Consider the following 72,089-nt stretch of genomic DNA (forward strand, 5'->3'; position numbering starts at 1 on the left):
CACCGGATATGCAACTTCCCTCTAGTCCCTGACCCTGTATCCCTTCCCTGGACCACTCTTCTAAAGAGGTTTTTTGTAAGGATTTAGCTTATGCAATTATAGAATAGGCCTGCAGGCTGGAAATAGCAAGAGTTGAACCAAATCAGTTTTTCATTAAATGGCTGGGTAATATAACCTAGATGACTTGACACATAGAATTAATCACTATTACTACCACCTTACTACAATTTATATATATTGTTTGAATTCCTTCTCTTTAGCCTTTCTCTGACATTATATTGCTTAATACTGTTGATCTTTTTTGAAATACACTTCTTGGTTTTACTTTCTAAGTTTCCTTCCTATCTCACTGACCACTCCCCTTTATTTCCTTCACAGAAGAAATAGTAAAATAAACATTACTGAGAACTATCCTTTATACCAGGTACTTTTCACTCACTCAAAACTTATCCACTGATCACTTTACTACCTAGTTAAGAACATGAACGCTGGAGCCAGACTCTCAGGGTTCATATCCAACCTAGTTTGACTTTTGTAGGTGTGCTACCTTGGGCAAGCTCCCTGACTTCACCACACTTTATCTAAAAAATAGACATAATAAAGATAGCTTCCTGTAGAGTATAGAGAAAGATTAACTGAGCTAGTAAATATACAGCACTTACTTAGAACACAGTAAATGTTTAGTTGCTTAGTTAAGCACTTAACAGTTTATCCCAGTTGCTGGGCAGTGCCTTTTTGTACTGACTATCCTGAGTGTTGCCCTGTGCCATTTCAACCAGTCAAATCTTGTATTAAATAAATTTGATAAAATTGTCATTTTATATTTCTTTCTATAGAATTTAATGAAAAAATATGCAATTTTTGGTCATCTTGTATTTAAATAATTGGACTGGTAAGTGTTTAATATTACCTGTTACTATACCAGGTAGCATTTAGACACTGAAGACACAAACAAAAGTTAAATGTTTTACAGGTGCTCTCTATTTGTACCCTCCAAAAAGGGTCATTGTTTCCTTATCAAGGACTTTTTAAAAAAAGGATTGTGCAGATTAAGGAACATGCATGCCTAAAGGCATGTAGCTAAGGAGTAGAAAACCGGATTCAAACCCCTTGGCTTGGGAGCATTACTCTCTAGCCTAGTCCTATTTAACAACAGCTAATGACCACACTGAAGCAGGATTACAAAAACAACAAATGTTGGACACATTGCGAAGTTTTTACAGTTCTTACAGATTTTGTTTCTGACGTTCTTTCTACATCTCTTTAAGAGGTGGCAGAAATATGAGTTAGTATCAATCCAGTTATCTGCTTGTCTCAGTAATTATATATTTTTAAGGGCCTGTGAGTTTATAAACTGGGTCTTCTTGGTTGTTGATAATACAAATACCAGTTTGTACAGAGATAATATAGAAATCCAGAGTTAAGAAATTGTTAAGCAAGTTTTTCATAGTAATTTAATGCCTGTTGAATCTAATCTTTTAAAACCAGGGCATCTATTTCTATAATGTTAAAAATAGGCATTATATTTTATATGCTTGATATTTTCATTTATTTTTTCTAGTAGTTTTTATATTTTTAGTATTTTTTGTCCATAACTTACAGGAATCTAAAAACAAAACTAGTCCTCCATAAATAGTTTGAGAACCACTGGTAGGATGATTTATTTGAATAGGACTCTGCTCCATAAGAGAATATTCCCTAAAGGATTATCTTCGCATTTCCAAGCCCCCACCCTCCACTCTCAGCCAGAGGAAAGGAACAAAATTTCTACTTTTCTACCCACCTGTACAGTACCTTTCTCTTTCTTTTCCACCTAACCAAAATGTATTCATCCTTTAATGTTTTTCATCAGTCCCATCTCCTTCCGAATGCCTTCCCTGACAACTAAAACAAATACTGAACTGTTTCGTTTTCTGTGTCCTCTGTCCTATGCTCTTCTTGTAAGCTTTCATTTTTTACATAACTGTTAACTATGCACATGTCTAGATCTTTTTTACAACAAGATTCTAAAAACCACTAAAGGGTAGGAACATCACAGTGCTTAAATTAGTTACATTACCTTGTTCAACCTTGAAAGTTTTAAGATCTTATTTTACTATTGTTTATTTTCAGTGTCTTATCACAAGCAATGGATTTTCTGTTTGTTGAAGACTTATTTTATGCTAGGTAACAAAAATTAACTTTTTCGCCAGGTATGGAGGTATGCGCCTATAACCTGAGCAACTTAGCAAGACCCTGTTTCAAAAAATAAAATATAAAGAGCCAAGGATTTAGTTCAGTGGTGCCGCCACCTGCCTCGCAAGCGGAAGGTCCCGAGTTCAATCCACGGTATCAAAACATGAAAAAGGCTAGGGACAAGCTAAGTGCAACAGCCATAGGTTCATTCCACTGTATAAAAATTGCTGATTAATTATTAGAATAATAGCCCATGCATAAAAATTCTTTTTTCTTTTTTTTTTAACATGATGATACTGGACTTAAGAACTCTCTAAGATCACAAAGCTAGTTATAGGTAGAATTTTGATTTGAATCTAATTTATTGACTCCTAAAATCAATGTGCTTAAATTTAATTACATTTAGTCTATAAATATTTAACAAATATCTACTGGCATAATATAACAAACCAACATGTCACGAGCACCTTCACTTAATACTTTAATGATATCTTAACCTCCTTTTCATACGCTTAAAGGTAGAGCTGAATGAAGCCAGTTTTTATTTTGTTGGGGTTTTTTGTTTTTGCTTTTTGGTATGATTTTGGTCCTAGAGACTGAGCCCAGGGCCTGGTGCATGCTAAGAATACACTCTACCACTGAGCTGCACCTCCATCAGTGAACGAAGATGTGAGTTTGTTTGTGGTTTTGTTGTTTTTTTTTTGTTTGTTTTTTTTTTTTTGGTACACGGGGATTGAACTCAGGTCCTTGTGCTTGTGAGGCAGGCAGTGGAACCACTGAGCTAAATCCCCAGCCCTGTTTGTTTGTTTTGAGACAGGGTCTTGCTGTGTAATTCAGACTGGCCTTATACTCATGTAGCCCAGGCTGGCCTTGAAGTCAACAGAGATCCTCCTCAGCCTGCCAAATATTGGGATTATAGGCATGCACCAACCACGCCTGGCCTGAATGAAGCCGTTTTAATGAATAGTGGGCCAATGGATTTGTTTTTGTATAATTGTTATTAATCAATAGAAAAGTATAATGCAGACTATATACACTCTTTAAAACTTTCCGGAACTGAGTGGATTTTGAAAGTAAAAATAATTCTCTTAGATGTTTCAAAGATGATTGTAAATCTTCCATATTCTTTGTGTGTCTGTGTGTGGTGCTGGGTATCAAATCCAGGGCCTCACACATTTAGTCAAATGCTTTACCACTGAGCTACACCCTCAGCCCTCAAATTATATTTTTGAATTGTAAAGTACACCATCTCTTTCAAAACAGGTATATTACATATAATGTACACTTTTTAAAATAGCCCAAAGTAGCATATATATCTCAGTATAATTAAACGTCCAAATCAGTATTTTTAGTTCATTTTTTTACAGTCAAAGTATAAATATTCTTAATTACTTTCAACAGATGACAAAACATCTTGGTGCTTTTTATGACATGTGACATATGTTTTACTTAACTACTCTGCAAAACAGTGTAGTGGCTAGAGCCGAGCCCTGATGCCAGAGCATCTGAGTTCAAATTCAATCTCTTCTACTAACAAACTGTAATCATAGAAAAGTTATTTAACCTCTCTGTTCTCATTTGTCAAAGAAGTTAATAGCATATCTATTTCAAAGTTGCTGCATAGGGCTAAGAACAATGTTTAACAAATTTTAAGTACTCAATGTCATTATTACCTTGATTTGTTTAGTACTTTAAAGCATACTAAAGAAGAGTAGGATCCCCCTAGAGTATCCTCATTCAGCATAACCTGTAGCTTTCCCACTTAATTAGATTATTTCTTGGATGATGGTACCGTCATAATGCATAACTCTATTATACTACCTCTTCTAGCTTTGAAAGTTCTATGATCTACTCTGATAGATTGAGTTTCTATTCTCTAATTTTCTTGCCTAGAGTGTGACAGATGCACAATAACTTTTAATTTTCATACTGCATTTAGACATTGAAGACATGGTAAGTGAAAATTAGAATCCTCATGAGTTAAAATTCACTGTTGTTATCAATGTGAAAAATAACTAAACTAAAATGGCAATCAAATGAATGGATGCCTTCTATTCATAGTAACTTTTAGTATGTACAGGTTGTAATGACTTAGTCCCCTGCTCGTGCGTGTTAGATTTCTTTGGACATAAATCATAAGATTAAAACTAATTTCAAAATAAGTAATGTGAAAAAAATCTTAGATTTTTCATGGAATATGTTATTAAATTGAGAATAAATAAGATGATCCAATGGAATTGAATCTTGTGCTTCTGATGCTGCATATAACAATAGCACTATTGAGTTATATAAAACCAAAAGTTCACTTTTGTTGTATAAGTAGATTTTAACTTGATAATAATACCATTTTCTCCATAGAACTACTTTCTGCTTTCTTCTTCAATGGACAAAACAGTCAGGTTATGGCACATTTCCAGAAGAGAATGCCTCTGCTGTTTTCAACATATAGATTTTGTCACTGCCATAGCTTTCCATCCAAGAGTAAGTAATCGTTTATTTATCTTTTTGTCAGGCTAAAAGAAAAAGAGGGAACTTGGCTTCTCTGGGGGACAGTTGGACTATTAGGAAAAAAATTATTAATCACATGGTTGAGAGCCACTTAAAATGTCATTCCATTTTGCTTTAAAAATGGGAAAGAAAATAAATGTTCGACTAATATGTATTAGAAGTGAGAATGTTCTAGATAGAATGTTACATTCCAGCTGTGTCATCCTTTCTTTCTTTATTTTTTTAATGAGTCTATTGGTCATTTTTAAATATACAGTACAGTTACATTCATGATTGAGATCTTCTATCTTTACATGACAGATCCTGGTTCTCATTTTTTCCCCATATGCCTACCCTCCCTTCACCCCTTCCCCCTCCCCTATTTAGAAAGGCTTTTTTCCAGTTTTTTTTCCTTTTCTTATATATTTTCTTTTCCCTTATTTCCTTTCCCCTTCCCTTCCCAATTCCCGTACACCTTTACCCTTTTCTTACTATTTCACCTTGTCAGTTATGCAACTTGGATCTTACTTACACTTTTAGTTTTTCACACCAGAGAAACTACTTGGTATTTACACATGTGTGACTTATTTATTTCACTTAAGAGTATGGCCTCAATATGCATCCATTTTCCTATGAATGACTAGTTTCTCATTCTTTATGGCTGAGTAGTATTCCATTTTATAGAAAAACCACATCTTTATCCAGTCTCCAACTGATGGGCAAATGGGCTGTTTCCAAGTTTTAGCTATTACAAACTGTGCCGCTATAAGCATGGGTGCGCATATTTCACTGTGATATGATTCTTTTAATTTTTTCGGAAAAATACCCAGCAGCGGGATGGCTGGGTCAAATGGAACAGAGGTTCTTTGAGGTATCTCCATATTGATTCCCATGGTGGTTGCATCATTCTGCACTCCTACCAACAGTGGAGAAGGATTCCTTTCTCCCCACAACCCAGCCAACATTTGTTATTGGTTGCTTTCTTGATAGCAGCCATTCTTTCTGGGGTGAGGTGGAATTTCAGTGTTGTTTTCATCTGCATCTCTCAAATGAACAGTGATATTGAACATTTTTTCATATATTTATTTGCTGCTTTTACTTCTTTGTGTGAGAAATAGCAGTTCATTTCAGATGCCCATTTTTGAATCGGGTCTTTATATTTGGGAAGCCTAATTTTTTTGAGTTCTTTATATATGCTAGATAATAGTCCTTTGTCTGAGGAACAGCTGGTAAAAAAATTTTTCCCACATTGTAGATTGTCTGTTAGCTCTGTTGGTAGTTTCTTTTGCCATGCAGAAACATTTTGATATGATGAGATCCCAGTTGTTGATTCTTTGTTCTGATTCCCATGCTACTGTTCATAAAGTCTTTTCCTATGCCAATGTCTTTCAGAGTTCTGCCGAATTTATCTTCCAGCAAGTTTAGTGTTTTCTGTTTTAATATTTAGATCATTAATCCACTTGGATTTTAGTTTAGTGCATGGTGAAAGATAGCGGTCCAGTTTTAATCTTTGGTGGGTTGAATTCCAGTTTTTCCAACACAATTTATTAAACAGGATGTCTTTCCTCCAACAAGGATGGTTGGCTTCTTTGTCAAAGATGAGGTAGCTGAGTACATCTGGAGTTGTTTCTGTATCTTCCAATCTATTCCACTGATACTCTTTTTATCACAGTGGCTTTGTAGAAGTTTCAAGTTGGAGATTGTGATACCCCATGTCATGTCTCTGTTGCCTAGAATTGCTTTTGGTATTCTAGGTCTCTTCTGGTTCCAAATGAATTTTTGGATTCTTTTTTCTAGTTCTGTGAAATATACTGTTGGAATTTCAATCGACATTGCACTGAATCTCTATAGCAGTTTTGATAATATTGACATTTTCACTATGTTGATTCTTCCTACCCAAGAGCAAGGGATATCTTTCCATTTTCTAATATCCTCTTCGATCTCTTTTTTTTCAGAGTGCTATAGTTTTCATTGTAGAGGTTTTTTGCTTCCTTTGTTCAACTGATTCCTAGATGAAGTATCTAGGATCTATTATCTATATAGTGTCTAATATCTATTTGTTTGGATGTTATTGTGAAAGGAATTGTTTCCCTAATTTCTCTCTCAGTGAGTGTACAGCAAGGCTATTGATTTTTTTTTTCTTGGTGCTGGAGATCACACTCAGGCCCTTGCATTTACAAGACAGGCGGCAGAACCACTGAGCCAAATTCCCGGCCCCAAGGCTATTGATTTTTGAGTGTTGACCTTGTGTCCAGCTACTCTACTGAATCTGTCAATTAAGTCTAAAAGTCTTTTGGCAGAGTTTTTTTCGGTCTTCTATGTGGAGTAACATATCGTCAGCAAATAGTGACAGTTTAACTTCTTCCTTTCCTATATTTATTGCTTTAATTTCATTCTCGTGTCTAATTGCTGTGGCTAATGTTTCCAGAATTGTATTGAACAGGAGTGGTGATAGTGGACATCCTTGTCTTGTTCCTGATTTTAGCTTGAAGGTTTTCAGTTTTTGGCCATTGAATATGATGTTGGCTGTTGGTTTTTCATGGATAGCCTTTATCAAGTTGAGATTAAGACCACCTATTCCAATTTTCTGCAGGATTTTTAACATGAATGAGTGTTGAATTTGGTCAAATGCTTTTTCTGCATCAATTGAGATGAACATATGGTTTTTGTCCTTGACTCTGTTAATACAGAGCATTACATTTATTAATTAATGTATGTTGAACCATCCTTGCATCCCTGGGATAAATCTGACTTGGTCAGGCAGTATGATCTTCTTCATGACCCTCTGTATTCTGTTTGACAGTATCTTACTGAGGATTTTTGCATCTATGTTCATTAGGGAGTTTGGCCCGTAGTTCTCTTTTTTGGTTGGGTCTTTCCCTGGTTTTGGAATTAAAGTAAAACTTGCTTCCAGGAATGTATTTGGAAATGTTGCTTCCTTTTCAATTTTATTGAAAAGTTTAAAGAGTAGTGGCCATAGTTCTTCTCTAGGTGTCTTGTAAAATTCAGCACTGAATCCAATAGGACCTAGGTTTTTCTTCGTTGGTAAACTTTTAATTGCATTTTCAATTTCCCTGATTGTAATTAGGGTATTTAGAATATTTTTATCTTCTTCGTTCAACTTTGGTAATTCATAAGTATATAGACATCTGTCCAATTCTTCTGTGTTTTCCATTTTATAAGAGTACAGATTCTCGAAGTAGGCATTCATGATCCTCTGGATTTCTGTTGGCTCTGTTGTGACTTCACCTTTTTTGTTACTAATTGCATGGATCTGAGTCTTTTCTTTCCTTTTTTTGACAAGGTTGGCTAAGGGTTTATCGATTTTATTCTTTTGAAAAACCAGTGCTTTGATTCATTGACTTTTTTGTATCATTCTCTTATTTCCCATTGCATTGATTTTTGTGCTGATCTTTATAATTTCCTCCCTTGTATGAGCTTTGGGTTTTTCTTGCTCTTCTTTTTCTAGGAGTCTAAGATTCATCTTAGGTTGTTTATTTGACCTTACTCTGTTTTCCTAGTGTGGGCATTCACTGCTATGAAGTTTCCACATAAGAACTTCTTTCATTGTGTCCCAGAGATTCCTGTATGTTGTATTGACATTATCATTTATTAATTAAGAACTCATTTCTTCTTTAATTTCCTCTGTGACCTATTGATTGTTCACGAGAGTGTTGTTCAATTACCATGTGTTTGTGAAGTTCTTACAGTTTCTTATGCTGTTGTTCTTCAGCTTAATTGTACTGTGGCCTGGTAATATACATGGAATAACTTCAATTCCTTTGCATTCATTAAAACCTGTTCTATGAGCTAGTATGTGATCTGTTTTGGAGAATGACCCATGTGCAGCCAATAAGAATGTATATTCTGATTTTGTGAGGTGGAACACACTGTAGGTGTCTATTAATTCCATTTTTTCAAAAGCTTGGGTCAGTTCTGGTATTTTGTTGTTGATTTTTTGTGTAAATGATCTATTTGTGATAGTGGAGTATTTAGGTCCCCCACTACAGTTGTATTAGTTCTTATTTGGTGATTCATGTCCCTTAATGTTTGTTTTATATAGTTGGGGGCATTGATTTTCAGTGCATATATGTTTGTCACGTCTACCTCTTGATTGTTCCCTTTACGAGGATGTAGGGGCATTCTTTGTCTCTCTTAATCAGTTTTGGTTTGAAAATTACTTTGTCTGCAATTAAGACAGCTACCCCTGCTTTTTTTCTGGGCTCCTGTCACACAGAGAACTGTTTTGCATTCTTTTACTTTCCTTCTATGGTTTCCTTTTGATCTAGTTGTGTTTCTTGTATACAACGTATTGTTGGATTTTGCTTCTTAATCAATTCTGTCAGTCTATTTCTGTTCATTGGTAAATTGAAGCCATTGAGATTCATGTTTATAACTGATATGTATTGACTTATCATTGTCATATTATTGTCCTGTTCTTGGCTCTTTAATTTCTCTCCCTCTACCTTTAGTTTCTAGCTTTGCCTAATTGTTTTTGCTCTGTTGGGCCCCACGGTGTTGTGAACTTCATTGTATTTTTCTAGGATATTGTTTAGAATTGTTTGTAGCACTGGTTTCCTATTCAGGAAGTTTCTCAGGTGTTCTTTGTCATGCAAGTATCTTATTTCCCCATCCATTTTGAAACAGAGTTTTGCAGGTTGGAGATTGTTTTCTCTTAGAGCTTGAAATACCTCACTCCAGTCTCTCCTTGACCTGAGGGTTTATGTTGAAAAGTCTGCTGTGATTCTGATGGGCTTTCCTTTGCATGTGTTTGTTTCTTTTCTCTAACTGCTTGTAGTATTTTGTTCTTCTGTGGAGTTTCTGGGATCTTGGCTATTATATATCTGGGATTAGATTTTTTTTTATCATGGTTAGTTGGAGTCCTATATGCCTCACTTATCTGTATGTCAAATTCTTCCCCTCCATTTGTGAAGTTTTCTGTCATTAATTCTGTGAAGTTTTTTTAAGTCATTTGTGTTTTCTCCTGCTACTTAATGGATTCCTATCATTCTTATATTATTCTTCTTTGCATCATCTAGGAGTTGTTGAGTCGATTTCTCATGATCCCTTACTGTTTTTAAGAGATCTCTCTTTTCATGGTTGCTGATTGCAGTCCTATCTTCTGTATCTGAAATTCTATTTTCACATTCATTCGTTCTACTGCAAAGCTTTCAATAGAGTTTTTAATCTCCAGGATATCTATTTGAATCTGTTTCGTGGATTCCATTTTTTTCCTGTGTTGGGCATTCATGGTTTCCATTTCTTTCTTATTTTGCATATTCATGGCTTCTATCATGCTCCTGAGCTCATCTATTTTTTGGTCAGTTTAAGTTCTAGAGTCTTATCATGTCTTTCATTGTTCTCTCCATCTCTGTAGTCATCTGGCAAATTATTTCTGTTTTATATTTTTCTAGAACCTGATTGATCTGTTTTGTTATTTCCTGTGCTATCAGTTCAGGCTGTCCTGGTGGTTGATTGTCAGACTTTTCTACCTCGTTTCCTATAGAATTTGCCTTTGGTGAACTGGAACTCTGTATTTGTGCATTGCTTAAGTGTCTTCTCGTTCTTATTTTTGTTGCTGGGCTATCCTTGGTTTAATTCCTGGATTAGTACTTTGATCTTCCTGATATAGATGCTCTTTAGATTTTGAGTCTTTAATGACTCAGGGACACTCTCATTTTCATAATATCCGAAAGGACAACTCATTAAATTAATCACAACCGTTTAGCCCAATTGATATAATCAGCAACACAGTAGCATCAAGCACAGCTTAGAAATTAACCATTTGTGGTAGTTATTAATCTATCACCTTTAACCATGTGAATTAAATCAAAATTGAGGACCATATTAGCCGTAGCAATTAGACAAGAGAAAGAAATTAAAGCAATAAAGATAGGAAAGGAAGAAGTTAAACTGTCATTATTTGCTAACAGTATGATACTCTAATTGAAGACCCAAAAAACTCGACCAAAAGACTTCTAGACTTAATTGACATTTTTAGCAGAGTAGCTGGATACAAGGTCAACGCCCAAAAATCAATAGCCTTCTTGTACACAAATAACAGTCTCACTGAGAGAGAAATTAGGGAAACAATTCCTTTCACAATAGCATCCAAAAAAATGAAGTATCAAAGAATCAGTCTAACAAAAGAACCAAAAGACCTCTACACTGAAAACTACAGCACTCTGAAAAATGAGATCGAAAAGGATATAAGGAAATGGAAAGATATCCCCTGATCCTGGGTAGGAAGAATCAACATAGTGAAAATGGCCATACTATCAAAACTGCTATACAGATTCAATGCAATGCCAATTGAAATTCTAACACTATATTTCACAGAACTAGAAAAAAGAATCCAGAAATTCATTTGGAACCATAAGAGACCTAGAATAACAAAAGCCATCCTAGACAGACACATGGCAGTGAGTATAATAATTCCCAATTTGAAACTGTACTACAAAGCCACTATGATAAAAACAGCATGGTGCTGGCAAAGAAACAGACCTGAGGATCAGTGGAACAGATTGAAAGACACAGAAACAACTCCAGATGTACTCAGCCACCTCATCTTTGACAAAGGAGCTGACCATCCCCACTGGAGGGAGGGTGGCCTCTTTAATAAATGGTGTTGGAAAAACTGGATCTCAGCCTGCCAGAGATTAAAACTAGAACCTTATCTGTCACCATGCACTAAATTAAAATCCAAGTGGATTGAAGATCTAAATATTAAAACAGAAACACTAAACTTGCTGGAAGATAAGTTAGGCAGAACTCTTGCAGACATTCGCGTCAGAAAAGACTATGAACAAATCCTCGGTAGCACGTTCCCTTTACGAGGATGTAGGGGCATTCTTTGTCTCTCTTAATCAGTTTTGGTTTGAAAATTACTTTGTCTGCAATTAAGACAGCTACCCCTGCTTTTTTTCTGGGCTCCTGTCACACAGAGAACTGTTTTGCATTCTTTTACTTTCCTTCTATGGTTTCCTTTTGATCTAGTTGTGTTTCTTGTATACAACGTATTGTTGGATTTTGCTTCTTAATCAATTCTGTCAGTCTATTTCTGTTCATTGGTAAATTGAAGCCATTGAGATTCATGTTTATAACTGATATGTATTGACTTATCATTGTCATATTATTGTCCTGTTCTTGGCTCTTTAATTTCTCTCCCTCTACCTTTAGTTTCTAGCTTTGCCTAATTGTTTTTGCTCTGTTGGGCCCCACGGTGTTGTGAACTTCATTGTATTTTTCTAGGATATTGTTTAGAATTGTTTGTAGCACTGGTTTCCTATTCAGGAAGTTTCTCAGGTGTTCTTTGTCATGCAAGTATCTTATTTCCCCATCCATTTTGAAACAGAGTTTTGCAGGTTGGAGATTGTTTTCTCTTAGAGCTTGAAATACCTCACTCCAGTCTCTCCTTGACCTGAGGGTTTATGTTGAAAAGTCTGCTGTGATTCTGATGGGCTTTCCTTTGCATGTGTTTGTTTCTTTTCTCTAACTGCTTGTAGTATTTTGTTCTTCTGTGGAGTTTCTGGGATCTTGGCTATTATATATCTGGGATTAGATTTTTTTTTATCATGGTTAGTTGGAGTCCTATATGCCTCACTTATCTGTATGTCAAATTCTTCCCCTCCATTTGTGAAGTTTTCTGTCATTAATTCTGTGAAGTTTTTTTAAGTCATTTGTGTTTTCTCCTGCTACTTAATGGATTCCTATCATTCTTATATTATTCTTCTTTGCATCATCTAGGAGTTGTTGAGTCGATTTCTCATGATCCCTTACTGTTTTTAAGAGATCTCTCTTTTCATGGTTGCTGATTGCAGTCCTATCTTCTGTATCTGAAATTCTATTTTCACATTCATTCGTTCTACTGCAAAGCTTTCAATAGAGTTTTTAATCTCCAGGATATCTATTTGAATCTGTTTCGTGGATTCCATTTTTTTCCTGTGTTGGGCATTCATGGTTTCCATTTCTTTCTTATTTTGCATATTCATGGCTTCTATCATGCTCCTGAGCTCATCTATTTTTTGGTCAGTTTAAGTTCTAGAGTCTTATCATGTCTTTCATTGTTCTCTCCATCTCTGTAGTCATCTGGCAAATTATTTCTGTTTTATATTTTTCTAGAACCTGATTGATCTGTTTTGTTATTTCCTGTGCTATCAGTTCAGGCTGTCCTGGTGGTTGATTGTCAGACTTTTCTACCTCGTTTCCTATAGAATTTGCCTTTGGTGAACTGGAACTCTGTATTTGTGCATTGCTTAAGTGTCTTCTCGTTCTTATTTTTGTTGCTGGGCTATCCTTGGTTTAATTCCTGGATTAGTACTTTGATCTTCCTGATATAGATGCTCTTTAGATTTTGAGTCTTTAATGACTCAGGGACACTCTCATTTTCATAATATCCGAAAGGACAACTCATTAAATTAATCACAACCGTTTAGCCCAATTGATATAATCAGCAACACAGTAGCATCAAGCACAGCTTAGAAATTAACCATTTGTGGTAGTTATTAATCTATCACCTTTAACCATGTGAATTAAATCAAAATTGAGGACCATATTAGCCGTAGCAATTAGACAAGAGAAAGAAATTAAAGCAATAAAGATAGGAAAGGAAGAAGTTAAACTGTCATTATTTGCTAACAGTATGATACTCTAATTGAAGACCCAAAAAACTCGACCAAAAGACTTCTAGACTTAATTGACATTTTTAGCAGAGTAGCTGGATACAAGGTCAACGCCCAAAAATCAATAGCCTTCTTGTACACAAATAACAGTCTCACTGAGAGAGAAATTAGGGAAACAATTCCTTTCACAATAGCATCCAAAAAAATGAAGTATCAAAGAATCAGTCTAACAAAAGAACCAAAAGACCTCTACACTGAAAACTACAGCACTCTGAAAAATGAGATCGAAAAGGATATAAGGAAATGGAAAGATATCCCCTGATCCTGGGTAGGAAGAATCAACATAGTGAAAATGGCCATACTATCAAAACTGCTATACAGATTCAATGCAATGCCAATTGAAATTCTAACACTATATTTCACAGAACTAGAAAAAAGAATCCAGAAATTCATTTGGAACCATAAGAGACCTAGAATAACAAAAGCCATCCTAGACAGACACATGGCAGTGAGTATAATAATTCCCAATTTGAAACTGTACTACAAAGCCACTATGATAAAAACAGCATGGTGCTGGCAAAGAAACAGACCTGAGGATCAGTGGAACAGATTGAAAGACACAGAAACAACTCCAGATGTACTCAGCCACCTCATCTTTGACAAAGGAGCTGACCATCCCCACTGGAGGGAGGGTGGCCTCTTTAATAAATGGTGTTGGAAAAACTGGATCTCAGCCTGCCAGAGATTAAAACTAGAACCTTATCTGTCACCATGCACTAAATTAAAATCCAAGTGGATTGAAGATCTAAATATTAAAACAGAAACACTAAACTTGCTGGAAGATAAGTTAGGCAGAACTCTTGCAGACATTCGCGTCAGAAAAGACTATGAACAAATCCTCGGTAGCACGGGAACTAGCAGAAAGAATCAACAACTGGGGTCTCATCTTATTAAAAAGCTTCTGTACTGCAAAAGAAACCATCAACAGAACTAAGAGACAACCTACAATGTGGGAAAAAATTTTTTACCAGCTGCTCCTCAGACAAAGGACTATTATCTAGAATATATAAAGAACTCAAAACATTCAGACTCCCCAAATATAAAGACCTGATTCAAAAATGGGCATCTGAAATGAGCAGACATTTCTCAGGCAAACAAGTAAAAGCAGCAAGTAAATATATGAAAAATGTTCCACATCACTGGTCATTAGAGTGATACAGATGAAACCATCATTGAGATTCCACCTCACCTCACAAAAAATGGCTGCTATCAAGAAATCAACCAATAACAAATGTTGGCAGGAATTGTGGGGATAAAGGAATCCTTCTCCATTGTTGGTGGGAGTGCAGACTGGTGCAACCACTATGGAAATCAATATGGAGATACCTCAAAGAGCTGCAACTAGAGGTTCCATTTGACCCAGCCATCCCTCTTCCGAGTATCCTTCCAAAAGAATTGAAAGAATCATACCAGAGTGATATATGCACACCCATGTTTATAGCGGCACAGTTTGTAATAGCTAAAACTTGGAAATAGCCCATTTGCCCATCAGTTGGAAAGTGGATAAAGAAGATGTGGTTTTTCTATAAAATGGAATACTACTCAGCCATAAAGAATGAGAAATTATATTCATTCATAGGAAAATGGATACATATTGAGGATATACTCCTAAGTGAAATAAATAAGTCACACATGTATAAATACCGAATAGTTTCTCTGGTGTGAATAAACTAACAGTACATAAGATCCTTATGAGATAACTGACATTGTGAAATGGGAAGAAAACGACTACAGGTGTCAGGAAAGTAGGAAGGGTAGGGGGAAAGGTAAAAAAGGAAAAGAAAAATATATGAGAAAATGAAAAACTGGAAATAAAGTGTTTGTAAATGGGGGTGGGAGGAGGGGGTGAAGGGAGGGCAGGGTCAAGGGGAAAAAATGAGAACCAAGACCACCTGTCATGTAAGGTACAAGATCCCAATAATGAATGTAACTATACTGTATACCTAAAATGTACCAATAAACTCAATAAAAGAAAAAAAAACAAATTTGAGGACTAGCCCAAAATATGTCTATAGTGAATAAACTCTTCAATGTAGCAAATTTACCCTTCAGGTTGGGGATGTAGAAAGATTTGGGAGTAGAGGAATAGATAGGTAAAAGTATAGGAGAAGGTTTCAAGTGAAGCCAGAGGACAGAGGATGATCATACAAACTCTAGGAAATTCTTAAAGACAAGGGGGAAATACAGAGTGCAAGAACAAAGACAAGAATAGAACAAATTAACAGTAATAGGAAATCTATGAATTGTACTCACTTTCCCTTGAAACTAATGACAATCGAGTGAAGGAAAAAGAGAGAAGAAATAAAAAAAGGGAGAAATCTGAATTAGGGCAGGAACAGGGAAAAAAAGGAAGGTGAGGAATAACATGGGGAAGCAAGAGACTGAGCAGGAAGAAGAAGTAAAAAAGGAAGAATTTGCAAAATAGGAAAAAATAAAAATTTAAAATAAGAGGAAAAGAAAGAGCAAATATTTGAAGAGCCTCTTTCAAGGTATATCTCTGCTGTCACAATAGATAATTTGGGCAGCAATGTGCAGAACTAAGTCAATTAGCCTCAGCTAGCCAGTGTCAGACCCCTGAGATTCATGCTGAATTCTGTCTGTGAGGCCCAAGTTGAGCTCCCTGACTTCGTGCAGGGTTGAACGTGCAGTTTCCAGCTCCCCTTTCCCTGAAGATAGTCCCAGTTATGATTGAAGGTGGTGATTCCTCCAACTTACCAAGTACAGAGGTCGTATGTGCCTTTATTACAGTTGTTCGCTTCCGTTCTATCTTCTGGAGCTCAGTACAATGGGCTTTATGACCACCTGTGCCTCTGCAGTTTGGATCCAGGTACTGGCACAACCAGGAGGCTGGAGAACATGTTGGGTGTGGGGGATGCTGCAGAGGTGCCCACGCGGCAGGGCTGTCCTCACCGGTCTGCTCTGATGAATGCCCCAGGGCGCTGGAGGTGGGGGTAGATATAAGTCATCCTAAACCTTAATTAAGACATACTGAGTATAATATGCCCTACTAAAGATGAGAGGTATTGGAAATGGAGGAAGACAGTGAAACAGCAGGTGTAAAATAAGAATGAGAAGTACATAGACAGGAATTGTGGGAGGGTTGTAGAGGTAGGAAACAATGTGGAAAAGATTGAAAGGGGCCACAGAGGAAAATCCATTATAACTGGGTGTCGTGGTGCACACCTGTATTCCCAGTACCCTGGAGGCTGAGGCAGGGGGATCATTGCAAGTTCAAGGTCAGCCTGGGGTACCTAGTGAGTTCAAGGCTACCCCTAACTACATAGTGAGACCCTGTCTCAAAGAAACAAAAATAAAATCCAATATAAAATATAATGAATTCCTATTTAATGTCTGAAATTTTTTGTTGTTTCTTTTTGAGATAAGGATTTCACTGTGTTGCCCAAGCTGGCCTTGAACTCCTGGGCTTATTTGATCCTCCTGCATTAGCCTCCCATGTAGTTAGGACTATAGGAGCATACTACCATACCTGGTTCACATTCTTACTGATTTTTTTCAGTCAGTGATTTTTCTCTAATTTTAATTTGGAAACAAATGCCATATTTCAAAAAAACTCTACTGACCTGGAGGGATTTTGAGTGGTTCTGGAGAAGAATAGGGTGGTATCAACATTTTCTTAAGCAATATGCCTGTCACTATGATGTTACCTAGAGGGAAAGTAGCATATAAATGAAATAGCAAATTGGAGATACACATTTGTATGCTTATAAAAATTTGAATTAAAAGACCAAAATGCAGCATTTTTCACTTGTTCAGCTCTTCTGGTAGACTTAGTGGTACTTACTAAATCATAGCCATGAAAATATCATAGCCAGCATAGTCGCACACTCCTGTAATCCCAGCGCTGTGGGTGGCTGAGGCTGGAGATAGCAATTTTGTGCCAGCCTGGGCAACTTAGTAGTTTAGTAAGACCTAGTCTCAAAATTTAAAAAGGGCCGGGGATAAGTCTCAGTGCAGAGATTCTGGTTTTAATCCCTAGCACTGCAAAAAAAAAAAAATGTTCATCATTTGTAGATTGTCCTTGACAGGCTTCAGAGGTGGGTAAGAATAATACGTAATCTTGAGTGGAGGAGAAAATGTGTTTCTTGTTGTGGTGCCCATTTTTTAATCTTTATTTATATTTCCAAAAGCTAGACCAGTTTAGAGCTACAACTGGTTTACTTTACAGCAGGATTTTTCATCCATGGCACTATTAACATTCTTATACAGGGAAGGAAACCTGTCCTGTGCTGAGTAAGCATTGTAGGATCTTTAGCATCATTCCTGACATCTGCCTACTAAATGCTGGTACCACCCCATCCCACCCCAGGCTGTGACAAGCCAAACTGTCTTCAAGCATTGCTAGATGTCGACTGTGGGGCTTACATTACCCAAATTGTGGCCTCCTGATGAACAATGAGATGATTCTGATGACATGGCATTAGACTTTAAAAAATGATTCTGTGGTCCAATAACTAGTGTTACTCTTTTATCCCAACATTATATGTATCTCAGAGGAGAGTGTGGCATAGGATACTGTTTCCCAAAGCATGGTCCTTGAAGGTCCTATCCCTGTTCACTTATTCTATCCCTTCAAAGACAAGGTCTGTGATGAAATACATTGGAAAATGCTACCAATTTTATCCCCTTTTTTTGAGATTGAGAATACAGGTTAGCTGAGAATCCTGTTTTTCACAACCTAGAATATCTCAAACTTATTCAATTACAGAATCTTCTTCCATGAAGTATAAACTGGCATGTTTTCTATTAACATCTGTACCTTGGGAAAAGCAATTTATGAATGTGATAAAGTGATTTGAATGTTATTTCTCTAAAACAAACACTGAAATTTCTAATTGTTGCTACTATTTCTAATGTATAAAATAATGATTGTTTTGTGCTCCCTTAAGCAGCACATATACTAAAACAATGATTGTTTAAATAATAATACTTTTGGAGTAGGTGTATGGCTCAGTGGTAGAGCACTTGACTAGAATTTGTGCAGCCCTGGGTTCATTCCCCAATAAGAGAGAGAGAGGTAACAGAGAAGAATGAAGCAAGGATACTTTTCAAGTAAAATCTACATTTTTAAACATTATTCCTAACAGACTTAGTGTTTTGATTTGCTGTGTTTTTCTTAATGTGATAAAATGAAAGCTTTCTCTTTTGTCACCTTTTTAGGATGACAGATATTTTCTCAGTGGGTCTTTGGATGGGAAGCTCCGCCTTTGGAATATACCTGACAAAAAAGTGGCTTTGTGGAATGAAGTAGATGGTCAGACAAAATTGATCACAGCTGCAAATTTCTGTCAGAATGGCAAATATGCGGTGATTGGGACCTATGATGGTAGATGTATTTTCTATGATACAGAGGTGAATGATTAGCCTTTGTTAATTGTGTAATTGAATACTTAATAAAACACTTGTAGTTTTGGACAAGTTTCTTATCTTTTTGGGCATTAACTGCCTTGTCTGTAAGTTAGGGAACTAATACCATATCTGAGAATTAGATTATTTTGAGTTTTCTTTTAATTCTGATGTTTTTAATTTTTGATTTCATTTTAGCATTTGAAATACCACACGCAAATACATGTCCGATCTACTAGAGGGCGCAACAAGGTTGGAAGAAAAATTACTGGCATTGAACCTTTACCTGGAGAAAATAAGGTACTATATAATATTCAGAAGCATCTGCATCCAAACTACAGGTTATTTTTTCTTGAGATAGTCTCTCATTATGCAATTAAGGCTGGCCTTAAACTCACTATGGAGCCCAGGCTGGCCTCGAGCCGGAAGTGATCCTCCTACCTTGGCCTTCCAAATGCTGGGAGTACAATCATGCCACCACCATGCCCGGCAGTACTCTAGATCCTTGAAAGTTAGTTTTAATATCTAGACAAAGAATGTATTCATTATCCTATGGTATACTACCTTTTCTTGTTTTAATATCATTTGTTTTATATATGTGCAACACCATATTTTATGTTGAGATGATATTTTTAACTTTTCCTTTGATTTATTTTTAGATACTGGTAACCTCAAATGACTCGAGAATCAGACTATATGATCTGAGAGATTTATCATTGTCCATGAAGTATAAGGGTTATGTCAATAGCAGCAGCCAGATCAAAGCAAGTTTCAGGTAAATTGGCATTGAAATTCTTAAAAGAGATCAGAACATTTCCCCCTGCTCCCATTATTCCATCCAGCTGTGCCTTATGTTTATATGGAGGCTTTCATTTCTTTGTACTTTTATAACTGGTGTCTCATTGTCATCATGCATACTTAGTGTATCTATCTGAATGGTAGGTAAGAGTTAGAATTGCCCCTATTCTGTAGATGAAGAAACCAAAACCCAGAAATTTAAGTGATTGGCCTAAAGTCACAGTTAGTTGCAAAACCAGGATTAGAATCTTCTCAGCTCCAGAACTTTGCTTTTGTAATTTCATATAAGCTTTTAAGAGTAGGCTTATCCCTTTTCCATTTGTCTTGATCCTTTTAGGTGCAAGAGCTAAGAAAGCATTTCCTTACCCTAAAGCAAAATGTCCTGTCTTTAAACCTTTATTTATCATTATTATTTGAACACTTAATTTGGGAACTGTAAACTGACCTGAATTAGGATTGCTTGCCTATCCGTTCTTTCTAGTCTTCTTTCAGCTCTTTTCTCATTGGTTCTTTTCTTCCTGAATTACCCAGAAATTTCCCTGTAATTCATTTGGCAACAATACACTGCTTCTCTCATTCTTTAACTCATTGTTTCAGTGTGGTTTAACTAGCATCACATTTGTCTGGACTTTGATGAAGATGCAAATGCTAGGCCTGGGGTGTAGTTCATTGGTACAGTGCTTTCCTAGCATGCCTGATAACCCTGGCTTCAAAGCCTAGAACACACACCAAATACCTGTGCTTGTCCACACTACCACCACCACCACCACCACCAACACACACACACACACACACACACACACCCCAGACCTGTTCATTCAGAACCTCTAGAATGAACCTTAGTTTTCAGCCATTCCCTCAGGTATTATTGTAGGTATTTTGAATTAGGAAGCACTGATAGAAGGAAACCTTAATTTAAAAAATTTTTTTGACCTTTCTTCAAATTTAGCCACGATTTTACTTACCTCGTTAGTGGTTCAGAAGATAAATATGTTTATATTTGGAGTACTTACCATGATCTAAGCAAGTTTACTTCAGTCAGGAGAGATCGTAATGACTTCTGGGAAGGTATTAAAGGTAGGTAAATGCCTACTTATATATATCTTATAAGTGAATAAGGTAGAAATATACTAGAATAAATTTGTGTAGGCATTATCTTAGAGCAAGTTTAGTGGTTCTAACTGGATTTACTTTGTATTTGGCTTTACTTGTTTGATTTTTCTGTACCAAGAAAGAATTTACCCTGGTCTAAAATTTGAAAAGTTATGGAATTTTCCAACCTATTATGTGATATTTTTTAGGAAATATTTCTGGATTTTAAATCATTCTTTGTTATTTTTGTAGTTTTTACAGATATTTTGCATATAACATACTTGTATGTTAATTTTAAAGAACATTTTGCACATTTTTGTCCTGATATTTAGTGTCAGATTTGTCAGTTATCCTGAAGTAAATTTTTTCCCTAGCACATAATGCAGTTGTTACATCAGCCATCTTTGCTCCAAACCCGAGTTTGATGTTATCTTTGGATGTGCAACCTGAAAAATCAGAAGGGAATGAAAATGGTGAAGATGCTGAAGTTTTGGATGCCACATCCACTGGTAGGCACCTATACTGTATTTGTCCTATATTGAGTCAGCACTTAATACCATCACTGACCTGGTATTGAATAGTGTAAAGCTTTTATGAATATAAAGAATATCTCTTGTTTATAGCACAGTAGTTGTCAAATATCCATTTCTGAACATTTCAGTAACATATTTCTTACAGGTTTTTTTAAAGTACCTAACAGTTTACCCAAAGCAAAGGCTTGAGGATCAAGCCTTCAATACATGAGTCTTTGAGGAACACTTCATGTTTAAACTGTAATATTACAAATGCAAAATGATGTTATTGTCTGTCCCTTCTATTATACTGTAATTCTAAGGCAGAGTTTATAGGTCTTATTAATTATTTATTGCCACTGCTTACTGTTGTGCTTCCTTGCATATAATAGATGCTCAATAAACATTTGTTGACTAAATTAAATTCAAATAAAGGGAAGGTTCTTTTCCACTTGCCACAAATGTATAGCTTCTCAAGATAGTTAGCTACATAATAAGTCTATAATTTCTTACCATTTGTGGTATATGATTTGAGAAAGAGTAGTAATTCCAGTTATATAAAATGTTCAGATTAGGAAGTAAAAAGTAACTGTCAATAAGTAGCATTAGTGAGTGGCAACCAGTTATATAAAAATGATCCCTACTAGTCAGTGAGAGTATGGTAAGACAAGCAAATTTGAACTAGTTGTTAGTGAAAATAGGTTTGTATAATTAAAGTAAGTTATAGAAGCCAAACATGGTAATGTAGGCCTGTAATCCCAGCTACTAGGGAAGCTAGTAGCTTCCTTTCCCCTCCCCTTCTCCCCTCTCTTTTTTTCAGCACTGGAAATAAAATCCAGGAACTCACACTGCAAAGCACATGCTCTGTCATTGAGTGACATCCGTAGCCCTGACGTTTCTTTCAGTTTCAAAACTTAAAAATAAACCAAATCAGAATTATTAAGCCTTTACTAAATGCCTGTTTGGGAGCACTGCATTCGTTTTTCCTTTCCTTCCCAAAAGTAAATCCATTTTTTCTTCTAACTTAAGTGATTTGGGTTTTTTCTTTTCCTTTTTTAAACCTGATTATGCCTTTTTACACTCTATACACTTTCTCCACACATTCTACAGGAAATCCTAGCTTTTCAAGCAACTTGAGAAAAAGTGAATTATATATTTTTAGAAACCTTCTAAGAAATGTATCACTCAATATGATTCCTTTAATTCACTTGGTTGTTTTTGAAGAGACACAAGTTTAATGGGTTATGCTCAGATTTTTATTTGTTGCTTTGTGCCTGTCTAGCTGTAATCTAGAAATAAACTCTTAAGTATTCACGGTGTGGGATCAGAAAATATATCCATTTGTCTTCTATTTCTCTCTATATTTGGCAGCTTGAGCCTCTTTTGCTCATGTCTAAAATGGTGGTGATAACATGGTTTACAGGGTTGTGATGAGAATTAAAGATAACATGTAAAGTGCTAGCAAAATGCTTGCCATGTAGTAGACATTTTCTTTTTTATTACGAACTCTTAGCATTTTATATATGATGTTTATTTTCTTCTCTAGCTTTTCTCATATGCCTTAATCCTTTGCTGTTGCTACTGCTGCATAGCGTGACTGTGATATGTCAAGAGGGCAGTAAGGAATGTTCAAAGGCTTAGAATATGTTTTTAGCTTAAGTGAAACCATTTTTTCTGACTCATCTTGTTCACAGCTTTCGAGTTAAAGTATAGGTTATTCTTTTCCTTACTAATCAGTCCTTTTTACATCTACTTTTACCTGTGTATGATAGAATTACTTAACACTGAATTTGTATGTAAAATCCTTTTACACAACTGAACAAATGTAAGAAATAAGGTATTCACCATAGTTACATAAATCTTCAGTACATAGTGGTAAATTAGGCAAAAGGTGCTTTTAAAATTCACAAAGAATGGACCGGGGATTTGGCTCAGTGATTCCACTGCCTGCCTTGCAAGCATAAGGACTTGAATTTGATCCACCCGTACCAAAACAAAAAAAATTCAGAGAACAGATGTGTTTACTTCATTTTGTAGCAGTTTCAGTATGTCGGCTGTACAATAAGCTTTACTGTCTACCTAGTTAAAGACCCCTATTAGCAACAGATTTGCCCAACTGATCCCATTCTGCCAGCTTTCCAGCCCTGCAGGGGAATAACACACTAGCCTCTTTCCATAAATAGAGGAATTAGACAACTTATAGGCCCAGGCTACCTGGGAATAAATCCAGATACCAGGTTCCAGGGAACTGTAATATCTTCAAGCCAGGGAAGGAATATCAGACAGGTAAGCAGAAGCGAGCCTCAGAAAGGAGATGTGTACAGTGGGATGGAAAGACTGCTACAGAGAGAATCTTCTGTGTGTGTGTGGCAAGTCATGGGCATGTGCTAATTGTGAAAGAAGGTTACATATGTCTTTAAAATCAACTGAAATCTTTTTTCCTATGCTTTTAAGGTATCGTGAAGACAGATAACACAGAAGTTCTTCTCTCTGCTGACTTCACTGGAGCAATCAAAGTGTTTATTAACAAAAGGAAAAATGTATCTTAATTTGAAATGACATTTAAAATAAACATATTAGTAAGTTTCTATATGTATCAGAACTGAAAATTATTATAGTGATTCAGTTTAACATCCTCTTTAATTCTTATTGAAAGTTGTTCAAATATAATATATTTTTTGAGAGGCAATGTAACAATCTAGAAAACTGAACTGATAGACTAGAAAGGATGTAGCTAGATTAACATTGTCAAACATCGGACTTTATGTTTTGTTATGTTTGTGTTTTTGTTATATAATTATGAACATGCACAGGTTTCTGCATGAAAAGATATTAATATATTAATCATATGTGTGTGCCTTTTGGTTACATGCACTAAATCTAACAAGTTAAATTATTCCAGTGGCTCTTTTGGCCTCTTAACTTGGGGGATAGTCTTGTTTTTAGCTTTAACAGTTTCTTTTGCACAAAATTTCATTTTTAAGAAAAAGTGGTATCTTTTGACTTGAGTTATTGTTTTGAAAATGTTATTGAAAATGTTGGGTTTTCAATAGGTCAATAACCATGTGTAATGGTTTTTATAAATTTCTCAACTTGGGGACAAAATTTTTTTGTGGTCTAAATTGTGGACTTCAGATCCTTTTATTTGTATGTGTATATAATTTTTTTCTTTGCCACACTGGAGCACAATGTTTCTATGTAAAGAATTCTTTTCATTCTTTATCCATGAGCACTGGGCTTTGCTCACTTAAAAAAATAAGCCTCATTAAGGAGTGAGTCTTCTTTTTTACAATAATGTAAAAATGAACTGTTTACATTTTTTAAAGCATTGTAGTTTTTAAAGATTAAGCTGTTTTGTTTTGTGTTGTTGAATTTGAAAGCCTTTGTAAATATCAATACAATGTACCAATGAAATAACATCTGGGGCAGTGGAGCCCTGATCATGTTGTTGATGGTTAGCATATGTTTCTGAAAATTAAATATGTATTATTAAAAGTTGGTTGCCAGCACTTGTTAAATGTGACTGATTTTCAGATAACTTCAGTAAATGAGGGAATTCAAGAAAAGCAAACTCTTGTTTAATAATTTGATTTTTACAAACGGGTGACCAAATAAATTTTAGACACCTAAATTATAATACATTAGCTACAGGCTTTTAAAAAGTATTTTACACAAGGACCTGAGTTTGATCCCCGGTACCAAAAAAAAATAAAAAGTATTTTAAAGTCAAATTCTGGAATGAATACTGCTGAGAGTTCAGCTGTATACTCAACTGTCTTTTACTGCATTTGTTTTCAGTGTGTAAATGAGAGCTGAAGAGCCGCGGTCCTTTCCTTGTTAAGTTAGCTTGGTCTCCAAGTGTGCTGAGTTTTCTCACTGACTCCACATTGTGTCCCTTGTTTTACCCCTGTGTTGCCTTCTTCCTCTTGACAGTGCTATGCTGTCTTCTTCTCCCCTCCCTCCCCCTTCCTCACCTTCTGCTCTCTCCTTTCATGTTATCTTTCCTCTTACTCTACCTCGTTCACTCTCCTGTACTCTACCTGACATACTGAATTTTTATACCATTGGGTTTCTAACCAGTCACAGTTTCTTTAGTCTCAAGTTCTGGGTAATAATGTGTTTGATCCAGTGCCTATTTTGAATTTAATGTCATCAGCTCTTTGAGGTAGCTCTTTGTCTTTCTCTGATGTCTGCCTTATCACTTGTAGCCTGCCATAGTGCTGGTTACTTTTACTGCAGAAAATCAGGATATTGCCATATGACCATTTCCTGACAGATATTATATGGCTATTTGAACAGAAAAACAAGAATAGTTTGGATACAAGCTAAAAAGGATAATACTATTACTTGCTATCATTATATAAATACACTAAAAAATTAACAAACAGATCAGTTTGTAAAGATAGCATTAAGATGTATAAAAAGAACAACTGAGCATTATTTCTTCTTAAAATAAGTGTTAGAAACTTTGTAAGTGATGTGGTATTATAGAACAAACCACAAGTTCTAGAGTCAGGTGATCTTGGGTTTTCCCTCCATGAGCACATTCCTTGGGCAAGTTATTTTTCTTGTGTTAACTTCTCATGTGTAACATGGGGATACCTAACAAATTGTATGGGTTGCTAAGAACCATGTATATATAAATCTTGGTGTCTAGCAAGTACGCAACAAATGTACATTTCTCCTTGCCTTTCTCAAATCCCTGAGTACCTTTCCAAACAAAAAAAAACAAGATAACATATGGAAACGGGTTTTTTTAGACACAGGGTTTTCATGGACACTTAGAATTTTAGGAATTGATATAGGGCGCGCGCGTGTGTGTGTGTGTGTGTGTGTGTGTGTGTGTTAACAAGACACTTTTTAAAATTATTACCTTATAAAAAGAACATTTTAATAGTTTAAAAAATAGGTCAAGCACAATCCTAAAAATTATGAAAGTAAATAAACCTGGCTTTTGGAAAAAGTAATTATAGTCCCATATTTCATAATTATTCTTTGGTGAAAACCTCATCATGGATTTTCTCTGACAAGTCAAGAACCACTGTGGTAGATGAATGATTTAATCTTTCATTCAGATCTCTTTGAAGAGTCATACTGTCCTTTTTGCCTTAATTGAAATGAAAATATTAATAACAGCATATCATTTTTCATTGGTCTTCATATTGTACAGCTGGGTGGTGGCTTCTTATGCCCTGAAATGTATGTTTAGCATTAATGTACCTATGGAGTGAAACTTGAATTATCAATATTTTTAATTGCCTTTATTATGGGGACTAAAGGTAAAGACCTATTTGGGATTAAGTTAATCTTCATAGGTTTTTAAAAGAAACACTTTACCATTGCACAGGTTTTTCTCTTCCTGCCTTACTTCTTCATAAAACAGATACATTTTGAGCATCTTCTAGGTACAAAAACTGTTGTGCATAGAGAATAAGGCATTATTACTGTACCAGAAGAGCTCACAGTCTGGGTGCGAAGATGCCCTCAGAAACAAATGAAAGGCTTAAAAACTGTCTTGTGACTGTGGCCCTAGATATATCTCTTTCTACCCCTGTCCCTGTATATTCTACCCTACCTAGTAAATCATGGTAGCCACGTGGTTCTCAGGCCAGTCTTTGTTACTCTAATATAATAACCAGCAAGTATTATGTGGGTAAAAGAGTTCATGAGTAAGCCATAAGTAAGCAGAGAAAAAGGAGTACCTATCATGGCAACATTTTCCCTAGTCTCTGGTTCTCCATCTCTAGCTGAGAATCATTGCCTTGTTTCCTGAAGAAATCTTAACTGTCTTCTATTTTGAGCTAACTCTGTGATTAACAGATGCTGTTCTCCCAACTCTCTTATTCTCTTCAGTTCTGAAAGTTGGCCTTTTTTTTTTTTTTTGTCCTCTAGATTTGGGTCATCTCATTTCTTAGGGCAGTGTTGGCAAACCTTTGCCACACATGCTGCAGTGGGCATACAGTGCTCTCTCTGTTGGCACAAGAGCCAAGTCTCCTCGGCAGCTGAGCATCAGGTAACAGGTTTTTCTAAACTAAAACCTCGATGTTCAGGTTTAATTGTAGTGTTGGCACTTTGCGATAAATAAGTGGGTTTTGGGTTGCATTTTGGGCACTTGGTCTCTAAAAGAATCGCCCTCACTGTACTATAGAATCCAGGCTTCCCCTGTTGGCTACAGCCACATTTCTGGGAAGATATATTCACAATGATTCAACAGGGCCAATGTTAGGATGTGTGTAAAGTCAGGGGAGAGACTCACCAAGGGTCCCAGATAAATCAAGTGCCCTCATGCAAACTATCTGGGATGGTCCAAGCTGATCAGTTTTGTATGTACATTTATCTCCTTGCATTACATTATTTTATTTTGGAATCACTCGATTTACCAAAAAGTTGCAAAGGAAATAAGGAGTTCTTATAGAAGTGCTTGCCTACCATGTGTGAAATGCTAAGTTCTCTCAGAGCTCTTATATACCCCTTACAAATTTCCCTTAATGTTAATATCTTACATTACCATAATACATTCATCAGAACTAAGAAAACAACACTGATACGTTAAGTAATTTTTAAAGTTTATTTGATTACACCAGTTTTCCCACTAATGTCCTTTTCCTGAGATCCAATATAGGATGGGACACATTGTATTTAACATCCATCATGCTTTTTAAATGTAAATAATTTTTTATTTTAAAATTTTTAATTTTTGCAAAAAAGTTCTCATATCCTCACACCCATTTTCCCCCTACTCTTATACATCTTACATTACTGTGGTACACTTCTCATCACAATTAAGGAGCCAACACTGATATGTTATGATTACCCAAACTCCACATTTTATTTGGATTTCACTAGTTTTTTGCCTAATGGCTTTTCTCTGTTCCAAGATTCCATGAGTGATGCATTACATTTGGTTTTATTGTGTCCTTAGGCTCTTCTGATCCCTCTCAGATTCACAAACTTAACATTCTTCCAATGACCTTGACAGTTTTGAAGAGTACTGGCCAAGTATTTTGTTGAATATCCCTCAATTTAGGTTTGTCTGACATTTTTCTCATAATTCAACTGGGGTTATGGCTTTTGGGGAGGAATGCCACTGAGGTTAATTGTTCATTATATCAAGATTACATGCTAATTCTTGTGTAAAAAACTAAAAGTGTAAATAAGATCCAAATTGAATAACTGACAATGTGAAAGAGGAAGAAAAGGGCTAAAGATGTAGGGGAAATGGGAAGGGTAAGGGAAAGGAAATAAGGGAAAAGAGAAAATATGAGAAAAGGAAAAACTGGAAACAAAGTCTTTATAAATGGGGAGAGGAGGGTGTAATGGCATGGCAGGGGGATATGGAAAAAATTAGAACCAAGAGTTCTCATGTAAAGGTACAAGATCCCAATAATGAATGAACTGTCCTGTATACTTAAAAAGTATGATGACCAGACACACTTCCTTAAACCATACTTAAGTCTCCAGATACAATAGCCAGTTCATAATTATGCATAACATGGTACAACTATCCTGTGTACTAGTGGAAGTGCACTAATTCCTTCCCCAGAATAGAAGGCAAAATGTTTCTTTTGGTGATATTTAGTCCTAACATTTCATGAATTAAACATTATAGTATAGGTTTAATAATACTTAAGGACCAATATTAAGTCTATCAAAATATTACAAGGGAAAAACACATCTGTTTATATGTACATATGCATAAGCACATTAATCAGCTGCGCTGATTGTTGATACTTCAGCTCAATTGTTGAGCTTACTTCAGAAAGCTCCTCAGCTGCCATTCTCTGCTGCTCAGCCACAAGTGCAGAAGTTCTTCTGTAGACAGTTCTTCTGAGTGTTCCTCTACCAGTTCCTCAACATCACCACTGTCTACCTGCAAGCCTATGGACTCTGCTATAGTGACAGTGTCATCAGCCACAGGGTCCTCTACACAGGGCTCTCTATACACAGCCTTCTAAGTCTCTCTCCTGTATAAATGCATCTTTCAAGTGCTTGGTAGTAGCACTAATCTCTGCAATTCCCCAGGGATGTGATGCTGTTTTTGATTTACTATTTTAGCAGATAGAGGCAACTTTAAATGGCTTCCATTTGGCCTTTTCAACCATAATAGCCCTTCCACTACAGGTTACCAATGTGAGGGTTCTACCAAGTACTAAGTATATCTATCCCACATATGCATTCTGGAACTGGAAAATAACTATAGGATGAATTCAGGGAAATACTGGGCCCTCTGTGAGTTGGACTTTTGCTAAAACTCCACTGGTCACCTGACCTCAGTGGGCCCCTACTCTTACTGGAAGACCACAATATTTTGGGTCTCTGGAATCAGCATTAGTTCAGAACCAGTGTTCAGTATGCCCTGAAATATTAATCACTTTCCTTTCCTCGATATACCCTAGTAAATGGGCTTAGGTCCTTTTGTTTTTTTAGGAAGAATGGGAGAAAAATTGGCCTCATAAATGTGTAGTGGTGCACTGGGGTCCTTCCTCAGGGGACCTAGTCACCCCTTCATTCAAGGGGCTCTGGGCCTGTAAATTGGTTCAAATCTAGGAATTGATTGAGGGGCCATGACTCTTACTATGATTTCAGACAGATTTCCTTTGATTTGCTCTTAAATTTTTCCAATCATATAAGTCTAATAAAACTTCAGTAGACTTTATTTTCCTTTTGGGAACACCATAACTAATCTTCCAATGCCATAAATCTGTACATCAGACCTTTCTGATCCTTTCTGATCATTACTTCAATTCTGCTATCCATTACAGCAGGTACTTGCACCTTGTCTTCCGCAGTTAAGTGTTGCCGCTTGACCCCTGACACTCCAGAATCCAAATAAACCCATTGCCCTTAAATTTTCCAATTTAGTGACTTCAGACCCCTGTAAGGTCTGGCATACACAGAAGAGCATTGATAGAGCTCTCCGGGGATGCTGGTGTTCACCTGATGAATCTGTTTCTTCAGATATTAGTGAAGGGTACTTTTTTTGTCATTCCAGTTTGGGGGATTAGGTTTAATGTGACAAATCCACTCCGACATTCCCATTTCCCTGAGCCTTTGAATCCCTTCATCAGCAGTAAACCAAGGAGTCTCGGTCATCTTTACATCATTCAGTGGGCCATCTTTGATCATTTCTTTGACCCGTACTTGTGCCAACAAGCCAAATAAACTATTGATGCCTTTTGTCAACTCCTTGAGCTGCAACATTAAATTTAGAAACTCTGCATAATGGGCCCATTTTGACAAATTCAACCTAATCCAGGTGTATGTTTTTGCCACCATTATCTCACACCCTTAAAATTCATTCCGAACACATGTTCCTCAGACCTCTGCTTATAGAGAAAACTCAAAAAGCTTTAGGGGAGTACAGTAGACTTCTTTGTGGGTCACACTGTATACATCACCTTTAGGAGCCTTCTGAGATTTTAACTTGGTTATAGGCCTAGATGCCAAAATGGTGGTGAGCTTAGGTCCTAAGGTTAGGTCAGCATTATCAGGCTTGGTTACTGCATCAGGAAACACAGGATTCATTTTCTCAGCTGTAGGAGGAGAGGCCAACACAGGGATGCCTCCACCACTGAGGATGGAGGAGTCTCTTCTTTTGGCAGAATAATCTCATTAGGATTTGGAGCTCAACATCCCACAGCCTCTTCAGGATCCTCCCAAATATTTTCATCTCAATTTACAGGATCACACTTTTCTGATCAGCGCCTCCGCTTTCACTTCAGATACCCTTTGAGGCTGAGCATTAAACTGTGCTGTATTTTTGAGTCCATTGAATTATAAGTGCTTGCATTTGAGTTTCTGCAATCTCAGCCTGCAGCTAAAGGAGAGAAGATTTTCTTTCAGGACACACTTAGAAACTTAGGTTCTTTATGTGTGCCTGGAGCTAGAAATTTGAATCTTTGAGCTTCTTGTTTTTCTTTATTTGTCTTCACACTTAGATGACTAGGTTTTTTTTTTCTGTAAGCCTGGTGCTCATGATTTTTTTTTACCATTTTGTCCAGAGATGCTAAGGGCAACAAGCTAGTATCATTATACTTCCCACTCTGCCAAAAATATTCAAAAGTATTTAAAGTCACTAAATTTCTTGGGTCTCACAAGTCATGAAGATAATCAAATAGATCTACATTGCTTATTATTTTAAACAGTTCACACTACAGAGTATCAGTACTCTGTACATTATAAAAATGAAAGACTATGGCAACTTTAGTTTCATCAAGTTAGGAACCCAGCTCCAGGAACCACTAAAGCCATTAAATACATCCTTACAATTCTTTCTCTAGAGCCACTCCTGGTGGAAAAATCCTATCAAAGTATAAAATAAATACTCATACATCCATTCTGACACAGATTAATGATCAAATTTGTGTGTGTGTGTGTGTGTGTGTGTGTGTGTGTGTATGATAGATGTAGATACTAAGGTAGGCTTAGAAGGGCTGTCTGTGCAGTAGAGGACCAGAGGATCTAATCAAAAGTTAAAGGTCTGGAGCTCACTACAGAGTTGTGTGCAAGTCCATATCAGAAAGCCAAAGAGTCTGTATTGGAAGCCTGCAAAGTCTCCACTGGAAGCCTGGAGACAGAGTCCAAAGTCAATGACAAAGACTAGAACTCCTTCGGAGAAGCAGAAATGAGACTTCCTTTTTTCTTGCTCTTTTTATTACATCAAGGCTCCCAAGCCTATTGGTGCCACCCACACCCAGGGTGGGTCTTCCCTCTTCAGTAAGTCACATCATCCAGAAACATCCAGAACAGTGCTATATCAGTCCACTAGGCATTTCTTATTCAAATTAACACCACAACTATCACACTGATGAACGTAGAAAAGACTTGTTTTGGAGGTTCTAGTCTGTGACTGTTAACCCATTTAGGTCAACTCAATTGGATCAAGAAACACCTAGTAGATTGGTGGCGCACATGTCTGATTAGGTGGGGGAGGTATTGCCTTGGGTACTATAGTCTCTTACCCCTTCTCTCTCTGGCACTTGTTTCCTACTCTGCTGCCTGTCTGCCATGAATGAAGTAGCTTTTCTCCATCACATTCTTCACTATGCTGTTTGTACCTTGGAGCCAACTGACCGTGAACTGAATCCTCTAAACCCATGAGTAAATCGAACCTCTTTTCCTTTTGTCGTGGGAATCAGGTATTGTGTCTCAAAAATAAGAAAGCTGACAAATTCAGTGTGTGATTTATTGGTCCATTGTTTGGGGACTGTAGTGAGGGAACACATTATGGCAGAATCACAAGGTGGAGCAAAACCACTCACCTTATGATGAGAGCATTAAAAGAAAAAGGAGAAAAGGGCTGGGATCCCAGTATCCTCTTCAATGGCATACTCTCAGTGTCCTAACTTTCTTCCACTAAAAGTTCCACCACCTCCCAAGAGCTCCATGAGCTTTGGGGGGCATTCCAAATCCAATCTGTGGCAGAAGTGAATTACTAAGCATAGCACAAGCTAAAGGAGCGGGGAGAAATTAAGCCCCATCTCCTTGAGAAGCAACTATCTATATAATTGTTTTGTACAGGAGATAGAGCCCCCCTTTTTTTTTTTTTTGAGACAGGGTCTCACTATGTAGTTGAGACTGACCTGGAACTCACTATGTAACCCAAGCTGGTTTCGAACTCACCACGATCCTCCTGCCTCAGCCTCCTGAGTGCTGGGATTACAGGAATGCACCACCACGCCCGGCTTTAGAGCTCCATTTTTTTTTATTAATTTGATCATTAATCTGTGTCAGTATGGATGTATGAGTATTTGTTTTATACTCTGAGTAATATAATAGTGTATTTTTGTTATTGTTGTCATTTATCATATTCCAGCTCTGTCTGTTGGGAATTCTGTCAGGTTGGTTTCTTTGTCTTTTTGACATGACCTCATCCTCCTTTCTTCTTAAAAAAAAAAACAAAGGAAAACACTTCTATCACATTTTTCAGTATTCCAGGATCATCTTGCATACTCCCTACCCCAGCTCTGGAGGCATCTATTTACCTACGAAGCTGTGGTTCCTTCTATTTAGAGAATGGTATTAGACCCTAAGACCTGGATGGTAGTTAAGCATGTTGCTGCTGAAGTGTTGTTTCTCTCAGGCTCTCTCAGCATACAGGGCAAATAATTATTAAATTTTTAATCTTTGTATAGCAAATATTTTAAAAACTATGATAAAATATCAGACATAAATAATCTCCATTAGTAATAGAGTCTAAAGCCAACAAGTTACAATTGCTATTTCATTCCCTTGAATACAGTTTCTAAACATTGTTCCTTGCCCAATCTGCTTTTTCATTTTAGTACTTATACTTCGATTATAAATGCTCTAATTTCTTAAAACATTTGTTTATTCTTGCTGTAGGTGGCCAAACCCCAGGTGATCATATAGATAACAACAACAAATGTGCTAGACTTTTTTTTCCAAATCCACCAGATTGACTTTGTAAAGAGGGTTTATAGTTGCTAAATTACAACATGCTTTCTATTAAGGCCTATTAAATTAGTTCCCTAAAGAGAGCCCCTATCTGCGACCTTCCCGACATTGACCCTTCTCAGCTCGAAGCAGTTAAATAAAAACTACACCCATTCTCCCCTAACCACAGCTGAAAATATATCTTTGAAAGAAAAAATATCATTAACAGCTAAGTGAATTAGATACATTATAGGTCCTTATAATGTGTCCATTGGATAAGCCACAGGGACAAGCCATTGTTAGGTGTGCTCACCTTTCCCTAAAAGCACAATTACATAAACAAAAAAAGGGAGAGTACAGCTACCCTCACAAGCTCAATTATATTTTATTTTCTTTTATTGCTTTTATTTTAAAATTTTTAAATCCACTTGTAGCAGGTAAATATAATCCATCAAAACTCCATTGAAATATAGATCTACATACATGTCCTAGACACTAGTGTTGTCAAAGGATGTCCTAACTAAAAGGTAAATGGCTCAATATAATAATATAGGGGCCAAGGTATGTTTATATTTTAAAAAGAAAATAAAAAGATGCTATAGTCATCTTCTGTACTGGGCAGGAGACTGCCTACAGCAGAGGTTTCCGGTAACATTTCAGGGGTTCTCAATAAATTTGTTTTTAATTTTTGTGGTAGGTTCTTGCTAAGTTTTCCAGGTCAGCCTTGAGCTTGCAATACTCCCATCCCAGCCTCCCAAATAGCTAGAATTACGGGTTTGTGCCACTATTCCCAGCTTACGTGCCTAGCTTTTTGAGAAAAGAGCAGGCTCGTATTCACAGCACCTGTGCCAGCTTGCATTTCCACCAGAAATTTAATTTTCAGCAATGAGAAAACATGGCAGATTCCAAAAAGTATAAATAATTATCTCTAATACCACAACTTAGAGATAACCAGTGATAATATTTTAGTATATTTAAATTAACTTTAGGCATTTATATTTTAAGAGCCTACATAATTATGCAATAAGACTGGAAAAAAAGAATCATGCTGCATATCAAGTACCTCTTCCACATGTATTCATGGTACATAAAGGTTTTAATGTGTGGATACCATTTAAACAAATCTATTGCACATTCAGGGTATGCCTGTTTTATTTATTAGTATGAATAACAACAGGAAATAGATGTATATGTTGTTAGAATTTCTAATAATTTACTTAAGGAGGTAGATCCTTTCTAAAATGGAAGCATAAAGCTGAATTCTTTAGGATAAGCATTATCACGGATTTTAAGATGCTTTTACATAGGAACTGGGAGCTGGGTTTGTAGTCATGGATCTAGCACTTCATAACATCAGAAAAAGGCAGTACTTCTGTGAAAGCCTAATAAAATAAGGTGTTTGGATGAAGATTCATTCTGACTCTAATGATCTCTGTACCCGTCACTAATATTTCTGAGGCAGTGTAACTCGGGAATTACTTACTTCCTCATTTATTTCTTCATATTCTGACAGTATGAATTATGATCATCTTCAGTGGCACCAGAATGGCACAGTGACTAAGTTCTATACATGAAATTTGAAATTACAAGTGACTATACCCCCAGAGAAGTATATTAAGAATTCTTTTTCCTGATATGTTTCCCTCCAAATCTGTTTATCAGGTGGATCAGTAAATATTGTCTCCTCTAGGTGATACCAAACATTTAAAATACTGCAGCGCAAGGCAATCATCTGGCCCACAGGGGAAAACTGCTTGGCTATGCACAATCAGCTAGTGACTGCAATGTAGAGGAAGCCACGTGAACACTGGGTTAATACTATAACTGTGTGACGGTTTTTATTTTTATTTTCATTGGCATAGTTATTGTTTCCTTGCTTTTTTATGTGATTTGGGTCATCTTGGTTGTTTCTTGTTTGTTTGCTTGCTGGCTTCTTATCTTTTCTTCTGGTTCTTATTTCTTTATTGGTATTGTACGGTTATTATACAGTGCTTCATCTCTTCTATTTTTGACTCTCTTCCCTCCCTATTCTTCTTCTCCCTTCCTCATTATCTTGCCTCCTTGCCTTCTCCCTGATCATCACCACTAGAATAAAAATTAACCAATGCTCCAAATTAAACAGTACCATTTAAGGGATGGCATAGTAATCCTTGACAAAGTTGAGCTTAGAGGATCCAAACAAAACTATCTACAAATATATTAACAAGTTCTAACAGTCTCACAGTCCTTCTTGATCCCTGAACACACTCCCTCCCCTCTGCTTACCTCCCCCTGCTCATACAAATACTCTCTTAAACTCCCTCAACATTAGCCCTTTGCCCCAGCTTTATAGTTCAAAGTCTGGCCTCCAGTCAGTTCTTCACCAATTGACATCTATTTTACCTTCCTCTCTTTCTGCTGACATGCCCCCTCTCATTTCCCCTTATTTTCTCCTTCCCTCCACCCTCCATATTCCAGAGGAACCACAAGTAGCAGTATAATACAGTTTGTAAGGGATATTGACAAAAGGGTGGAACTATCAAAATAAGTGGGTTTTTTGTTTGTTTGTTTGTTTGTTTGTTTTTGGTTGTTTTTTTTGTTGGTGGTGGTGATTTTTTTTTTGATACCGGGGATTGAACTCGGTCCTTGCGCTTACAGGGCAGGCCACCAAACCGCTGAGCTAAATCCCCAGCCAAAATAAGTTTTAATGTTTATAATTGATGTATGGTTGGACCAGTTGATGCCATTACACCAGTAAAAATTACAACACAGTGAGAGGGTTCAACCTAAATTAAATAGGTTGAAGTGGTGAACAATGCATCTTGACAAATAAAGCCAAGAATCAATCAATGGAAAACAGAACCCGACTAAAGAAATATTCATATCAACAACATACTCTCTCTCTTCACTCTATTTGAGTTCAACTTTCAGGACACACGCACACACACACATACACACACAAGAGGGAAGAATGTGAAAACACAAGGCAACACAATGCCATGAAAAACTCCCAATTCTGCAAACACAGATGCAAGGGGCACAGGTGAAGAGGAAAGCAAAAACGGGATAGCCGAGCTGTGTGAGGTGATTACAGAGGAAGCCAAGACACTCACTAATTTCAATGACAGCATAACCCAAAATAGTGGAACTATCAAACAAACTGACCAGTAGTGTTTGGGGAGAAACAAAACATTGGAAGAGCTGATCAAAACAATTTAAAACACTAATGATAAATGTACAAAAAAAAAAAAAAGATGCCATGAAAAGGTGCCAGACAAATTCCCGAGATAGATGATTCTATTGAATTTATAAACTACACAAATGACCAGTGTGATGACAGTTTCAGAAGCTGAGGACAAAATAGAAATGCATGGAGTTTTACTTAGAGAAGCCTTTAAAATAATAAGAGAGCAAGAAAAATTCTTCCAACAGCTACTATATGATGCTAAGAATACTAACTGAAGGTTAATTGAAGTTAGAAATTAGAGGACAGCACACATGGAATGAAAGTCTATTTTCAAAAATTTTAGAAAAATTTCAAAGTATGGGGAACAAAGTCAAGCAGATAACAGGGCTTACAGAAATCCAGATAACTTCAATGTAAAATGAAGTTCCCCACAATATATCATAGAATCCCAGAGGACAAACACAAAGACAGAATCTTAAAATTTGTCAGAGGAAAAAAAACAAACAAACAACATGTATAATGTTAAACCCATTAGAATTACAGCAGACTATTCAACACAAACTTTAGAAGCCAGGAAAGCTTCCGGTGAAGTGTTCCAATCCCTGAAAGAACACAACTTCCAAGCCAGACTAATATATCGTGGAGAACTACATCAAAATTGATAGAGAAATTGAGTTGGTGGCCACGCACTATACACTTAGAGTGGGGAGAGTGGTGGTGGCAACTGGAAGCGGAACACCTTGGGGGGAGGAGAGGCCCAGAGGGGAGGCAGTGGCCCCACAGCACCAAGCCATGATGAGTGAGCACAGGGCTCATTGCCAGAGGCTGCTTTTGGTGAGAGTGAAGGCCTCGGTGAATCTGATGCTTGTGGGAAAGGAAGTCATCTTTGTTCTGACACAAGCCACGGAACTATTTGTGATGGCCATTGAGAAAGATGCCTGCTGCTGCACTCACCAAGGAAAGAGGAAAACCCTCTAGAGGGAAGATTTGGACAATGCAATAGAAGCTATGGATGAATTTGCTTTTCTGGAAAGTACTTTGGATTAATTGCTGAGCTGGGCAGTTTTGTGAGTCTTCTCTGCATCTCTCAGCTCACCCCTCTCTGCAGGTCTCAGCTTTGAAGAACAGAGTGTCTGCACATATATACACTCTTCCTGGTCTAGCTTTACCTGAGCTTGGATAAGCAAATATCTCATCTGATAGCTTGTCTCTATAAGGTCCTCCACTTGTGCCTGTCTTGTACTTCAGGCCTGGATGCAGCTGCTGCTGCTTGTGGCAAAGATGAAGAAATTGCTCTGCATAGGTGGCTTAATGAACAATGAGGACCAGAATAAAGGTCTCTGATCAGTTTCAGAACAAATATTTTCAATTAAAAAAGAAAAAAATGATGGAGGAATAAGGACATTCCACAACAAAGAACACTTTAAAAAGTTCATAAACACCAAACCAGCACGCCAAAAAATACTCAAGAATATCCTGAAGAGAGACAAGAAAGCCAAGAAGTCAGATGGAATGAATATTTCAAGCAAGGTGGTCAGTTAACACATTCACAGCTGAGTGATAATTTATGTGTCACTGCCAGGTGGCTGTAATTTGAATTCAATCAGCTGACATTAACTAACCACTGGGGAATCATGGTACCCGATGAGACACTTTAGCATGTACCACCATTGGTTCAAGGCAGTGGAAACATGTTAAACTAAAGGTAAAAAATAAGTCAACAACAGAAAAAGAACACAGTGATAAGAATAAGTCAATACTGGGCCAGGGATTTAGCTCAGCGGTTTGGTGGCCTGCCTAAGGACCCCAGTTCAATCCCCAGTACCAAAAAAAAGGATAAGTCAATACCTTTCAGTAATAACTCTGAATGTAAATGGCCTCAACTCCTCAATTAAAAGGCACACATTGGCAGACTGGATCAAAATACAGAAACTAATGGACTATTATATTCAAGAGATCATCTAATCCAAACTAAATCTCAAAGGGTGGATATATATATATATATATATAGATAGATAGATAGATAGATGATAGATAGATAGATAGATAGAAATGTCAATTTATCATTATTTGCAGATGGCATGATTCCTTACGCAGATCGAAAAAATTTCACCAAATGACTTCTAGAATTAATAATCAAATTCATCAATTCAGCAGGATACAAAATAAACACAAAAACCAATAACATCCCTACACACCAATAACAAACCCCTAAAACTTAGGAAACAATACCATTGACAAAAGCATCAAGAAAGCTGGGCATGGTGGCACACGCCTGTAATTCCAGCACTCGGGAGGCTGAGGCAGGAGGATCGCTGAGGCAGGAGGATCACTGTGAGTTCGAGACCAGCCTGGGCTACATAGTGAGTTCCAGGTCACTCTCAACTACATAGTGAGACCCTGTCTCAAAAGACCAAAAAAAAGAAAGAAAAGAAAAGAAAGAAAAATCAAATACTTGAGAGTTAACCTAACCAAGGAAGTGAAAGACCATTACAATGAACACTACAATACTCTGAAGAAGGAGATGGATGAGGATATTAGAAAATAGAAGGGCGTTCCCTGTTCCCAAATAGGCAGAACCAATGTTTTCAAAATGGCCATATCTCCAAAACTGATAAATAGATTTAATGCACTCTCAATAAAAAATACCAACAGCATTCTTCATGGAACTACAGAAAACCATCCTAAAATATATATAGAACCAGAAAAGATTCAGAATTCCAAAAACAATCCTGGATAACAAGAGCAAAGCAGGAGGCTTCACAATCCTGGACTTCAAGTTCTATTACAAAGCTACAGTGATTAAAAACAGTACAGTACTGGCACACACACACACACACACACAAAAAAAAAACACAAGCAAATTGATCATGGAACAAAGAGAAAGAAGCAGAAATGACCCCCCAGAAATTCAGCTACCCAATCTTTGACAAAGGGGCCAAAAATATATTCTGGAGGAAAGATGGCCTGTTTAGTAAATGATACTGAGAAAACTGACTATATATGTTGAGAAGATTTAATCAAGACCTATATCTCTCAGTATGTACTACACTAAACTCCAAATGGTTCAAAGGTCTAAATATTAAAACAGAAACACTTGACCTGTTGGAAGTTAAATAAGTAAACTTTATGAAATCATAACTTATTAGAAGATAAAATAGGGAAAACTCTTGAAGTCATAGGTGTAGGCAGGACTTTTTGATTAGACTCTCAAGTGCACAAGAAATAACTTCAAGAATCAACCCATGGGATTATGTAAAATTAAAAGGCTTCTGCACAACAAAGGAAACAAAAGAGTGAAGAGACAGTTTGCAGAATGGAAAAAAAAATTTGCCACCTACACCTCAGACAGAGGACTAATATTTAGAATATATAACTAACTACAAAGTAACCAGAAGCCCTCAAATAAAAGACCCAGTGAAAATTAGGCAACTGAAATAAATGGGCACTTCTCAGAAGTACAGATGGTCAATGGATACATAAAAACTGTTTAGCATCTCTAGTCAATAGAGAAATGCAAATTTAAAAAACACTAAAATTCCATTTTACTCCAGCAAGAATGGCAATCTTCAAAAACTCAAATAATAGCAAATCTGGAAAGCTTATGAGTAAAAAGGAACACTTATACAGTGTTGATGGGAATGTAAACTAGTACAATCACTATGGAAACCAGTATGGCGATTCCTCAAAAAACCAAAACTAGATATTCCATTTGACCCAGCTGTGCTGGTTGGCTGAGTCTGTCAACCTAAGTAAGAGAAGCTTAACTAAATTGGTGCAGTAATTCCACACCCCAGGGTGTGGAAGACCCACCTTAGGGTGGCTTGTCACCTGGAAAGTATAAAGGGAAATAAAGGATGGAGCTGCTGCTGTTTCTTTAGAAGATCCCCAGTCTTTGCCTTCACCTTGGATGTCATCTCCTGGCTTTCAGCAAAGTTTCTTTAGCTTCTGGTGCATAACTTTTAGCTTTCTGTCACAGAGCCATCGGCCTCCTGATACAGACTTGCACAGGACACTGCAGTGAGCTCCAGACCTTCAACTGGATTCTTGGGATCTCCATCATACAGACAGACCCTCTGCACTCTTCCACATCTGACTCTGTGGGTGGCCATTGTAAGCCAATCTTGCAAACTATTATATATTCACATATCTTGTACTGTATATGTTTCTTTCTGCTTCTAGGTATCTTCTGGAAAGAGTTAAAGATATCATATTGCAGTTATGCATGCATATCCATGTTTATGGCAGTACAGTTCATAATAGCTAAATCTTTAAAGAAGAATGGATAAAAATGTAGTATTCATACACAATAGAGTACTACTCTAAATAGATAAAAAATAGTAGTCCTATACAACGGAGTACTAATGTACTATAAAAAAGGATAAATTCATGTCATTTGTAAGAAAAAATGGATGCACCTTGAAACCATGTTAAGTGAAACAAATCACACACAGCAACGTAAGTGCTGTGTGGTTTCTCTTATAAGAGAAACTCAAAGTATAAATAATTTATAGAGCAAAATAGAAGAATGATAAAAGAAAAATAGGGAGATCTTTCACAAATGGGAACGAGACAAAAATATGGTTTGTTAGAGGGGCAAAGAAAGAATTATGATGTATCATGTATATGTACCAACTCCCCATGATCAATGTAACCATTCATTGCTAACATGTACTAATAACAAATTAAAATAATAAATACTAGGAAGAAAAATAAATAAAACATTGCAGTATACTATATAGTGTTCATTACCTCGATAGGATGACCAAAACCACAATTTAAAGTTGGGAGAAAAATAAAACATCTAAGATTTTTCACCTTCAGTTGAAGGTGGGAAAAGGAAGAGGAACACTGCAGCCAATGTCGGTGCTTTGTTCACGTTAGTATCAGAACCAAACCGAGATGGAATCAGAGCATGGAAATGAATTATCTTTTTCTGCCGAACAACCAAACAGATTTCAAATGTTAAATTTCAGTGAGCTATGAAACTAATTTATTTGCAAAACAACGTGTTTACTAAAGCAGTACATACCACATCTGAACCCGTTTTATGAACCTGTTGAACATAAGTGAAACTCAACTATTAAAATTATGGCCAAAGCCAGACATGGTGGTGTACATCTGTAATCCTAGCTATTTGGAAGGCTCAAGCAGGAAAATCACTAGTTCAAGGCCAGCCTAGGAAACTTAGTGCAATCCTATTAAAAGCAAACAAACAAAAGTTATCAAGCTGGGGACATAGCTCAGTTGTGGAATGCTTACTTAGCATGTGTGAGGTCCTGGGTTTGATCTCTACCGCCACCAAAAAAGGGAAAGCAAAAATAAAATTACTACTAAAAATAGCTGTGGGAAGTCAGAATCCTGAATCAGAACAATTGTCTCTAAGGTGAGTTTTGGATGAAGCAAAAAAGGACGTATTTGGGTCATAGAAAAAGTCTGTGTGTGGCAAAAGAACCAGTAGTAAACCCTAATGTCGAGAAGCAGTAAGTGCAGACAAGTGCAGAAGAAGCCACAGCTGGGATAGACGCAAGTAGCAATGGGAATGGAAAGAAGCAGAAAGCCATAAAAACCACCGAGAATCAAGTTCAAATAGATACAGAAGAGAATCACTTCACTTCACTTGATTATCATAGATCGAAGGTTGATGTCACCCATAGAATGTTTGAAAGTCAGAGGGCCTTGGAAAGATGAGGTGCTCAACATGTGTTCAATCTAAATTGAGTCTCCTGCAGCATACAGAACAATATGAAACAGGTTAGAGTCACTGAAGACAGATTGGAAAGGATGTGTGACTTCACCGACTTTTGCCTTGACATGAGCATTCACTAAATCAGAAGAATAAACTGTTAGAGGCTCAATTCTGTTAGCCAAGCTTTCATGCATCTCCATTACGGGAAGGATTTATTTGAAGCTTATAAACATTTCCATGAAAACCTTTCACTCTCAGGCATTAGTGGCAAGAGAAGAACATGTTGTTTTTCCCTTTTCTAGGTCCTCTCCTTTAAATCTGATGGGGACTTCTGAAATGATGCTCCATCTACTTCCCCTTTCTCAAAAGCTCAAGGCAATTTGTTAGAACTGCAGATCCCTGAGTCTCACTGAATCTCATTCCTTGAGGGAGACAGGCAGGAATAGTTTTCAATGACTTCCTGGGGGACTGTTTTACACTCTCAATTTAACGAATCTCTGAATTGGGAATAGAAGTTTGAGAAGCTAACTTATATGGGCAAAGGCCAAGTGACAGTCAAGTAGGGTCATGGATTGCCCAAAGCCTACAACCAGTCATTGGTGTGCTGGTAAATGTGTAATAGTTGGCTCTCCAAAAAAAAGGGCCCATATTTTTGTTTTGTAGCACTTGTCAGTTTTCATAGTGTAAATGCTCCCATAATGGTCAATTTCAGCGTAACAATATGACATGACCCAAGCTAATATGCAGTAGCACACTGCTACAGTACTTTTTTTTTAAAGTGCTAGGGGTTGGACCCTACATCTCCAGCTCTATTTCACTTCTTGAAACAGGTTCTCACTAATTTGCTAAATTGCCCAGGCTGGGCTCAAGTTTGTTACCCCCCTGCCTCAGCCTCCTATAGTACTGGAATTATATGTGTACAGATGACTTGCCTTTTTGAGGGGGTAGTATCGGGGACTGGTAGAGAACTTCCATCTCCCAAGTTAGGTGAAAAGTATGGGAAATGTAGAATGCACTGGTTAGTAAAGGGTTGGCCAGTGACCAGTAAAAAGAGGAGCTGTTAGTTTTCACTGCCTGGGGCCTGAGTGGCCACATAAAGCCAACTAGGCACCATTTTACCCTCATTTAGAAGCCTGTCGGAGACCCTAAGCAAAGGAACAAAGATCACAGGTAATTGGGCTTAGGTGTATGTCTACACCATGAAGGCAATTGCCCTCCATTTTATACTATAGTTCAAGATTTCTTCAGCACAGACAGCCTGCAGCAGATGGAGGGAGAAGAGTGCTTAGAATGCAGAGTCCTGCGCTCCATCTCCGACCTATGGAATCAGAATGACTGGGAGAAGGGTTTAGGCTTTGCATATTTCCAATTTACCAAATAACTCTGTTAAGCACCAAAATTCAAAAGGCTCTAGGTTGGAGCAGCTGTAAGAATGAGTGTGCATATTCCTGAGAGTGCATGAAGACTTCCCAAGATATACCTAGGAACAGATTATTTTTTGTAGGATTGGGGATTGAACCTGGAGCCTCACACAGAGCAAGCACTGCATGACTAATCTACATCTCTAGCACAGGAACAGATAGCTTTAAAGGAAGCGATTGCATGGTAGCATACACCTGTAATTCCAGCACTTGGGAGGCCGAGGCAGGAGGATCAAGAGTTCAAGGCGAGCCTGTACTACATAAGGAATTCCAGGCCATCCTGCAACAGAGTGTCTTAAAATTTTTTTTCAGCTCATTCAGTGTCCTGTGTTCTCAAATGTCCCCAAATCCATCTGCTCCAGGAAGGAGTAAGCTGCAGAATTTCCTTTCAAGATCCCCTTTTATGATTGCCTGTCTCTCCCCTCACAAAGAAAATCATAGTTCTCACCCATCCCAAAACTTGGCTTGAAGCATTGCCACAGAATGTCAAAAATTCCAGAGAAACAAGCATAAGAACAACTGAAAATACTGTTGTTGGTGCTGAGAACATTAGCGGCTCCAATAATGGGGTAGTGTATCTTATCAGGCAAGTAGTTTCCAGTTTACTACTTGCAACAAAATTGAAAGAGGACTTGTCATTTTATCATTAAAAAATAGCTTTGACAGCAGAACATTTTTACAAAAGTTGGAAAGGGTTCAGAGAAATGAATGGCATAGTTGTAACAAAGTTTCTATTTTCATCTACTTAAATTTGTGAATAAGGCCCTCCTATGCTTATATTCATATAAGAAAAAAAAAGAGTGATAGAGCTGATGTCAAGCTCTATCTCCTAGTGGTAAGAAGCGGGGATCCACAGAAACACGAATTAATTGAAAGTGGCCCATGCACTTCATTTAGATGTGAATTTCCAATAAAATGTACTTTTCATACTAAACAATTATTGACTACAATGTCAACATTGGTTTTGAGTGTATAATGATAAAATTTGAAAGCTAATTAAATTCAGTGAAAACATTTAGAGCATTAAGGTCATGGGAAATTAAAAATCATTTCAAGTTTAATATACTTAACTGTCTATTTGCTTCGAAGAAATATGACATGATGATTAAGATAAATACTTTCAAGAATAAAAACATATTTCATTAGGATAAAAATCTGTGAAAGAAGAGGAATAAACCTATAAATTCAAAGAGAAGGGGGTGATTTATAGACTTCAATTATTAAAAGAAGAATTTGTCCCCATGTTTGAAAGAAATGATGGTAACTACCAATCTGTTATGCTACAAATCCAGTGGTATATGAAATGCTTTAATGATACTGTTATTAAAAAAGAAAAGCATTGTTATTGTACTTAGATTCCACTAAAAGTCATGTAAGATTTCTTCTAAACTATTCACAAAATTCCGGAATTGCATCCATTCTGGTGTTTTCATTTATGTTGTGAAAGCTTAGACATCTATTTTAAAAAGTGTCAGAAGAGGGTGGGGATTTAGCGAGCTCAATGGTATATCAATTGCCTAGCATGAGTGAGGTCCTGGGTTTGAACACCAGAACCACAAGAACTAAACAAACCAATGAAATACTTTTGAGCAACAAATGTTGAAGACTACCGTGGTAGAATGTGAAGGCTGAGGAGGGCTGGTGAAAGGTGTGCTGAGGCTGAGTCACAGATGATCTTTTGCACATTCAGGCACTGTTCTGAGAGTAGCAGGCTAAAGTGTTAAGAATGGAATTGGTAGAGGGTGTTGAGGAGAGATAAGAATAGAGGCAGGGTGACCAATTAGGATACCAGGACAGTAATTTTGTCAAGATGTGATAGTGGCCTGGACTATAGTGGTGGCTGTTAGAGGATAATTCCTTCAGAATTCTTTTGAATATGAAATAATAGCAGGGCATGTTGCCCACACTTGTAATCTCAGCACTCAGGAGGTTGAGGCTGAGGATTTTGAATTTGGGCCCAGCCTGGGCAACATAGCAAGAAATTGTCTCAAAATTAAAATAAAAATATGAAATAATGAGCATAAAAAGATGGAGCAGGGTACAATTGCAAGCTGTTGTTGCTGTTATGAAATACCAACCTCATAAATCAACATAATGGGCAGCATATCATTTGGAAGGTCATTGTTACTGATTTAAGATAACAAAATCCAACTAGCTCCATCACCAGATAAAAGGCACTTTAAGTCTTTTACTTAAATTAGTGCATGCTACTTAGAACACTTTAATATTTACAACTAGAGTCCCTACATCATATTGTAGTCTTTAAGATATTACATCTCTTTAAGATATTACATCATTTTATATTCAGAACTGGATAAAAAGTCCCTTGAAATCACAAAATTGTTACTTGGATGAAGACCATCTCCTTCAATTTCCATTTCGTTAGACAAATCTTGTTTTTCAACAACTTGAAAAATAGCTGGAATGAGGTTGTGTCAAGGAATTTTGGAATAACTACTGACTGCCCATTCCATTTCTGAAAGTGACTGAAAAACACAGTGAATGTTTACTTTTTTAAAAAAATGGTAGTGAAAGACACATTGCCATTAATCCTCCTCAAAAATCCTCCCCCATTCTTCAAATACATTTATATCATTTTTTCTACTTTCTGAAGTATTTCTGGAAATCCTCTTTCATGAGTGTTTTGAGCTATCGCGGCTGCATTCATGGTCTGAATCAATTCAAACCATTTACCTTGCATGGTCATTTTGACTTTGCAGAAGAGCCAGAAGTCACATGGTACCAAATCTGATGAGTAAGGTGGATGAGGACACACTGTAATGTTTTTACAAATCTGCATTACCATTGAATGGCACTCGACAGCAGCACTCATTGTATTTTTTATTGCACCTTGTAAAGACACTCACAAAAGAAGACTTCTGGGACTGCTTCAGAAAGTGGCAAGAACAATGGGTTAAATGTGTTCAAAGCAAAGAGGGGGAATCTGAGGGGGAATAGCTATAGATATAGATATATAGATAGATGTATATATCTAAGATATATAGAGATGTAGATTATATATATATATATAGATAGAGAGAGAGAGAGAGAGAGAGAGTTTTTATTGAGTTTATTGGTACATTTTAGGTATACAGTTACATTCATTATTGGGATCTTATACCTTTACATGACAGGTGGTCTGGGTTCTCATTTTTCTCCTTGTCCCTGCCCTCCTTTCACCCCCTTCTCCCCTCCCCATTTACAAACACTTTATTTCAATTTTTTCATGTTCTCATATATTTTTCTTTTCCCTTATTACCTTTCCCCTACCCTTCCCACTTTCCCTACACCTTTAGCCCTTTTCTTCCTCTTTCACATTGTCAATTATCTCATTAGGATCTTATGTACTATTATAGTTTTTCACACCAGAGAAACTATTCAGTATTTATACATGTGTGACTTAATTTATTTTACTTAGGAGTATATCCTCAAAATGTATTCATTTTCCTATGAATGAATCTAAAGAGAGTTTAAATCAAGTCAACTGTGGTGGCACACACTTATAATCTTAACACTGTGGAATGTTGAGGTAGGAGTATTGAAAATTCAAGTTCTCCTGGGCAACTTAGTGACTTAGTGAGACCCTGTCTCAAAAAATAAAAAGGGCTGCAGATACATCCCAATGCAAAGGCCCTGGTTTCTGTCCCCAATACAGAGTCAGGGCATGGGGACAAAATCAATTCCTCTGTATTCAAATGGGCTTTTAAAAACAGAGACATCTTTAAGAATTTCTTTAAAATAATAGTGTATATCAAGGAGCAGAGTGTGTTCTAGCCCTGCCATTAGCTTTATGACTTTGGGCAAGAAGGATTCCCCTACCTGGACCTCAATTTTCTGTATGCAGAACAAGGAATTGGACACAGAGATTTTTCAATTCCTTCCATCTCTGTGATTATCTCACTACCAAATTCACTTAGTTGTCTTTATAACACCTTTCCCCTACCCTTCCCACTTTCCCTACACCTTTAGCCCTTTTCTTCCTCTTTCACATTGTCAATTATCTCATTAGGATCTTATGTACTATTATAGTTTTTCACACCAGAGAAACTATTCAGTATTTATACATGTGTGACTTAATTTATTTTACTTAGGAGTATATCCTCAAAATGTATTCATTTTCCTATGAATGAATCTAAAGAGAGTTTAAATCAAGTCAACTGTGGTGGCACACACTTATAATCTTAACACTGTGGAATGTTGAGGTAGGAGTATTGAAAATTCAAGTTCTCCTGGGCAACTTAGTGACTTAGTGAGACCCTGTCTCAAAAAATAAAAAGGGCTGCAGATACATCCCAATGCAAAGGCCCTGGTTTCTGTCCCCAATACAGAGTCAGGGCATGGGGACAAAATCAATTCCTCTGTATTCAAATGGGCTTTTAAAAACAGAGACATCTTTAAGAATTTCTTTAAAATAATAGTGTATATCAAGGAGCAGAGTGTGTTCTAGCCCTGCCATTAGCTTTATGACTTTGGGCAAGAAGGATTCCCCTACCTGGACCTCAATTTTCTGTATGCAGAACAAGGAATTGGACACAGAGATTTTTCAATTCCTTCCATCTCTGTGATTATCTCACTACCAAATTCACTTAGTTGTCTTTTGCCCCTTTATTTGGCTCAGTGTTTGTAGGCCATTGTATAATTTCAATTCACTTCCACTAGAGGGTGGCCAGGGAAAGGGGATGAGCCTCAAATTAATTTCTTGTAGTTTTTCAGTCAGTTCTGGTAATGAAAAAAATAAATAAATAAAAATCAAAGTGAGTCAGCAGAAGAAATTGATGTTACATGGATGAAATGAAATTGCGGTTTGTTAGTTTCATTTGGCTCAGCTATTGTTGTCCTATAATATACAGAGATACTATGTGAAAAGCATTTTATATTATTTTCTTTTTAATTGATATAAAGAAATTAAGTATATACTTGCCTTGTCTAAACTACCCGTCCCCACATAATAAACCCAATCTTTGCAACAGTCAATTTTCAAACCTTCCCCTTTTCTTTCCAATTAGAAACTGTGATCAGGAATATTAATTGATTCCCATTTGCTTGCCACAGGAAATTTTACCTTTCTGCCCAACTTTGTTTCAATTCTTCCCCAGAAAATATACTGTGCTCCCACAGATGCAGCTTTCCAAAAAATCAAAGCAGCAAGCATAGCTAAGGTGTTTGCAGGACTGACCTAGTTGTGATGTGATAGAAAGAGCAGCAAGGTGAATCAAAAGATCTTGTTGCACCAGAGCTCTGAGAGAAATGACTGAGCGAGGTGGGCATACATTAAACCTGAAACATCTTGTCATGAAGAAATTAAGAAAGTTCATGAGTGTACACATGCCTTCATATGTTACAAGGACAAGAATCACCTTAAAGAAGTCATAGGTTAAAATAAAAAGCCAGACATGGTGGCACACACCTGTAATCCCAGCACTCAGGAGGCCGAGGAAGGAGGATCACTGTGAGTTCGAGACCAGCCTGGGCTACACAGTGAGTTCCAGGTCAGTCTCAACTACACAGTGAGACTCTGTCTCAAAAAACAACCAAAAAAAAAAATAGCCATAAGTCTAATCTAGGACAAACAAAACCCAAATGATGATGATGAAGATTGGGGGAGATAGTTAGAAAATGTTGAAAAATAGAAAACCTTAGTCCATGACAATGACAGATGAACAAAGAGCTAAATAAGTGAAATGCTGTCAGAAAGTATCTTGTTTACAACAGAATCCAGCATTGATGGGTGCTGTGGAAGTGCTAGCATTGGAAAACGAGCATTGTGCCGCCATCATAGTAAATATTGGTTCCAGCAAGAATCATCAAATGATATCAATTAGGAATAAGATATTTGCATGGCCGTAAAGTATTATCCCACAGACTATTGGTTAATTGAACAGCAAAAATAATAACAATTCAGTGACAGTGGACAGCATCTTGACCAAAGGATCAAAATAAACATCACCAGGGAGAACCAAGTGAATAACTTGTTTCTCAGTATGAGACCCTGAGAAAGACACAGCACCACTAGGTAGTACTCCAGCTGAGAATGCATCACTTGAATCTAGTTATGAGGAAACTACAAAGTAACCCCAAATAAAGTCTGTTCTAGTGAGAAAAAAAGAAGGTGGGACTGTATTCTTCAGAACTCTAAATGCCATAAAATGCAAAGTCAGTGGCAATGTTCCCAGATTAAAGGAGATTGAAGAGACATAACAATTACATGCTTAACTGGTCCTAGACTGGATCCCAAAAGGCAGGAAGGGGATAAATAAAGGTCATTCATGGGTCAATAGACAAAATTGGAATATAGAGGTTAGATTAAATTATTGTATCAATATTAAATTGAAGTCAATAACTACTGTGGTTATGCAAAGAATATCCTCTAAAGTATTTAGAGGTCACAAATAAGATAACTCCCAAATGGTTCAGAAAAAATATGAACATGTACAGAGAGAGCGATTGCAGAAAGGAGCTATAATAGTAATACAATGGATCCTTGACTTACAAACCCGATTCGTTCCCAAGGGCTGGCTGTAACTCAAGGTGGTCAAGTAAAAGTTCAGGGTCCTCTACACAGCCTTCAAACTTTCTCTCTTGTACCAGGCAGATGTCAGTGTCCTTAGAGACACATTGGCCCAGTATTTCTCAATGAACCCCACACAGGAAAGGATGTTGTAATGTTCCTTTCAGAACTCTGTAAGGGTTAAATCTGTATCTGAGACCATCTGGATGCACAAGTGACCACCATTCAGGTAGTAACTCAAGACTTTGGCCATAAGTTAAAACTAAAATTCCATTTGTAACCCAAGATGTTTGTATGTCAGGCCAGTCGTACCTTGAAGGTCCACTGTAGTAGGTGAATCTAAGCAGAGTACATGGTGTTGCTTGTAACGTTCTTACTACAACTTTCCTGGAATTTTGAAATTGCTTCTAAATTTAAATGTTTAAAATTTTCAAAAAGCATGCTATTATAAATTCTAGCCCTAACCCTTATATCCCTATGGCCATAAGCAATAAATATGACTTCATTACAAAGGCAGTTACCAGTCATTGAGCACTTACTATCTGCATTATCCCAGATCTTACAATTCTCTAGGAGAGGTTTTCTCCTGATTTATAGATAAGAAAATGAAGACTCAGAAAGGCAAGTTGATGGGCCGTGGAGACACAGGCCTATAATCCCAGCACTCGGGAGAAGGCAGGACAATTGCAGAAAGTTCAAGGCCAGCCTGGGCTACACACTGAGTTCAGGGCCAGTCTGAACTACAAAGCAAGACCTTGGCAAAAAAAAAGTCAAATAATTTTCCTAAGATCACCTAGTCAGGTTGAGATTTAAACCCAAGTCTGATGGCAATACTCTATTTCCAAAAATGATAATAGTGCTTAGTCACACTTTTTTTCTTTTTACATAGAATTTGAAATATTCTAAAATAGTATTGAATTTATTTAACATTTCAATGTTTTTTTCTGTTTTCCTCTATGAGAGAAGAGATCTTTGTCTGTTTTATTTAATGCTATATCCCAGAAATCTGGAATACCACCTAGCACAATAGGTACTCAGCAATATTTAAATGAAGATTTATGTCATAAAAATGTTGGATTACTATATAAGATGATTTATATAACACTTTTGGTATTATTTGCTGCAACTTCTGAATGAAAGCAGCCAAACAGATACCCTATGAGTTCTCCCTTCCCTTCAACTTTTTGGGACCAACAAACCCATCTTTATCCTCACAGATCAAGTTCAGAGGTCTTCACTTTGCAGACTTGTTCAGAATAAATTTTCACATGAAAATGGCCAGGCCATATGGCATACTGTATTTACATCTGTGAAATACCTTAAAGATGCGAAGTTACTGGAAATGCTTTCAATGACTAAATTCAGAATTTTATAATATAGGCAATTTTCAATATTTTCTGACTGTTGGACACTGCCAAGGAAACATTTCTTTTCCCAAAAAAAGACAGATTTTTCCATGCCATTGGGAATGAAAATATAACAGTAATACTTCTGTTTGGGGAGCCCAACAGAGGCTAAAAATGGCGGGGGGCACTTATTGGAATGTGGGAACTGAAGACTAGACTAAACAACTCTGAGATTGCATACATGTTCTTAGCATATTGTAGTGACCCTAGGTGAAGGAAGAAATAAAAAGAAATGAGAAAAACATCACCCCCAAAAAGTAAGAAGTAGTCTATGACTTTCGTGAGAATAGTGTCTGTTTTTGCTTACTGCTTAATTCCAGTCTCTAACCAAGGGTGTGGCATACAGTGGGAATTCAGGAAATATTTTAATAGATAAACTATCAGTTTTTGCTGCATTAACAAACCATCCCTCAATTTCAGATACATACAACAAACCTCAAACCTCTTGCTCATGGTTCTATGAGTTGCCTATAGGTCTTCCAGGCTCACTCTAGCTTCTTAGGCTCATCTTCATGTCTTCTCCATATATCTCTCAATCCAGGACTTGTGTATGACGTGCTTCTCTTTAGTAGATGTCAGGGGTACAATAAAGAATCAAAAGGACCGGGGATTTAGCTCAGTGATTCTGCCACCTGCCTCACAAGTACAAGGTCCCGAGTTTGACCCCCAGTACCAAAAATCAAAAATCAAAAAATAAAGAAGCAAAAATACAAGATGCCCTTTAGAGCCCCCGCTCAGAACTGATACATTATCACTTTGGCCCACATTCCCATTGATCAAAATAGATTATTTGACCAAGCCCAGAGTTGGTAGAATGGGGAAATATAGTCCACTTATTCTTCTGGATGGGACGTACTACAAAATTGCATGTGTGCAATTGTATTATAAGGAGAAGGACAAGGTGAGAATAAATATATAATCGAATATTTGAGTCCATACACCAGAGCAGAGTTGAAGTGGCTGTGAAGACCTATTTATGTTAATCTGGTCATAATTATTTGTGTATTTATGATTAATTTCTGTCTCTTGTACTCGATAAGAGCTCCTGTGGGCCAGGATAGTGTCACGTTTCACACATCATTGGATCCCCAACAACTATGACATTGCCCAGTCTATAGTAAACACAATACTGTTGAAATAATGGATGGAATATGAATCTCTGTGTTTCCATTAGACTGTTACATCACATGTCTCTTCCTGGAGCCCCGGAGTGTTTCACAGATCCATTCAGAAATGCTCTGCAATCATTTTGGAGCAGAGGTCACTGTTAGGGGTTGGAAAAGAATACTACAAAAGGACAAAAGCTTAAGAAATTTTGGAAGGGAGGCCTACAAGCTGGAATTGAGCTCTGACTCTGCAATCACAGACGGTATCTGGAAAGCCTTGATGAGAAAGAGTTCTCTGATGACACTTGATTTCTGAGATCATCAAGTAAAATTGAATAGAAGCATGTTTCCCAGTATTGCACAAAAACTCTAAGACATAATTAAAGTAGGAAAAACAGAAAAGTCCTTACACAATCAATGAAGGGAAAAAGACATCATTACCGCCTATTTATCTACTTATATGGAATAAATCTTCAGTTGTTAAATAAAATAGGACTTCTCAGTTAACCCCTCATAGGTTCCCTAAAGAGTCAAACAGAGATGTCTATGGAGAACCAAATTGTTGAGTTACAGGGAGAAATTGAATGCCTACCAAGTGGAGAAACAGAAGTATACTCTTCTATATATGTCTCATGTTTTTCAACAGAAATCTCCCAAACACAGGCATATGAATGCTATAAGCATAAAAACTCCTATGAGTCTCAGGTTTTATTTTAAAAATTCACACAAAATTTGATTTCTACATCGTATTATATGCAGTTTTGAGGTGTGTGTGTGTGTGTGTGTGTGTGTGTGTGTGTGTGTGTGTGCGTGCTGCTGAGAATCAAACCCAGGGCTTTGCATATGCTAGGCAAGAACCCTACTGAGCTATAATCCCCTCATCCCCCAAATTCATCTCAACATAAACACAATTTGAAATTACTGTCCATCTGCTGGACATGATGATACATACATCTTAGCACTTGGGAGGGTGAGGCAGAAGTACTGCAAGTTGAAGACGAGTCTGGGCTACATAGTGAGACCTTGTCTCAAACAAAACAAAACAACAAATCAATAAACAAAATAGACACTCCAGGAAGAAGCACCATGTTGCTTACATAAGGCCCTCTTTCCCACCCTATCCTGAAAAGGCCAGAGCTTTTAATCACTGTGCTAAAGCTGTTAACTAGATTACTGAATTTAGACCAGCCTGGGTAGAGTTTGCCATCTTATATGAGAGAGACTTCCAAAGGGAACGCCAGATGGAAATTGAGGGGCTCTTTAGCAAGTGAAACCCAAAAACTTAAAATTAAGAAAAGTGACATTGCCCTAAGGGGCTTTAAGGCATTTCTCCAGAAATTCTTATGAATGGTAATAGAAAGGAGCACAACCCTTTTTGGTATTCTGCCCCCCTGGTCTAATTTGAGATTTCATTCTAAAACCTTATTGTTACTATGGGGGATGGAGGGTCCTGGGGCAGGATTCTAGGTTCTTGTATGACAAAAAAAGCACTGAATGTTGCACTCAATGGTACAAAAAAAGCAGCTACATTTAATGAAGTTAGTGGGAAGGTAAGCTCAGAAAGAGTGGTTTTATTCCAGCAGAAATAAAGAAGTAGCACACACCAGGAAAAAAGTGGCACGGGGTGGCAGTGAGAAAAGGAGTGGAGATAAATTAGGCCTTTGGAGTAAAATAAACATGCCCCCAATCCCCCAGCCCTACTCAGTGGGTCTCTCTGGATAGATTGACAAAATGATTGACAGGGTGGTGAGTCATCTCAATTGTATCTCCAGCCTACAATGGCCTTTCCCATTATTCACTCTGTTATAATGACATGAATGATATATAGCCCATTTTTATGAACCATTAATGAATTTCCAGTGAGGAAAGGTCATTGTAGATCATGTCACTGTATCTAATACATGTGCCATGGCTTGGAGCTTTAGGAATTTCCAGGAACTTTGTTATTCTTATTTCCACCTTTCCTTAGGACAATGTAGGAAGGGTTGGCACTGGGGTGTTGCCCATGTTCATGGAATGGAGGAGGAATAGTCCTACACCCCTAGTTGTACTATCTATACCACCATGCTTCTTGAATGCCCACTCCTACCGAAATCACCTGTTTTGCACAGGGGCAAAACTGATGGGAGTATAGAACATCCAATGGGATTACAGAAGAGGCTTTTTATGACTATAAGAGTAATTCTTATTCATGGAGTTCCAAATGGGAGCAGCAGAAAAAAAACAAGCTGATGACCAAGAGCCACCCCATTCTGGCATATTTTCTTCCACCCTTTTTAACATAATAGAGAGTAATTTATATGTTTTCATCTTGATTTTGTCACTTAATACGATAGCATTTTCCCATGTCCTAAATATTGCTCTCATGATTCTGTTTAATGGCTACACAGGGTCCCAATATCCAGATGCACCAAAATTACTCAATCATTCTCTTAATGTTAGAGGTTTAAATTAGTTCCAATTTTTGTTTTTGAAACAAAAACTTAGGTGAACATTTTTGTATGTACAATTTTGTTCGCATGGTGTTCATACTTAGGTAAGTGTCTTAAAATAGGGAGTCAAAGAATTTGCACATTTTTCAGGCTTTATTTTTGGCAGTGCTGGGGATTGAGCCCAGGGGCAATCTACTACTGAGCTATATCCTCAGCCAATTTTAATTTTAATTTTTTAAATCAGGCTAGCCTGGAATTTGTGAAACTTCTGCCCCAGCCCCCCACCCCCAAGTAACTAGGATTATAAGTATGAGCCACTGCACTCAGCATTTTTAAAGCTCTTGTGTATCAGTCAGAATTCTTAGTCACAAGCAACAGAATCTGACTGTGGGAGACCGAGCACAGAAACTATTTATTAGAGGATAGTGAGTCTTTCACAGAATTAATCAGAGGACTAATCAAGGATAAGTTGCCAGAAATGGTGCCTTAAACCAGGTAACAGACTGAATTTAATGGAAACTTATCCAAGTCTATGTAAATGACACTCCCTAAACTTGTGCATATGGTGGGCTTGAACCTCACTATTTAAAAATTCCACTGCCTTGCACTTAAAAAACCGGGCCACTCTGTTCCTCACTGGGACCGAACAAATGGAAGCTCTGTGCAGTGCCTAGATTAAACATCAGCCTCACTAAGTCTCCTGAAAGCGAAGCCGAGATCACATGCTTGCAAGCTAGCTGCAAAGGACACTGAAAATCCTAGAGTAGCTGTATAAATTTGCAATTTCCACAAGGATAGAAGGTAAGGTTTCCAAATAAAATACAGCATGATTGCAGCTGAAGGAATAGCGCAATATGCATAAGGCCTGGTTCCATCCCAACTACCATAAAGAAGAAAACAAAACAGAAAACATTAAAAAAAATCTAGGATGCCTGATTAAATTTGAATTTCAAATAAACAAGGAACAGATATGTGCCCAAAGAATTGTGGCACATATACTAAAAAAATTTGTTGTTTATCTAAAATTCAAACATAACTGATGTCCTATATTCCTGTTTGCTAAACCTGGCAGCTCTAATAGAAGTGTTATAGGGTAGTTTCTTTAGAAATGGCTCGCCAATCAAAAGTATTCCAGGTTTTTCTTGCCTCAAACAAAGGATTCAATGAGACAAGCCAAGAATGGTGTCAAAAAGTTAATTTGAAAAGTGTGGTGTGAGTGGGCATGGGAGAAACCAGCTCTGCAGGGCAAACTTGGGACAAAGAAAAAGAGAGTAAACACACAAGTAAAAGCACACATAGTTTTCAGACACAGTGCAGGCTACCATACAAACCTTTTTTAAGCCATCCACATCTCCTGGGACCTGGCCAGAATTTCTGCACAGGCATCCTCCCGTTGCCCTGGGGTCTTATGATTGACAGGTCCTGCTTATTTCTCCCAGCCAACTTTGTCACACCCTATCTCCTGAACTGTTTCAATTTTTTTATTCTGAAAAATTGAAGTGTTTTCAAAAGATCATGAGCAGCCACTAAAGAATATTTCAACGGTCCACCACATTATCACATTGGTTTAGCAAAAAGAGGCATCAACAATGAACAGAGTTTCTAATTCATCAATAATCTCACTTCAAAAGTGTTTGTTAATTTGATTGGCAAGAAATAATATCTGATTTTTGTATTAGTTTACCTTTCTTTACTTTTAGTGATACTGAATGCATTTACAAACCTTCATTATTTTTTAGCTCCCCCTTTGTGATTAGATAATTCATTTGCCGTGCATATGTCTATTAGGGACTTTTTGTTTCTATTATCAAAGAGAATTAGCTCTCCATACAATAAATATATTATCCCTTTGCCTAGTTTATTATTTATCTTCTAAATTGTAATCTTTTTATTTGCAAAGTTTTTTTTTAAACCGGATTTTATATGACCAAATTTTTTTGCTTCCTCCATACTTAGAACAATTTTTCCATCTAGAGATCAGAAAAATGATCATGTATATTTTTCTAGTTTTTTATTATTTTATTTTTTCTCATATTTTAATGTGTAAGGGAGTATGATGAAAATTAAATAGACCCTTTTCTAACCAGTTAACCAATTATCCTAATAAGATCTGTTGAACAATCAATAGAGGGTTTTTTGCAAAATATTTGTCAATATAATCGGCTGCTTTTTTCCATTACCTGACAGCCCTGAGCCCTTACAATTCTTTTTCTTAGCAGATCCCTGTGATTTAAAACCAATGTACACCGATAACAACAGGATTGCCACTTTATATTTACATTTATATGTGAAAAACCTTCAAAAGCTCTTTGCTTTCAAGAATCATAGGGCCATTCTAGTGACACAGATGACAATGGGATTTTTATTTTTGGTGCCAGATGGCCTGCCTCAAAGTAGATAACTAGTGGTAGGAGAATATTAAAGGTTTCTCCCGTGAGTTTTATTTCTCTCTAAAATAAATCCTTTACTATAACAAAATATTATTAACAATAATTTACTGTATTTAGAAGGAGTCAATACAGAAGCGGGGCCTGGTGATGCACATCTGTAATTCCAGCTCTCTGGGAGGCTGAAGCAGTTCCAGCCCAGCCTGGACAACTAAGCAACTTATAGAAAATTATTTTATAATTTATTCTGTAAAAACCTATTTCAAAAATTTTTTAAATGAAAAAGGACTGGGGATGTAGCTCACTGTGAAGGCCCTGGGTTCAATCCCCAGTACTCCAGACCCAATAAAGCAAAGTCACTACAGAATTTACAACATGATTTAAAGAAACACATGCACCTATATCAAATACAATATATTTTTCATTAAATCTCAAATTTCATCAAGCATAGCTTAACCTAACATTGCCATCCCCTCCTTTTTCACTCATGATGCTTAGGATCTTCTTCACTAAAGAACCCTATCTAATGCTTTCTACAAGTCTTGGAAAACAGTTGAATTGCTTTTATTTTCTCTTATGCCCATTAGCTTTGCTGTCTGTATCTTCCCTTCCATGACCCAAAATAGAAGAAATAAAGCTAACTGTTGTAATACACTATGTACAGGCTCTGCCATTCTGTCCCTGGATCGTTTCAATCGGAGAAAAACTTGTTCTATACCAAATTCACTTATCCTGTCATTTGAAACATAGTTGGGTGTAAAATCTCAATTTGCTTTCATATTCTCAGTTATCTCTCTTTTGGAATCATCACAAATATTATTATTATTTTTTATTTATTTATTTTTGATGGTGGCAGTGAGGTAAAGTTCTTACTGTGCTTTCCAGGCTGGCTCCAAACTCCTGGGCTCAAGAAATCCTCCTGCCTCAGTCTCTTGAATAGCTGGGACTACAGACATGTATAACCAGGCCCTGCTTCTCAAACTTTTGTTTTTTAAGAGGTCACATTACATATCAACTGATTTTTTTTTCCAATTGAGAGAGTATAATGTTAGTGTCTACAAACTCTGGGTATAGGCTTTGGATTGTGATCTCTTTATCTACTGGCTTTCCATGTCTCAGCTTATTCATCTATTAAACTGTCATAGTAATGTACACATGCCGTACAGTTGTCATAAAAATTAATGTTTTGCAGTACTAGGGACCAAACCCAGTATTGCTGTACCACTGAGCTACATCCCCAGCCCTTTTTATTTTTTTATTTTTTTCATTAACAAAGAATTTCCCTATATTACCCAGGCAGATCTCAAATTTTAATCCTTCTGCCTCAGCCTCCTCAGTACCTGGGGTTATAGGCATATGCCACTGTGCCTAGTGAAAATTAAATTTAGGGCTGGGGATTTAGCTCAGTGCTGCAGCCGCCTGCCTCGCAAGTGCAAGGTCCCGAGTTTGAGTCCTGGTACAAAAAAGAAAAAAGAAAATTAAATTTAATACTTATAAAGCACTTAGTTAAGTGGATCACACATAGTGCAATACAAGTGGTAATTAATCAATTAGACAATTAGAATTCACAACTCAATCCAACAATGGAAAAATAATGACTGTAAGTTTGGGTGAAACTGATAGACAAAAATCCCTTCCTCGCCTCCTAGTTTTACAATATTATAAGTAGGTCTATATAATAAAGAACTCAGAACTTGGGTGGTGGCACATACCTGTAATCTCGAGAGTGAGAGGCAGGAGGATCATGAGTTTGAGGCCAGCCTGGGCAACTTATAGGCAAGACCTTGTGTCAAAATCAACAAAACAAAAAAGGCTTGGTGATGTAGCTAAGTGGTAAATTGCCTCCGGGTTCAGTCCCTATTACTACAAAAGAAAAACAAAAAGAAAACCTCAGAAAAACATCTACTCACAATTAAATGTATCATTGTAGTCTCCACTGGGAAATTAACTTCTGAAATACGTCTGTTGGAAATCCAAATAGCAGCCAGGGAAAATATATCTTCCAGACATCTTTCAGTATTCATTATGGTTACATATCTGTGCATGTGTACAGCACAGGTGGGAACACTGCCTCCTGAATTTGTTAAAATATGATGTGAAAGCAGATATCCGTATTTGGTACTAAGAGATATGTCTAATATGTAAAATATTTACATCTGAGCAACCAATCAATGGAATTATTTTTCAACACATTGATGAATTTCTTATGAAAAGTTCAGAGATATTTTCATTAGACCAATCATGGATAAATGAAATTTAAGAAAATAACTGAATTTTTGTTCCTATTTCCTTTTTTGTAATTGCTATCATTACCATTTTAATAACATTTACTACTTTTTCTTCCATAAGTTCAGTAGTATTTGATATTTTTCTGATTATAAACATAATGCATGGTCTTCATACAATTTTTAAAGGGAATATGGGCAAGTATAATAAAAAATTATATATCACCTCTAATCCCTCCAACCAGTGATTACTACAGTTAACCAGTTTTGGTGTATTTCCTTACTATTTTTCCTCCAATGCATTCATTCACAAATATTTATTGAGCAACTAGAATGTTACAGATGCAGTTGTAGGTGCTAGGGATAGCATAAAAGAAAGTCTCTGTCCTTGTCAACCTGATATTGTCTTGTTGGAAATCACGAAAATAGCTATAAGCTGGGCATGGTGGTGCACGGTGTCAGCTCATCACTGAGGGAAGCTGCAGAGGGATCTCAAATTCAAGTCCTATCTGGGAAATTTAGGAAGATGCTGTCACGGAATTTTGAAAAAAATTAAAAGGGCTGGGAGTGTGTCTCACTGTGAAGGCCCTGGGTTCAATAGCCAGTATTACTGGGGGGAGGGGCAGGGAGACAGAGAGAGAGAGAGAGAGAGAGAGAGAAACAGAGTGAGAGATAATAGAGACAGAGACAGAAAGAGAGAGGCAACCACAGTGAACATAAAACATAAACAATATAATGTCAGATGGGATGAGTTAGGGAGCCAGTTGGAAAAGTTTGCTGGTATTTTAGATAGAGTCGTCAGGCGTGGTCCCTTTGTGGAAGTGACATTGAATTGAGACCTAAATGAAGACAGCATTTCAAGAAGGATCACTACAAAGGCTCTGAGATGGGAATGAGTGTTATATTTTCAGAGTTACTAGTCAAAAGGAGCTTTTTGTTGTTGTTAAAAAGAAAAAGAAAAAAAATTTTTTTGGTACTGGGGATTGAACTCCAGACCTTGTGCTTCTGAGGCAGGCAGCAGCACCACTGAGCTAAATCCCCTGCCCTAAAAAGTAAAATTTAAAAACGTTTTTAGTATACATTTGCAGTACATAATGATTACATTTATGGTGGGGAGTTGGTACATGTACATAACACATCTCAATTCTTTTTTTGTCTCCTCCCTCTCCCATCACTCCTGTTCCTGTCTTCTCAAATCGTTAAGGAAAATATGATTTTTAAATGGCTATACTATGACTCATTTAATACTTATATTCAGAATATAGGCTTATTTCTCATTTGAGGCTAATGTTATTCTGCGTAAGTTTTGTGATGTTTTGGTGGAGGTATTTGTACATAAATTCTTTTTGGAAATGATTTGAGACAAGGTCTTGCTATGTGTTCTGGGCTTGCCTTGAATTAACTATATAGCCCAGGATGGCCTTGAACTTATATCAGTCTTGCTGCATCAACCTCCCAAGTGTTGGGATTAGAGTCATGCACCACCATGCCTGGCTGTAAATAAATTCTTGTGAAGAAACAATGCTTAATTCTTAAAGAAGGTTTTTTTTTTTTAAAGAAGTTCTTATATGTGATCTTGATTTCTAAAAACTTGAATAGAAAAAAATTTTCCCAAACACCTATGTGATGCTTTCTTCATATGTCAAATTTATAGTTCTTATTTAAATATTTATAGAGTTTTAAAAATATTTTCTCACCATAACAAAGTTTCTGCCCTGTCCTTTTCTTCCCTGGTAGAAGATTTAGGTACCATTCATTCACCCTTGTTGCCTTGTCACCCTTTCAGCTAAATGAACTGTAAATCCTGTCTAGCACCATGTCAACAAGATAATGCTGTTGCTGGGTGACCTCCTTTCTTATGATGCTAAGTATTTGACTCCATAGAGATTGACCAGTTTAATTACGAACACCCACTTTGGACAGACTATCACAACAAGGCAACTCATTTATTGCCAATCACCCCATAGATTGAATGTTAGAGTGTAAGTTGCCCGCCTCTGGTCCAATTAGTGGCTACTGTTTAAGAAGCAGCGCAGGGCCCCTTGTTTCAGCAGGGGACTGTGGAAACAGATGAAAATAGAAGACACAGTTACTATTGAGATTCATTTGTCTAATAGAAAGGAAGAGAAGTTTCTTTTCTTTATAATTGGATACTCTATAGTATATCTGCGAGGACAATATATGATCTCTATAGGCAGGGAGAAAAAATGTGGTGAATTCTAAAATTTTATTACAGTCACAGGCACATTGCTATTAATTCTCCACAAAATAGTCACTTCCAACACACTTCCAACACACTTATCCTATTGTTCTTGCCACTTTTGGACACTGTCATGGCTGCCTTAACATACCTTTCACGGTCATTTTTAATTTAAGGAAGAGCCAGAAGTCGCGTCATGCCAGATCCCAGGAATAAGGTGGTTGAGGGTGCACAGTAATGTTTTTATGAACCTTCCTTGTTGTTGGATGGCACTTGGTAGCAGCATTCATTGTACTTTTGATCATACCTCCTAAAGACACTCTGGAAAGAGGACTACCATAACTGCTTCAGAAAGTAGTAAGAGTGGGTGGAGTAAGGGGATTAAAAAAAAAAGGGGGAGTGTTTTCAGGGGTGTTACTGGTAATATGTCTCTTACTGCAATAAATTTTTAAAAACTTAAACATTCACAATATACACTATTTTGATCACAGTTCTTGTATATGTATTTGGGTAATGGACTAATTCCTATTTAATATTTGTAGAGGCTTAAAAATGTTTTATCACTGTAACAAAGTTTTTACACCATGTCCTTTTCTTCCCTGATAGAAAATTTAGGGAAAGTTTATTCTCCTTGTTACCCTTTCAGCTAAATGAACTGAATATACATATTTGAAATGAAATACACCTATTGGTACAGAGTTGTTATATATCTTCAAGTGTATATATGTGTATATCAAACTTGGCTAAATATTTTCATTTTTTCTGTTGTCCTGTAGTCCAAGCTACCACCATCTCTTACCTGAGCTATTATAATTGCCTCCTAACTCATTTTCTTTCTTCCTTTCTTGGCCCCCTACAATCCATTCTCCACAAAGCAGCCAACAAAATCTTGGAAAAACATTCTTCCATGATTTCTCCTTGTTTTAGAAGAATGAGAGGGTTAAATATTCTATAGTGTCACTTTTGGGTTGAAAATGCTCTCCCCGTGAGGCAAGGCATAGGTGTTATAATAGGAATGGCAGATTGGGAGGGATAGCGAGAAAATAAGGCCAGCTGGAAAGGAGTAAAAAAATGATTTTAAAGATCTTCAGAAATTGGGTAAAGATGCTTTCATTTTGTTTTCTCAATGAGGGAAACTTGTGAGAATGTCAAGGCAGAAGTCCATGAAGAAAACAATATCTGGGAACGATTTAGCTGCTGGAAAATTGTAGTCTACTGCTGTCAGCAAGGACCAGAGCATAGAGTTATGATGGCAGGGATGGAAAAAAAAGAACTGGATACTCCACATTGTATAGAAAGAACCAAATTCTGCCAGGGGTGTAAGAATATTTCAACATTAGAAAATCATCTAGCATAAATCACCACTTAATTGACCAAAGAGAAAGAAATGTGATTGTATCAATATATGCGAAGCAAAAGTACCTGATAAAATTTGTCTCACATTTATAAAAATTATGACAAACTTAAAATAAAAAGGAACATAAAGTTGATAAAGGGAATCTAGCAAAAACTCACAGTACATGTAATTTTTAATATTAGTAATACTTTACAAACATTTTCATTAACATAGGAACTGTCCCTACTATTGAGGATTACACTAGAGGTTTTAGTTAATGCAATAAGAAACAAAAGATGTATAAGAATCGAAAAGGAAGAAACAGAATCATAGTTATTTTTCAATGATGATTCTGTACTTATAAAATGTATGTAGTACACAAGCTATGAGAACACACAGAGAATTCAGCAAGATTAGTAGAAACAAAAATCAGTATTAAAAATTCAATAGTGTAGCCAGGTGTGGTGGCACATACCTGTAATCCCTAAACTCAGTGGAGACCATCCTGGGTAATTTAGCAAGATCTTGTCTCAAAATTTGAAAATCAGGCTGGGGATATAGTTCAGCACTCCCTGGGTTTAGTTCAGGCATATGCGCATAAACACACACACACACACACACACACACACACACACACACACACACCATATTCAAAGAAGACAAAAACTATTAAGTAAAAAAAAGATCTCTAAATCCTTCATGGGGAAAATTACAAGAAGATGGTGTTTTTCCTAACTCCAGTAAAAGCTGGATTTGTAGCTCAGTGGTAGAGGACTTGTCTGACACATAAGGCTTTGCGTTCCATCCCTAACACCACCAACACAGAAAACAAAAACAAGCACATTATGTTCAGTGATGGAAAGAGTTAGTATAATGAAGAGATCAATTTCTTCTCAGTTGACCTATAAACTCAATGCAATGCAATTCCCTTCGATTTTTTTGAAACTCAAATTTTGGAGGAAAATGCCAGAAAACAATACATTTTGAAGAAGGACAATATGGGAGGGTTTTCCATAGCAGATATGACTACTTGCTATAAAGGGATAACAATGAAGACATTGTGCAACTACACATGAATAGATAGGAGGTTCAGTGCAACAGAACAAAGAAGCCAGCACAGACTCACCCATACACGGAAATTTAGTATGTGACACAGATGAGAGGAGAAAGGATAGACTATTTATTAAATGATGCCAGATCAACTGGTTTTTCAAACTGAAGGAGATTGATAAGAGATCATTACCACACACTCTGCCCACAAACACATCCTGGGTCATTTAAATACATTACTTAATCATAAACTGAGCTTGGTGGCACATGCATGGAGTCCCAGCACTCTGGGAGGCTGAGGCAGGAGAATTGAAATTTTGAGCCCAGTTTGTGCAATTTAGCAAAATCTTCTCATCTGAAAGTCAGTAAATTTTCCTCAGTCCTCATTTACTGACCTCTTCATTGGTCCCTCACCCCCCTCCTTCAAAGTACTGGGGATTGAACTCAAGAGTACTGGGCTACATCCACAAACTCCACAACCATTTTTTTTTTTTTTAATTTTGAGACAGGGATTTGCTAATTTGCCCTGGCTGGGCTGGAACTTTTGATCTTCCTGCCTCAGCCTGTCGAGCTGAGATTAAGGTGTGTGCCGCTGCCCTAGGCTCATCCTCTCCTTACAGAACGTTTTATTCTCTTAAATGCTTCTATGCCTGGGCCCCTGGGATGGAGGAAAAGTTGGCACTCAGGGCAAGTATCTTGCTTTGCCACTCTGCCTTTGCAGGCTCATTTCTTGTCCTGAACTCTAGCTTCGCCCTTCCGGATGTACATTTATGGTGACTGTTTCTCTGTGGCCTTAAGCTTATCATGTCTGAAATATAGCTCATCATCTTCCACGAAGTTAGCTTCACTAACTTCTCTTTTTGGGTCCCTGACTTCACCAGATACAAAACCTGAGTCATCTCTGACTCCCTTCCTGACTTCATGCCCACATCCTATCAATCACCTACTCTTGTTGATTCTTTTAGAAAAATGTTTTAAATTTATGAAATGTTTTAAGCACAGAGAAAGGGCAGAGAATAAACTCACCACTGCTTGGCTATAGGAGCTATTTTGTGGGCTTCAATTTTTCATGAAATAAAACATTAATACACTTGAAGCCTCCTGTATACCTTTCTTCAGTCCTATTCTCCACTCTTTTAGAAGTGTCCACTATCTAAAATTTATGTATCTACTTCCTGAGGAAGGTTTTATACTTTTACTACATATGCATTTATCCATACAATATATACATAGGCTGGATATGGTGGCACAGGCTTAGAACCCAGCATTTGAGAGGCGAAGATAGGAGGATTCTGAGTTCCAGGCCAGCCTGAGCTACATGGCCAGACCTTGTCTCAAAAAGCAATACATAAAAGTTTTTAAATACTATATATAGTATTGTTTATATATTTAATTTTTTACATAGATGGCTTGTTTTTTCTATTATTCAATAACTTGTAATTCAGCATAATTTTTTTCCACTGAGAGTCAAACCAGGGCTTCAAACATCAATAAGCAGGCACTCTACCACTTAGTTTGGCAGCCAACACAATGATTTCTAATGTTTTTTGTACTAGTGCATGCACATGTAGTTCACTCATTTGAGCTGCAACATACTAACTACATCACTGTGTGAACAGAATACATTTACCCATTTTCCAATTGACGTGTAGGTTCTTTTCAGTTTTTCACTATTACAGACCATACTTCAATATTCTTGCAAAGTTTTCTTGTGCACATATATGAGAGTTTCTTTGGGGTTTGTGTAGCCCTATCCCTCCTCATAAACTGGCAGATTGTTCTTTGCAGTGGTGGTAAACTCCTGCATATGCAATTTGTAAACGTTTTCCATCTCCCATTTCTATCCTCATCAACGCTTACCTGACTTTCTTCTAAAAGGATTGACTTTACTGTCACATTTAAGTATGCATGTATGCATGCATGTATGTATACACACATATATTTTGGCACTGGAAGTTGAATCCAAAGCTTTCTCATTGAGCTCTATCTCTAGCCCCTTTCATATTTTTTATTTTGAGACAAGGTTTTGCTAAATGGCTAAATTACTCAAGCCGGGTTCAAACTTGCAGTCCTCTTGCCCTGGGGGTCCCAGAGGCTTGGGATTACAGATGTGTGTCACCACTCCCAACAAAATAATAATTTCTAAAACAAATGAATTAAAGAGTACCTAAATATTATAAAACAGGAGATTTGTGTTCCTTTTTTAGTTTCAGTGAATTTGTTAAAAATGTTTTTTCATATTAAGCTGCACTTAAAATATAGTGGATTGTGGTTACATGGGTGTTTTTGTGTTATGAATGTGTGCCATTGTTTACAATAATAGTTTAATACAAGTTGAGTGTCTTCCTTTCTTTCTTTCTCTTTCTCTCCTTCCTTCCTTCCTGCCTACCCTCCCCCCTTTCTTTCTTTCCAGTGAGGCCCCAATCTTTAGATTTCTTCTTTAGTTACTCCTCTCATTCATTTGGTAATCTCATCCAGTGTTTATGGCTTATACACTATCTGTACCTGTGTGTTCTAATAGAAATAAAATGTGAGCCACAAAAATAATTTTAAATATTAGCCATATTCAAAAAGTAAAGAAGAAACAGATGTTAATTTTAGTAATATATATTTTCTTTCTTTTTTGTGGTGCTGGGTATTGAACCCAGGGCCTCATGCATGCTAGATAAGTGCTTTGCCACATTCGCAGATCAGTAATATGATTTTTACATAATATATCCAAATATAATTTCATCATATGATCAATAGTAAAATTGCTAATGAGACATTTTACTTTCTTTTTCCTATGTGATGTCTTTGAAATCCAGTGAGTATCTTACCCTTCCAGCACATCTTAACTCAAACCAGCCATACTTTAGGAGCTTACTGGCTGGATCCAAGCATCGATGCAGTGGCCCTCCCGGGTTTTATTGTGGGCCTCTCAGATGTATTATGTCCAAACAAAGCCCTCCAGAGGATTCCACATCTCAGTTAATGGCCATTTGATTTCTCTAATTGTATAGAATATTTGGGGCCACTTGTCTCATGCCCTGCATCCAATTCATCAATGCCTAAAGGCTCTACTTTGAAAAGATAAAACTGTCGCACCACCTCCGTTAATGCCAGATGCCAATGCACCACCGTCTCTTTCTGAGATGCTGATCACCTCTTTCTGAGGATGGTCTCCACGCTGGCAAGCAGCCTTGGCCCCTTTGGTGTGTTTACAACACAGCAGTGAAAGATCATCGTGGACCCCTTATAACTCTCACCTGGCTCGTCGTTGTTTCACTAAGCAAAAACCAGCATCTTTAGGATGGTGCCACACCTTCACCTCCAGTGACCTCTGTGCTCTCCTCTTTCTCATATCTCTGGCCTTGCAGCTTCCTTGCACTTTCTCAACTATACCAAGCATGCTCCAGCCTCTGGGCATTTGCACTTGCTGTCCCCTATGTCTGGAATGATGTGACCCCAGACAGACACGCACCCCCCTTCCCTTCTTGCAGCTTTCTTCAAATGCCATCTTCTTTGTGAAGGCTTCCCTGGACACCCTGTTTAAAATCCTAATCTATTCCCACCCCCAAATTCCTTATTTTTTATCTCTTCACTGTTTTGTTCTCTTCCCAGCTGCACTTATTGCCTGTATTTTGTTTAATGTTTGTCCTCCTACAGTAGAATGTAATTCCTGTGTGAGCAAAGCTATTCGTCTGTATCTACAGCACCACAATCTGTATCTACTAAACGCTTGGCACATAGTAGATGCTCAAGGGCTGGGGATTTAGCTCAGTGGTGCCACCGCCTGCCTCGAGCTCAGGGTCCCAAGTTTGATCCTGGTACCAAAACAAAACAAAAACACAGTAGATGCTCAATATATATTTGTTGGATGATCGCATGACATAAAATTCCTACTCAATACAATTATTTGTAATGTTAAAATATCTGATGAGACAACACAAAAGCTTTGTTCTTTTTTTAAACATTGCTGCTTATCTCTCACAGTTTGTAAAAAAAATTTAAAAATATAAGATACCTGACCTTAACATGTATTTTTCTAAATCAAATAAAAATAATTTCAACTTTTAAATATTGTATTTTACCATAGATATTTTGACATCCTGTAAAAATTTTGAATGCTTAGTTGTCTACTTTAATTCAAACAAGCATTTTATCTTGATCTCCTGGTAGATTCTAGCCACGTGTACTGAATTTTTCCATTTTTTTTAAAGTCAGGGTCTCTAGGAGGCCTTGAATTTGTGATTCTCCCACCTCAGCCTCACACATGGTAATTTTAAGAGTACCCTTTGGGGTTGGGGGTAGAGCTCAATGGTAGAGCACTTGTCTAGCATATGGAAAGCCCTGGGTTTTCTTATCAGGATGGATAGATAGATGGACAGACAGACAGGCAGATTGTAGAGTGGTGAAGGGGGAAATTTCTCTTGGTCAAATACATGTGGGAAATCCTGCTGAGTCTATTATGCTTTGGAAACTATTTCAAGTCCTTCCTCCTTCACTTGATTGTCTTGGCTTCCTCCAGCTTGGGGACCTCATATAGTTAGTTGCAGCCTTCTGCTTTGTGAATTCAAAGGAGTCCAAATCTCTTCATATCGTGTGCTTTGACATTGTGTTACTTTTCAGCTAGGAAAGAGCAATTTTCAATTTTTCTCTCTTAAAGGATTTATTTTCTTATATCTAATTCTTAATGGCTATTGATTTGGTTTCATATTTCTTTTGAAATGGCGGGGCATGTCAAAGAACCATTTTTTTTTCTTTTCATATCTTGTCTTCCTTACAGCACTCCTGGTGATGAGCTTTCTGAGAGTTTATTTTTCTGCAATCGTGAATAATAGTCCATTTGAAGAGTTTGGGCCTGGCATCACCCTAAACATTAAATTCTTTCTTTTTACCCTCTTTGCACAAGCAAAACAGTTACACAGCTAGGATATACATATGTAACATTATGTAGATATCATATTTGTGCATATAATTCTGTTCACTGCAAGAGATTTTGAAGTTTGTTAATTAGTATTGTGAAGGAGCTAAAGGTGTAGGGAAGGTGTGATACGTAGGGGAAGAACAAAAAGGGAAAAGAAAAAAATGTGAGAGAATGAAAAGATGAAAATAAAGTGTTTGTAGATGGGGAGGGGAGGAGGGGGTGAAGGGAGGGCAGAGGTAAGGGGAAAAAATGAGAATCAAGACTTGCCATGTAAAGGTACATGATCCCAACAATGAATGTAACTGTACTGTATCCCTAAATGTACCAATAAACTCAATAAAAAAAAATATGCACCTGCAAATACACATATGTGTGTGAAGGTGCATGTAGGTATGTGTGCACATACATACATAAATATACACATATAAAGCCTATGTCTATATTGCACATTGCTAATTTTTGTACTTCCACAGATTTATAGATATCATTATCTATAAATGATATATAAAGTAGTTCCCCTTCATTTCATTGTCCATCTCCTGAAATGAATGTTCTACCACCTGCTTCCCCTTCATTGCCACTCACTTGTTTCTAAAGATAACAAGAAATAATAATTCTTTTACTCTAAATGACTCACCTCTTGAGTTGAGATTAAAGGCTCTCATCATTTATATGCATTTTTATTTATTCTGTGTCTTTGTTAGATTCAGATACAATTTGAGTGTCACAAACCGGTTTTGCTTGTTGAAAATTTTTCTTTTAACTAAATACCCCTGGGGAATGAAGAGAATGAGTTTATGTAGCACAGGGCCACTTGCTTATAGCTCGAGAGACTACATTTGCAGGAAGTGCCATTCTCACGGTGTGTGATGCAAGAAGCATTCTCTAGAAATGTTCAGTGTGGCAGTATTAGCAGTGTATATGTTAATATATACTTGTGAAAAGTGTTACAGAAACTGCAATAGCTGGGGAGCACAACATATTTCAACTCGATGCTCAGTTGGTAAATGTTGCCTATATGTTAACTTCTTGATCATTGTGTTTTCATTCTCTTGGCGAACTTTTGTAGCCATTCAGTAGTTGTTGGCCACAGCATACCATTTAGAATCCAGAGTATTACATAATAAAGCTTTACAAATATGTGCCCTTAGACCGCATAGCTTGCAATGCGTTTTTTTGCGCTTGTTGTCCACTCAAACCAGCACAGAAAAGCAGTTTGTCAAGGCATGGTTCACTTTAAGACTTTTAGAGCAAGGAAGTTTGTGAAAACAGATAATATAGATATCACATTGCTATAGTTTCACAAGCGCAACTGCTCTTTTCAGTTTTCATTGTGGAAATTTTTATAGGCAATCTCCACAAAGCAGAAAGTGCAGTATAATTAACCCTCATGTACCCATCCTCAAGCTTCAACAACTACTGGCTTTTTGCTAACCTTGTCTCATGTACCACCACCACAAACATTTTTTTTGCTGTATTTTTTATTAAGCTGAAATTTATGTAACCTAGAGTTAATCATCTAGAAGTGTCCAATTCAGTTATATTTAGGGCATTCAAAATGATGTGTAACCACAACCTCTCTCTAATTTAAAATTTTTTCATCACTCCTAAAGAACGCCTTGTGTCTACAAAGTAATTATTCCCCATTTCCTTCTCTCCCTGATTCCTTAAAACCACTAATCTTCTTTCTATATCTATAGATCTGCCTGTTCTGGATATTTTATATGAAATGAATCATATAATCTTTTGAGTCTGGCTTCTTTCATTCATCATTATGTTGGAGGGTTATCCAAGTTCTAGCATGTGTTGCTAATACATTCCTATGTATGGCCATTATACTGTGTGTGTGTGTGTGTGTGTGTGCGCGCGTGTGCGTGCGCGTGTGTGTATAAGTTTGTTTGTCATCTATTGGTGGACATTTGGGTCATTCCCACCTTTTGACTACTAAGAATAACTCTAAAGATTCATGTACAAGTTTCTGTGTGGATATATGCTTTCATTCCTCTTGGATATATATTTAGTTGTAAAATTGTTTGATCATATGACAATTCTATACTTTACATTTTGAGGAACTAAATTGTTTGCTACAGTAGCATCATCTCACATTTCAACAATGTACAGCATTCCAATTCATGTACATCTGGTCAACACTTGTCATTCTCTCTGTCCGTGTGTGTGTGTGTGTGTGTGTGTGTGTGTGTGTGTGTGTTATAGCCATCCTAGTGCTATCTTAGTGGGATTTTGATTTGCATTCTTTCAATGACTACTGAGGCCAAGTGTTTTTTTGTGTGCTTGTTGACCCTTTCTATGTCTTCTTTAGAGAAATATCTGCTAGAATCTTTTGCCCATTTTTATTTGGTCTGTTTACCTTTTCTTTTAGAATTGTAAGAGTTCTTTATATATTCTGAATACTGGATCTTTATCAGATGTATGATTTGCAGATATTTTCCTTTTTATGTATCTATTTTGAGACAGGGTCTCAGTATGAAATTCAGGCTGACCTTGAACTCATTATGTAGCCCAAGCTGAACTTGAACTCATGGTGATCCCCCTGCCTCAGCCTCCAAAATGCTGGGACCATAGGTGTGTGCCATCATACCCAGTTGTTTTTCATTTTTTATTTTTTTGGTACCAGGGATCGAACTTGGGCCCTTGCACTTGTAAGGCAAGCATCTGTACCACTGAGCTAAATCCCTGGCCCTGTTTTTCATTCTGTAATTTGCCTTTCACTTTATTGATCATGTCCTTT

The 72,089-nt window shown here is 37.0% G+C and overlaps 2 protein-coding genes across 2 annotated transcripts in view; both read left to right on the forward strand.

The window, feature by feature from the left end:
• Wdr44 (WD repeat domain 44) overlaps positions 1 to 24,658 on the forward strand; it is a 93,394-nt gene extending 68,736 nt beyond the window's left edge. Inside the window, 7 exon segments of the mRNA XM_033760296.1 lie at positions 4,534 to 4,656; positions 18,522 to 18,713; positions 18,906 to 19,007; positions 19,367 to 19,482; positions 20,455 to 20,582; positions 20,972 to 21,106; positions 23,564 to 24,658. Of these exon segments, the coding sequence (XP_033616187.1) occupies positions 4,534 to 4,656; positions 18,522 to 18,713; positions 18,906 to 19,007; positions 19,367 to 19,482; positions 20,455 to 20,582; positions 20,972 to 21,106; positions 23,564 to 23,658 (891 nt within the window). The 3' untranslated portion in view covers positions 23,659 to 24,658.
• A 12,808-nt stretch (positions 24,659 to 37,466) lies between these two features.
• Pole4 (DNA polymerase epsilon 4, accessory subunit) lies at positions 37,467 to 37,718 on the forward strand. The gene is given in 1 exon segment (XM_033760501.1): positions 37,467 to 37,718. A coding segment is annotated over 1 exon segment (252 nt).
• The last annotated feature ends 34,371 nt before the right edge of the window (positions 37,719 to 72,089 follow it).

The sequence above is a fragment of the Fukomys damarensis genome, unplaced genomic scaffold (assembly GCF_012274545.1).
Source record: "Fukomys damarensis isolate Sample0158 unplaced genomic scaffold, DMR_v1.0_HiC HiC_scaffold_39, whole genome shotgun sequence".
Lineage (NCBI taxonomy): Eukaryota > Metazoa > Chordata > Mammalia > Rodentia > Bathyergidae > Fukomys > Fukomys damarensis.